Here is a 60,973-nt window from a genome sequence, read left to right as displayed (position 1 = left end):
TTACTTTTGAAGTTGTGCTTTTTATAGCAACATTGACGATTTGCCTGCCTACAGCCAGGACTCTGCTTTCATCAGAGCCTGGCTAATAATATAATTACACATAACACATTTTTTTGCACCACACGGCTCGCATAAGAGTTGATTTTTATAAAACAGGTTATTATGTTTCTTATGGACAAATATGTCTTTCAAGTTTTTGTCTCTCCTGAATGCCACTATAGGTGTGTTATGAAACGCAAGTTTTAGGCGGTCGGAATTTTCGAGAATTTTTTGACATTTTTTTGCACCACACGGCTCGCATAAGTGTTGTTTTTTGAAAAAGAGGTTATTATGTTTCTTATGGACCAATCAAGTTTTTGTATCTCCTGAATGCCACTATAGGTGTGTAATGAAACGCAAATTTTAGGCCGTCGGAATTTTCGAGAATTTTTTGACGTTTCTTTAATATTTGATGAATATTTGGTAGTCCTCTGGAATAGTTTAACACAAACGGAACACGGTTACACTTTTTGTTATTTTTTCTGTAGTTCAATAAATCTGAGCGGTTGAGTTTATCCACCTTCACCAGCTGATCCTCGACCTCCTTGTTAGAAAATCCACATTTGCGTAAATTAGTTTTAATTTTCTCCCGTTGTTTGAAATATCCCTCATCTATTGTGCAGATTCGGCGCGCACGGATACCCAGTCCAAATGTTATAGATTTTTTTTGTAGTTTCAGGATGGCTGGATTTTTTATTTAGGTACATGTGTTTGTCAGTGAGTTTACTGAACAGGGGCCCGTTTCACAAAGATTTCCTAAGATGTTTCCTAAGATAGAACTTAAGATATGCCAAAGTTTTAATCGCAGTATGTTTCTTGTTTTTTTGCTACATGTACATATAATTATTGACAGCATGAGTCATTTGAAAACATTGGTCACTGCTTGAATTTCTGATTTTCTTCATAAATGACCTAGTGCATTTTTTTGTCTAGTTGGTCCATTGTAAATAGTCCGTGTTAACATACTCGTATACAGATATGCTTAATCCTAAAGTAAAAAATACCGGTTGAGATATCCAAATATTATGACTTTATTACATCTTACGGTATATTTCAAAATGGAATACAATACTCACATGCAGTGACAAGTAAGATTTAGAATGGGAAGATGTGGAACTTTTAAACTAAGTTTAATGCAACGCGTGTTTTCTTGTAATGGTTGATATAAGAAAAGGTTGTTTTTTTTAACAAAAGGAAACATTGCAAATAAATGCATATTAGCTGACAGAGGACAGAGGAAGCAAGATAAAAGGCAACAATTTCTTAATGAAACAGCATTCCCAAGGATGATTTAGCATCGACATACCTAAGCCACTTGCCGGTCACTCCTACCCCTTTCAACAAAAACTGAAATAAAAAAACCTTCACTCTACTGCAAAGAAAACACCCAAAATTTCTTTTGTAAAAGAAAAGCTTATTTGGTGGAGGGATATGAAAAATCATCCAGTCATTCTGTAATTGAGTTTTATTTCGAATTTATTCCTATTTTTATTAAACTACTTAAGATAGCAGTGATTTTCGGGCATGACTAATTTCATTATCATCAGCGCACTAGCTATAACAATACCAGCTACCCATCTGCGCGTGCGACCAAATAATCTTTAAAAAATGTTAAAATTTAAAGTCTACACAAAAGAAAAAATTGAAGAAATATATGTATATTTTGATAGTTCTTAAGTTTTCAGTTAAGAAATAAAATGAACAGGTCCTAATGATTCGTTTTTTCTTGTATTTTTGTTCAATTTTAATGTGCATGTAACTCATTTCATCAGAAAAAAAATAGTCGCCATGTTAAGTTTGTTCCTAAGACATCGATTTAACTGGCTTAAAGTTAAGACATAACTTAGGAATTTCTTAAGATAAGACTGGAATAGTGAAACGGATAAGTAATGAACTTAGGAAAGAGTTCTTTCCTAAGATATAACTTAGTCCTAAGTAGTCTTTGTGAAACGGGCCCCAGGTCTGTAGAAAGAAATCCTTTTTCAATATGAATATATACATGTACATCTAGGAACTCTATGCTAGATTTAGAAAAGCGTATATCAAGCTGAATACTTGGGTGTATACCATTTGCCATTTTATGGAAATGTAGGAGATCGGCTTCTGTCCCTGACCAGATTCCATATATATATATATATATATATATATATATATATATATATATATATATATATATATATATATATATATATATATATATATATATAAAAGCACTAAAAATAACCAACGACACGAACAATAAAGTAAAATATTGTCAAATTTTCGGGACAACCCGTCCCTTCTTCAGGACAACAAAATAAAAACTACATAAGAAAGAAGAAATATATATATATATATATATATATATATATATATATATATATATATATATATATATATATATATATATATATATAAATGATTAAATGTTTTTCGATTTCATTATATTTGTCAACACTGTGTGCTCATATTGGCTCTTTCATACCTTTGGGATGAAAAACCTCGAGATTTCCGAAGAGGTGAGATATGATATTTATTCCCGGGTAGACACGACGTTTTGTTGCCCGGTCACGTGATTGTCTAGAACCAATCAGATGTCTCGTTATTTAAAATAACCATATTGAGGTAAAATAAAAATTTTAAGTCAAAAGGACGGAAACTTGGTTGAAAAAAATTTCCGGTTTGTTTGGTAATCGAGGCATTTATATTGATGCACGGTGTCAAAACAGTGTATATGTGATGTAGTAATCAATCCGTATTCATCCGTGCAGCATTTGACAATCGATTTTAGATTTTGAATACGTTGACAGTGGATGTGATATGGACGCGATCAAGATCGTACGAGTTATTATTTTCCTGGTTTCAGGGCATAGTAAGTTAAATATACACGTTTAAGTTCTTTAGGGGTTTTATTCATTCGTTTATCGTGAAAAGGAAATAAAAATCTGGATCTGAGGGTAGTGTAATCCATGCATGCTATGATACAGATTTTTTTTTCGGGGGGGGGGGGGGGGGGTCCGAAGGATAATTGTGTTTGCCGGTAAGGGCGTAGTCCGAAACATATTTGTTTCTACGAATGTCGAACAGGGCCACAAAATGCACAAAATTAGTTTTTTCGTAATCACGAGAATAGATTTCGTTATTATGAGTTAATTATCTGGTTATTATGAGAAAAGTTCTCGTAATAACGAGAAAAGATCTCGTAATATATAACGAGAAAAGATCTCGATATCTCGATATTTCGAGTTAATTTTCTCGTTATTACGAGAAAAGTTCTCGTTATTACGAGTTAATTATCTCGTATTTACGAGAAAAGATCTCGTTATAACGAGTTAATTATCTCGTTTTTACGAGAAAAGATCTCGTTATTACGAGAAAAGATTTATATAAAATGGTGCGTTTTTGAAAGTCGACTGCTTCACCTTGTCAGTCTAGTATCTTCTTCTTTCCAGAAACGTTAATTCAATTTTGATTAATTTTTAAATAACAACGGCCATTATTCATTAATTGTTACATAAAATGATCGGATTTGATATTTTTTCCTCTATGAATAAGTGGAAAAAACTTCATTAAATTCTATTTTTCCTCTTGAATATTAAAATCCCACTCCGAGGTAAATACCAGGTAGTCCTAGTTGTAACAAAAGGCCCATGGGCCACATTGCTCACCTGAGCAACAATAGGCAATATAAAATCAGCTTTACGGAATAATATACCAAAAAAATATGGACAATGTAGTCTAACAGATCCTGTATATCAAAAATTCAATTTTTTCCTAGGATATTCTGTTTATCATTGATCTCTTTTTGTCACAGTATAGTCATTTCACATATTGAGCATTACAGTTCTCAAGAAGATCAAAATCAACTGGGATATAAACCTGCATCAAACTTGTGTCAGCCCAAGAATTGCCCAGAGGCCAAAGTCGTAACAATTTTAAAGAATCAAAAATATGTCAAAATGCTTGCATATAAGTTAAACCATATATTATAACATTTGAACTTTGGCGAATTTAAACTGTTTTCTTTTGTAAAATTGGACCCTCCACCCTATGTGGCTCCATCCTACTCCTAAATTAAATATGATTTTGCTACCTGATGATACTTCACACAAGTAACAGCTTTTCTGGCCAGTCTTGATCTGTGTAGAAGATTTAAAAATAAAATTTCTCTTTATATTCCTATGTAAAAATTTGACCCTCCCCCCCCCCCATTGTGGCCCCACCTTACCCCATGGGACCATGATTTGAACAAACTTAAATCTACACCATCTGAGGATGCTTTCACAGAAGTAGCAGCTTATTTGGCCTTATGGTTTTTGAGATATAAATTTTGAAAGTTTAACTCTATATACTCCAATGTAAAAATTCGACCCCCCATTTAGGCCCAACCTTACCCCCCAGGGACCATGATTTGAACAAACTTGAACCTACACTATCTGAAGATGATTCCACACAAGTTTCAGCTTTTCTGGTCAAATGGTTTTTGAGAAGAAGATTTTTAAAAATTAACGCAAAATACTCCTTTGTAAAAATTCGACCCCCCATTGAGGCCCCACCTTACCCTTGAGGACCATGATTTGAACAAACTTGAATCTACACTATCTGAGGATGCTTCCACACAAATATCAGCTTTTCTGGCCCAATGGTTTTTTAGATATATATTTTTAATGATTAACTCTATATACTCCTACGTAAAACTTCGACCCCCATTGTGGCCCCACCTTACCCCCCCGGGACCATGATTTGAACAAACTTGAACCAACACTTTCTGAGGATGCTTCCACACAAGTATCAGCTTTTCTGGCCACATAATTTTTTAGAAGAAGATTTTTAAAGATTAGCTCTATATACTTCTATGTTAAACTTTGACCCCCCATTGTGGCCCCACCTTACCCCCCGGGACCATGTTTTGAACAAACTTGAATCTACACTATCTGAGGATGCTTCCACACAAGTATCAGATTTTCTGGCCAAATGGTTTTTGAGAAGAAGATTTTTTTAAAATATCACCAAATTTTCAATAAATCCAAATTATTTCCCTTTACAATAGGGCGTGGCCCTTTATTTTAACAAACTTGAATCCTCTTTACCCAATGATGCTTTGTGCCAAGTTTGGTTGAATTTGGCCAAGTGGTTCAGGAGAAGAAGTCGAAAATGTAAAAATTTTACAGACAGACAGACGGACGGACGGACGCCGGACAAAAAGTGATCAGAAAAGCTCACTTGAGCTTTCAGCTCAGGTGAGCTAAAACACAATTCTATTTGTTACAGCTGACTTAGATGACTAGATAATTTCCATCATGGGTATACAGCCCAGGATGTACCCAAATTGTGTTTTATATGTTCATACACAACCTTTATTTTTATTGAAAATGATTGATTTTGTATATTAACATTTTGGAGTCTGAAAAACAAATTACATGCATCCTTCTTATTAATAAATATTTCAATTAATTTAATAATCTGCTTTGCTCCTTCTTCTGAAATTTCTTTAAAACTGCTTGGTCCGATTTTATATCAAATTTGTATATGCTTTCAAACGATGATTATGTTAAGTATGTGTATAATTAAAGACATTGCAGTAGTTCATGCACTTTACGGAAAGAGAATAGAACAATGAAACGCACCATTTTAAATAGATCTTTTCTCGTAATTATGACATATTTTCTCGTAATAACGAGATAAATTAACTCGTAATAACGAGATCTTTTCTCGTAATAACAAGATCAATAACTCGTTATTAAAGTCTTTTCTCGTTATTACGAGATCTTTTCTCGTAATTACGATATAATTAACTCGTAGTAACGAGATCTTTTCTCGTAATTATAAAAATATTTTTAAGTGGCCCTATTTGTCTTTCGTTAAAAAAAAGCCAGTGGAATCATATCATTTTGAAAACAAAATTATTAACAATGTTTCTTTACTTTTTAAAACTCTGTAGGACGCATTTAGCTATTTAGAACACGATGTTTCATTTTCCCTATAATTATCTGCATAGGGATTAAAATCATAAAATGTAGCCACATGACACAAATATCAAAAAAGTATGAATGAAAAATAAGTCAAAATGAAGTATAATTCATAGAAAAATAAAAGATTTTCTTGCTATAAGAAAATAATTGAGTTATAATTGAATGACATTTTTTTAATATTACGTAACACAACAAACTGACAATAGTAAATTTCCAAGTTTTAAACTAAATTATTCTCCGTGAGACACAATGACGATGACAATTTGTTTTGCCTTTATTATCTTAACTGCATAAGTTACAATGTTGAGAAAAATTCAATAAACATTAATACATATCATACAATACATGCGTTGTTCAAGGGTGATAATGCAATAAAAAGGGGGGAAAGTGGGAGTAGAATTGACAACGTAGAAAGCTACCTCTCTCGATTATAGTTTTAATAAATTTACACAGATTAATCAACAATATTTATTATCAATATTAAATAATTGTTGAAATTTGTAAACATTTGGTTGTGTGTAGAAATATAAAGGTACATGTATGATTAAAACTACCTTATCTTTAATTGTTATAATATCTGTACAATGAAATAAATAATGGAATTGATCTCCTATATCATTAGGTATATCATACCATCTCCTTGTTTCTCTAAAGTACAAAAGAAGTCTGATATTTCATAGATATATAGGTCCAATAAGTATTTTTCCAAGGATAGGGAGGTTTTAAAAATTCTATAGATAATACCTTTGATGAATTATTCTTTTTACTGTTATATTATTGCTTAAACTCCAATAATATGAAAAACAATTTTCTTTATATATTTATATATTTATCATTATGGGAGAGTGCAAATAAAAAAGTGACAATTTTTCACTTTGTGTAGCACCCACTGTTCAAAAACATATCAGATGGTAAACCCTTGGCAGTTGCACAAGAGTTAATTCATTATACATATTTGTAACAAGCATTCTGAGAGTATTGCATAAGCAATACACGTCCCCTACCGGTTTGTGAAAATTGTGAAAACAATGCACTGTTATGCAGAATATCGAACCCGAACATTAAAAAATTGGAATATAAAAAACTAATTTTCTCGAAAATATGTCAACCAGACGCTACAAAAGTGTAAACTTGATCTGTAGTTTGACATTTTGAAGCTGTTCAGCAAATTTCATATTATTCCTCAAACGCATATAGAAAAAAGTGTGGAAAACTGAAGTGGGACAGACATAGGGACGGACGGACAGACGGACGGACAGACGGACGGACGGACGCAGAGGAAAGCTATAGTCCCCTCCGGTGAAAACCGGTAGGGGACTAATAACGTTAAAGCGCTTGCCATCAATATTGTTCAACAAAATTATGTTCGATAGTCACCGTGTTTTGTTTCATATGGCACATGACTGTCTAGACAAGACAGTCATCTGTCAGATGACTGATAGAACAATTATAATTAGGTACATTAGCAATCATTATTTAGTTCAGATCATCTACATTAATCCATAACTATTACATGAAAATATTTTGTAACAATTCTTCATTTTCAATTAGATGTTTCTTCATTGACTCTACAAACAGAAGACGTTATCGTAATATTACATAACGACAGCCGTATCATTCTTAACTGTACGGCTCATAAGGATGACAATGAAGAAGTTTTTAAAAGTGAAATCAAATGGCAAAAACAATCAGGGGATGGATTCAAAGATATTGCAACATTCTTCCCAGATGGATACCCGAGAGATTTTATTGTAAAAGACATGCAACCTGTTTACAATAACAGAACAGAGCTCATCGCACCAAACAACTCTATTGCTGCTGTAATGATAATAAAGGATCCTATCTGTAGTGATGAAGGGACATACCAATGTTGGATTGATTACTATTCAGATAGTGAAAAAAAATCTGAAAACATTCGTTCCTTTGTTGAATTTAATGGTATATAATTATGGGTTTATTGTTTACGCAGTATTTTGATTACTTACAAGAAAATTTAATTGCAATTCTATATCTATATATTTTATAGTGTCTTAATGAAGAAGAATAAAACCTATATTCTAAAATAATTTCAAAGTTTCGCACATTTTCAGCAAAAGCTAAAGAGCCAGACGAGATTTTTGCGTATCCAAACGATCTCAAAGAGAACGAGAACATAAGTTTGACTTGTAGAGCTGATGTCGGAAGTCCGAGGGGATATATAAACATTTGGAAATTTTTAAAGAATTCCCTTGACCCTGTGCTGATATACACATCCAATTCTATAAACAATAAAACAGAGAATTGTACAGAGTACATTAATATCACCACCACTCACACTGTGATCAGGGACGATAACGGTGCTTCATTCCGATGTTCATCACAAAATAACGTTACCCAAGGACCAGGGCCGAGTAAAATTTCGCAGAAAATTTCGGTATTATGTAGGTATACAAAATAAGATCATTATTTCAAATGATAAAATTATGTCTTATAATGTTTCGAACTCACCTTCATCTTTTATAAAAGTAATTACTGATAACCAATGATAAAACAGATTGATTTACTTACTAAATCGTGTCATTTTTTCAAAAATATATATACCTGTAAATCACATTGATATTTAAAATAATTAACCATAGCATAACTTTCTTGAATTTTAATACATTTTATGAAAATATCGAAAACGTAGTTTAGAGTATTAGAGAATTGTGTGGTGTTAGGTCAACAAATAGTAATTAAAGGAGGCCAATATCGATTTGGCTTTACTTAGCTTGAAATATCAGAGGAAATAATTCACAGACACGTGATGTTATACATTTTTGTGTACTCCTACCAATTACTCATATATTGTAATAAGATTAAAATCTTATACTATGACAGATGGGCCTGACGAGACTACCATCTCTCTGACACCTAACAAGTCCATGTACACTGTCGGGGACCGTCTCACAATTCAGTGTAAAACTGACAGTAACCCGCCATCTACTATCAATTTGTACTTTCGGCCCAACGGTACATCCGTTGAAAGACCTATGGGGCTCACTGAGAACAAGCTAGAGTTTGACAGCCTTCAAGTTACGGATTCTGGTACCTATATCTGCACGGCTGTCAATAAAGTCGGATCAAATTCACCAAATGCAACCACTCGTGTTTCTGTCTTTGTGAAAAGATACTATGGATGCAGTCAGTGTAGGTATATCGAGATATGCCAACAGAATTATGAGAAGATAGAGTGTATTCCCAATAAATGGGTACCCACTGCAGTGGTCTTTATGACACTAAGTGTAGCATTCGCCGTCTCATCAATCGTTTTGTTCAAAACTAGAAAAAAAACACAAGAAAACATAACATCCAAACATATGAACAATACAAGGTATTACCTCTTTTTCATTTATGTACATGTATTAGTATTTATTTATTGTTATTATTTTCTTCTTTTTTATTAAGGCAACTTGTTACATCAAGACATACTTTTTTAAGACATTAAGTCACAAGATTGCGATTTAAATGTTTTGATCAAATGTTTGTATCAATCGATTAGGTTAAATATCATCATAGCATCGGGCTTGTGAACTGCAGTTCACGATTTCGAATCCGACTCCGGCTTCTATTCTTATTTACGGAACTCATCATGCTATTTACATGTATCATGAACAAGCAATTTTTTGCAGATTTGAGAAACCATTTCAAGGTTTAGTTATCCACTTTAAAATTTATTTTCTAAAATCAAAAGTTTTCTCTAACAAATGATAATTTCCGTGTTCAAAGAGTAATTAGGAAGTGGGTTGCAAGGCTGTAGTCCATATAATTTTACAGATAGAATAGAGTAAACAAGGTTGGGTTGTTTAAACATTCCTTATTGTAAACAACATTATTCCTATGAATTGTTGCAGACTATAGTTTGTTCTTAATAAAAAAGACAACTTTCAAATTCAATGTTTCGATAAATGGTTCTATATCCTTTTAAGATATATGTCGATGTTGGGCTGCTATTACGCGTTTTTATCGCTACTTCTTATCTTATAAAGAATCCTCCGATACCAAGCTCGAAGGCAATAACAATAGGGAGATGTTTGTTTGTTTGTTGTTTTGTTCCGTTTTGTTTGTTTGTTTGTGTAATAGGTCCCATCCATATGATGCACCAGAAGACAATGGTGGAGGATATGCGTCACCTTCAGATTTTAACAGAACACAAGAGTAGGTGTATCACCGCGAGTAAACAATGTAATTTGGCCAGAGTGCAGATAATGTAAAGGGAAAAAATGTTAATTGTCAGTTAATGGTTGCTTAATGTTCTTGTTTGTTTCTTTGATAGAGCTGGGTGTTCTTCATCGGAAAACATTTGTGATGCATACTCCCAGTCTAAAGATTTTATCAAAAAGCAAGAGTAAATATGCTTTTTTTGGTTAAGAAAATTAAATCAATTTAAAATTATAAAGAATTAATATCACTCGGCATAAATTGACATGCATTTTTCTCGGCAGACATTCTTTGCTGTTAACACACCACAATGAACCCGGTGGATACACAACAACTCAGGAGATGGTACAATATGCCGCGGTTCAGAAAAAGCCAACAAAAGATCAAGTGTCAGATGAAAACGTGTAAGTTTTCAAGCATGGGAAATGAATGGGAAACAATCTTTTATCAACATCGAATATTTCAAATTTCATTATCAAAATATCCAAACTTTTAATATAAATCAATATTCAAATACAATGTAAGATTAGCAATGAAAAAGGATAACCTAAATTTATTCTTTCAATATACATGTATTGGCAAGTACTAAGGAGAGGTCGGTCCCTTATTCTTGCAATCGTTATCTTTCCTGATAAATTATCAAAACTGTATCTTATTGTCTTTCTGTAGCATAATACCACTGTGTAGCTTATTACCACTTAGTAGCGTAGTACTCCTATGTACATGTAGCTTATTACCCCTCTTTAGGTTATTACCCCTCTGTAGCTTATTACCCCTCTGTAACTTATTACTCCTCTGTAACTTATTACTCCTCTGTAACTTATTACTCCTCTGTAACTTATTACTCCTCTGAAGCTTATTACCCCTCTTTAGGTTATTACTCCTCTGTAGCTTATTACCCCTGTGTAACTTATTACTCCTCTGTAACTTATTACTCCTCTGTAACTATTTACTCCTCTGTAGCTTATTACCCCTCTGTAACTTATTACTCCTCTGTAACTTATTACTCCTCTGTAGCTTAATACCCCTCTGTAACTTAATACCCCTCTTTAGGTTATTACTCCTCTGAAGCTTATTACCCCTCTGTAACTTATTACTCCTCTGTAACTTATAACTCCTCTGTACCTTATTACTCCTGTAACTATTTACTCCTCTGTAGCTTATTACCCCTCTGTAACTTATTACTCCTCTGTAACTTATTACTCCTCTGTAACTTATTACTCCTCTGTAGCTTATTACCCCTCTTTAGGTTATTACTCCTCTGAAGCTTTTTACCCCTCTGTAACTTATTACTCCTCTGTAACTTATAACCCCTCTGTAACTTATTACTCCTCTGTAACTTATAACCCCTCTGTAACTTATTACTCATCTGTAACTTATTACTCCTCTCTAACTTAATACCCCTCTGTAACTTAATACCCCTCTGTAACTTAATACCCCTGTGTAACTTCATACCCCTCTGTAGCTTATTACCCCTCTGTAACTTCATACCACTCTGTAACTTATTACTCCTCTGTAACTAAATACCCCTCTGTAACTTAATACCCCTCTGTAACTTAATACCCCTCTGTAACATAATACCCCTCTGTAACTTATTACCCTCTGTAGCTTATTACCACTCTGTAGCTTATTACCCCTCTGTAACTTAATACCCCTCTGTAACTAAATACCACTCTGTAACTTAATACCCCTCTGTAACTTAATATCCCTCTGTAGCTTATTACCCCTCTGTAACTTAATACCCCTCTGCAACTTATTACTCCTCTGTAGCTTATTACCCCTCTGTAACTTATTATTCCTCTGTAACTTATTACTCCTCTGTAGCTTATTACTCCTCTGTAACTTATTACCCCTCTGTAGCTTAACACCCCTCTGTAACTTAATACCCCTCTGTAACTTAATACCCCTCTGTAACTTATTACTCCTCTGTAGCTTATTACCCCTCTGTAAATTATTACTCCTCTGTAACTTATTACTCCACTTTAGCTTATTACCCCTCTATAACTTATTACTCCTATGTTACTTATTACTCCTCTGTAACTTAATACCCCTCGGTAACTTATTACTCCTCTGTAACTTTTACCCCTCTGTAACTTATTACTCATCTGTAACTTATTACTCCTCTGTAACTAATTACTCCTCTTTAGCTTATTACCCCTCTATAACATATTACTCCTATGTTACTTATTACTCCTCTGTATTTTAATACCCCTCAGTAACTTATTACTCCTCTGTAACTTTTTACCCCTCTGTAACGTATTACTCATCTGTAACTTATTACCCCTCTGTAGCTTATTGCCCCTCTGTAACTTATTACTCCTCTGTAGCTTATTACCCCTCTGTAACTTATTTCCCCTCTGTAACTTAATACCCCTCTGTAACTTATTACTCCTCTGTAGCTTATTACCCCTCTGTAACTGATTACTCCTCTGTAACTTAATACCCCTCTGTAACTTAATACCCCTTTGTAACTTATTATTCCTCTGTAGCTTATTACCCCTCTGTAACCTATTAACCCTCTGTAACTTATTACCCCTCTGTAACTTATTACCCCTCTGTAACTTAATACCCGTCTGTAACTTAATACCCCTCTGTAGCTTATTACCCCTCTGTAACTTAATACCCCTCTGTAACTTAATACCCCTCTGTAACTTAATACACCTCTGTAGCTTATTACCCCTCTGTAACTTATTACCCCTCTGTAGCTTATTACCCCTCTGTAGCTTATTACCCCTCTGTAACTTATTACCCCTATGTACCTTATTACCCCTCTGTAGCTTAATACCCCTCTGTAACTTAATACCCCTCTGAAGCTTATTACCCCTCTGTAGCTTATTGCCCCTCTGTAACTTATTACTCCTCTGTAGCTTATTTCCCCTCTGTAACTAAATACCCCTCTGTAACTTATTACTCCTCTGTAGCTTATTACCCCTCTGTAACTTATTACTCCTCTGTAACTTAATACCCCTCTGTAACTTAATACCCCTTTGTAACTTATTACTCCTCTGTAGCTTATTATCCCTCTGTAACCTATTACCCCTCTGTAACTTATTACCCCTCTGTAACTTATTACCCCTCTGTAACTTAATACCCCTCTGTAACTTAATACCCCTCTGTAACTTAATACCCCTCTGTAGCTTATTACCCCTCTGTAACTTAATACCCCTCTGTAACTTAATACACCTCTGTAGATTATTACCCCTCTGTAACTTAATACCCCTCTGTATTTTATTACTCCTCTGTAATTTATAACTCCATTGTAACTTAATATCCCTATGAGCTTATTACCCTTCTCTAGCTTATTATCCCTATGTACCTTAATACCCCTCTGTAGCTTATTACCCCTCTGTAACTTACTACTCCTATGTAACTTATTACTCCTCTGTAACTTAATACCCCTCTGAACTTATTACCCCTCTGTAATTAATACCCCTCTGTAACTTTATACCCCTCTGTAGCTTATTTCCCCTCTGTAACTTAATACCCCTCTGTAACTTATTACTCCCCTGTAGCTTATTTCCCGTCTGTAACTTAATACCCTTATGTAACTTATTACTCCCCTGTAGCTTATTTCCCCTCTGTAACTTATTACTCCTCTGTAACTTAATACCCCTTTGTAACTTATTACTCCTCTGTAGCTTATTACACTTCTGTAACTTAATACCCCTCTGTAACTTAAAACCCCTCTGTAACTTAATACCCCTCTGTAACTTAATACCCCTCTGTAGCTTATTACCCCTCTGTAACTTAATACCCCTCTGTAACTTATTACCTCTCTGTAACTTAATACCCCTCTGTAACTTAATACCCTCTGTAACTTATTACTCCTCTGTAGCTTATTACCCCTCTGTAACTTAATACCCCTCTGTAACTTATTACTCCTCTGTAGCGTATTACACTTCTGTAACTTAATACCCCTCTGTAACTTAAAACCCCTCTGTAACTTATTACCCTTCTGTAACTTAATACCCCTCTGTAACTTATTACTCCTCTGTAACTTATTACCCTCTGTAACTTAATACCCTTCTGTAAATTAATACCCCTCTGTAACTTAATACCCCTCTGTAGCTTATTACCCCGGTGTAACTTAATACCCCTCTGTAACTTTATACCCCTGTGTAACTTATTATTCCTCTGTAGCTTATTACCCCTCTGGAACTTAATACCCCTCTGTAACTTAATACCCCTGTGTAACTTATTACTCCTCTGTAGCTTATTACCCCTCTGTAACTTATTACCCTTCTGTAGCTTAATACCCCTCTGTAGCTTATTACCCCTCTGTAACTTATTACTCCTCTGTAACATATTACCCCTCTGTAACTTAATACCCCTCTGTAACTTATTACCCCTCTGTAACTTATTACTCCTCTGTAACTTAATACCCCTCTGTAACTTAATACCCCTCTGTAACTTATTACCCTCTGTAACCGAATACCGCTCTGTAGCTTATTACCCCTCTGTAGCTTATTACCCCTCTGTAACATATTACTTCTCTGTAGCTTATTACCCCTCTGTAACTTAATACCCCTCTGTAACTTAATACCCCTCTGTAGCTTATTACCCCTCTGTAACTTAATACCCCTCTGTAACTTAATACCACTCTGTAACTTAATACCCCTCTGTAACTTAATATCCCTCTGTAGCTTATTACCCCTCTGTAACTTATTACCCCTATGTAGCTTATTACCCCTCTGTAGCTTAATACCCCTCTGTAACTTAACACCCCTCTGAAGCTTATTACCCCTCTGTAGCTTATTGCCCCTCTGTAACTTAATTCTCCTCTGTAGCTTATTACCCCTCTGTAGCTTATTTCCCCTCTGTAACTTAATACCCCTCTGTAACTTAATACCCCTCTGTAGCTTATTACCCCTCTGTAACTTAATACCCCTCTGTAACTTAATACCCCTCTGTAACTTAATACACCTCTGTAGCTTATTACCCCTCTGTAACTTATTACCCCTCTGTAGCTTATTACCCCTCTGTAGCTTATTACCCCTCTGTAACTTATTACCCCTATGTAGCTTATTACCCCTCTGTAGCTTAATACCCCTCTGTAACTTAATACCCCTCTGAAGCTTATTACCCCTCTGTAGCTTATTGCCCCTCTGTAACTTATTACTCCTCTGTAGCTTATTACCCCTCTGTAGCTTATTTCCCCTCTGTAACTTAATACCCCTCTGTAACTTATTACTCCTCTGTAGCTTATTACCCCTCTGTAACTTATTACTCCTCTGTAGCTTATTACCCCTCTGTAACTTAATACCCCTCTGTAGCTTATTACCCCTCTGTAACTTATTACTCCTGTGTAACTTATTACTCCTCTGTAACTTAATTCCCCTCTGTAACTAATTACCCCTCTGTAATTAATAACCCTCTGTAACTTTATACCCCTCTGTAGCTTATTTTCCCTCTGTAACTTAATACCCCTCTGTAACTTATTACTCCCCTGTAGCTTATTTCCCCTCTGTAACTAAATACCCCTCTGTAACTTATTACTCCTCTGTAACTTATTACCCCTCTGTAGCTTATTACCCCTCTGTAACTTAATATCCCTCTGTAACTTAATACCCCTCTGTAACTTAATACCCCTCTGTAACTGAATACCCCTCTGTAGCTTATTACCCCTCTGTAACTTGATACCCCTCTGTAACTTATTACCTCTCTGTAACTTAATACCCCTCTGTAACTTAATACCCCTCTGTAACTTATTACTCCTCTGTAGCTTATTACCCCTCTGTAACTTATTACCCCTCTGTAACTTAATACCCCTCTGTAGCTTATTACCCCTCTGTAACTTATTACCCCTCTGTAACTTATTACCCCTCTGTAACTTATTACTCCTCTGTAACTTAATACCCCTCTGTAACTTAATACCCCTCTGTAACTTATTACTCCTCTGTAACTTAATACCCCTCTGTAACTTAATACCCCTGTGTAACTTATTACTCCTCTGTAGCTTATTACACTTCTGTAACTTAATACCCCTCTGTAACTTAATACCCCTCTGTAACTTATTACCCTTCTGTAACTTAATACCCCTCTGTAACTTATTACTCCTCTGTAACTTATTACCCCTCTGTAACTTAATACCCCTCTGTAACTTATTACCCCTCTGTAGCTTATTACCCCGGTGTAACTTAATACCCCTCTGTAACTTAATACCCCTGTGTAACTTTTTACTCCTCTGTAGCTTATTACCCCTCTGGAACTTAATACCTCTCTGTAACTTAATATCCCTCTGTAACTTAATACCCCTCTGTAACTTAATACCCCTCTGTAACTTATTACCACTCAGTTGCTTATTACCACTCAGTAGCACCACTCTGTGTAAATAATACCATGCATACAACTGAATAGCTGCGGCTTTATTCGGGTCTTTGGATTAGCTATATGGGTTCAGAAGTTTGTAACTATTGCATTTAGTTGCTCTTTGAAGCATGAAGCTTCACCCAATTTCCATCATTAGCATTATTGACTCGAACAAAATCTCTTCATCAACTTCTAAAATATAACAGAAGGAAAGAAAGTTTGTTTTAATTAGAAATATAGAGACTGGATATATAACCATCCAGATTAACAAATAGTTAAGGTTCTTTACTGTAAGGCTTGTCAATTGAGTATATATCTTTTTCATAGATATGACAGTGCTTGGAATTCAGACCATGTTTTCTTCAAATTAAGACCAGAATCCCAGGGGCCACATCGCTCCCCTGAGCAACAATAGCCAATAAGAGCTGTAGACCATCTTTAGAGTATCAAATACAAAATATCTAAACAACTTAGAAGATTTTATATCTTGAGCTCCTTTTGTTGTTTCAGCTTTAGAGAGTAAGATTTTTAAAGATTTTTTTTCTATTAATTCATTTCCATTGTGGCCCAACCTCATCCCTGTGGATCATTATTTGAACAAATTTAAATTTACACTACCTGATGATGCTTCACCACAAGTTTTAACTTTCTGGCCAATTTGTTTCTCAAGAAGATTTTTAAAGATTTTCTCTACATAAATCTTGTAAATATTTCACACACACACCCCTTCCGTTGTGGCCCCACTCTATCCCCGGAGATAATAATTTGATTAACTTGAATATACTTTACCTGAGGATACTTCCACTCAAGTTTCATCTTTTCTGGCCAAATGATTTTAGCGAAGAGTTTTGAAAAATACCAATAAATTTCCCCTTTTAAGAGGGTGTGGCCCTTCATTAGAACAAACTTAAATCCCCTTCACCCAGTAATGCTTAGTTTCAAGTTTGATTTAAATTGGTCCAGTGGTTTTGGAGAAGATGCAAAAATGACAACGCCAACGATAGACAACGGACAAAATCATAACAGCTCACATGAGTCTTCAGTGAGTCATTAAGAGTTGGTTTTAACATTAATATTTTAATTTTTGATTGAATATTTTATGAATTCCCATATGATAGGAAAATATTTATATTTTTAAATTTAAAAAAAATTGATATCAGATTGTTTATGAGGTCTATATAAAATTAGTATACTTTATACTGATTTAGTAGTGGGTGGGTTTTTTTTCAAATACAATGGTGATAAAGTCCGATGATCGAAATATACAAGATTAGTTTAGTTTGAATTTTATTGTTTAAAGGACTTGGAAATTTTGGGGAACAAGAAGTCGGTAATGCTAAACAGTTTGTGCTTATGCTCATCCGAAATTGTTCAAAAGTTTTTAAAATCCATGTATAGCGCATAAGGAAATAGCTAATATCAGTATAAAATATCTTTCGAAGCTATTATCGCATAAAGCAAACTATTGTGTAAATATAGAATATCAGCACATGCCTCTGACGTTGTTAACCTCGTAAATGAACATTCTGTATTGAAGACGACATTTTGTTCTACATTGAAGTATGCCCCGCACTTTCGGATACGTAAAACCTTAATATCACAAAATAATAATAACTTCAAATTCATTTAGAAACTGGAAAGCTTCAAAGCTGAGAGAGAATTTGTTTGCTATCTTATTTTTTTCATAGCTCCTTTGGTCAAAAAAGAAAATTTTAAAAAATAAATAAGTAGATATACAAGTATACATCTGTACTATATTTTTTTATAAGATTGACTTGGTTCTAGTCTGAACGGTGTCCTCACACTGTTCATGCAGTAACTGTCTCTTTTTAAAGAACCAACATGTGATTATATTTATTGTGTTCAAAACTTTTAATATCTCTATGATGTGTTATACATTAACGTTAAAAAAGTTAGTTAGCAGATATACTAGTGTACAGTTGTAATAAGATTAGCTTGATTTTTGCCTGCACGGTGTTCTCACACTGTTTAGTATTTTGGAGTCTGGTGTTTATAGCAATTGTCTCTTTTTTAAGAACAAACTAAATTGTGTTCATATTTATGTGTTCAACAACTTTATTATATATATGATGCGTTATTCATTTTCTTTTCTTTTTACAATTTCAACTGCAACGTGCAAAATTTATATATGTGGTTTTATTCATTTCAGAATTTCCCCCTATCTTTTAAAAGACAAGGGCGTACAAGGCCTGATAAATCCCCCGCGCCCAGAATGTTGAATTATTTGAAAGTGTACATCATTACATGTAAAATATAGAACTACATTCTCTGACAAATTAAAAATTTTCATTTATACTTGGTACTTATCTCCATCGTTTTATTAGTTTGTGACATTGTGTGTACAGAGCATGAACATTACGTTATTTTGATCGTTATATAAAGGTATTAAATATTTGTTCAAAATAAATCAATAAAATAAATTGAAATGTTTTACTTAAAAAACACAGAAGAAAAAAAACGCCGGTGTAATGAAGAATAATGACCCCCGTAGAATAATGACCGGGGGTCATTTTTCTACGTAGAATAATGACCCCCCTAGCTGAAGAATAATTGGATTTTTCTGAAGAAAAAAGACCCAGGGGTTATTTTTCTTCATGTTAAACATGAAGAAAAATGACCCCCATAGAAAAATGACCCCCCCCCCCCGTAAACATGAATAGAAATTGGTTACCCCGTATCCAATAAATGACTTTGAAGTTACTTAATTTTTCACTCTGTTCAACTGATTTTGAAGTTATAAACACCGAACTTGTAAATATATCGCTGTATATAGTTTTTCATATCCGTAGCAAGGACACGCAAAACATTCTGACATTGCCACAAATTGCATGATTGTTAACAGTTACGTTACTTCTCTCGTCGACATACGGCGGGAAATGACGCAAATTAAGAAAAATTCATACACAATGAGGATATGTGTGATAATGAACGAACAATAATCATGAAAGAATAACTGTTGTAATGATATAAGCAATATTCATTGGTGAATGAATTGTCAATCGAAGAATGATACATGTATATATCTTTATGGAAAAGGACTAAGGAGCAGGTAACGTAGGAATATGAATACTTCTTATTTACATTTCTTAGGGAAAGTGATTTTTTAAAAAATCATTCTGCGTTAGTTTTGTTTTCTTCTACGTAATACATGAATATCAATATTCTAAACATTTTTGTAATGTTGTTTTGTGATCATGAATAGACTTTATTCTTTTGGAGCAAATTTGTGAAGAGTATCTGACTATAGTAAATCTAAATAGATAATAAACACTGATCGATTATAATAAGAAAAGATTGTTTCTTAAAGCGTTGATAAGAGGTTAGGGCCCATGTTAGGGGTTTATATCCCGCTTGATTTTGATCACACGATCTTTATTGTATCCAAAGTTACCAATATGCTCATACAAACTATTGAAGCATTAATCATCTTGATATTAACTAAACTAAAGTATGCCGAGGATAAAGAAAAATATATTTTCTGTACGAGTACTCTCAGTACTTTGACGATTTTTCTTATTGGCCGTTAACCTCTACTGGCGTAATGGCTGCTGTCAGTGCCTACCAACTTCAGCTTGTTTATAATGCCTAACAGTGGAGTAAACTTTTCATAAGTTTGGTTCATCATTAATTCTGGGTGATGAACTTATATACTCAGCAGTTTGTATTGTGGATATCCTCAATGCAAGTATGATTCATGAACAATATGAAAAATATAGAAGATGCGACGGCGAAGCGCGAAGATACGAAGACGAAAGTGCTAAGTTGCGAAGGCGAATAAGTGATACTACTATTGCTTCTTCGCCTTTGCAACTTCGCACTCTCGCCTTCGAAACTTCGCCCTTTCGTCTTTTTAGCTCACCGAGACGAAGTCAATGGGAGCATATGCTAAACCCCCAGCGTCGGCGTCCGGAGCTGGTTAAAGTTTTAGTTGCAGCTCCTGTATCTAAGCTATTACTTGTCCTCTCTTTACCAAAATTACATGAATGATGCATCTGGACCTACTGAATCTGGTTCCTAACTTTCAGATGCTGGAGGCGGTATAGGTTTTTGGAGCAGGTTAAAGTTTTTTTGTTGCAGGTGCCCTTTAATAGCAATATCTAAGTTACTGCTGGTCCGTACTTCACCAAACTTGCATGGATAGTGTGTCTTATGATACTGATGCACCAGACAGGCTTGAGTGCTGAATCTGAGCTATAGGTTTCGGATCATGGAGGAGGTTAAGGTTTTTGGAGCTGGTTAAAGTTTTTGTTGCAGGTGTCCTCTAATGATTATATCTTAGTAACTACTGGTCCTAACTTAATTAAACTTGTATGGATGGTGCGTCTTATGATACTGATGCACCTGCCAGACTTGAATCTTGAATCAGAGCCATAGGTTTCTTGATTAGGTTTAGTTTTTTGGAACAGGTCACATGTTTTATAGATGATAGCTTGCATAGTTGATTTAACTATATTATAAATGAAACGTAGAGGTTGCTTTAGATGCAGAGCCTGATCTCCATTATCAAGGATGCTAGAGAAATCTCCTACCTCACTCAAACCTGCTTGATAGATAGATGTGGTTGTTGTTAAATGATTTGACATGATTCCTATGATATAGTATTGTATGCTTTAAAACACTATTGTTTAATAGGATGCAATATAATACCATATGTTATATTGTAAAACGTTATATAATTACGATAAAATATTGTATCAATTTTTTTTTCTTATTTTATGATATGATATTGTATCGTGATATTGTTATGTATAGTATTGATTTTTATGATACAATATTATAAAATATCGTATCATACGATATTGTATAATATGATATTGGTTTATATGATATATTATCATATCACATGAAATTGTATTTTATGATACTTTAATATATATTACTGTAGCATATGATACAATGTGTATAATATGATTGTATTATATAATATTTTATCCCATGATATTGTATCATTTGATATGATATCAAATTATATGTATTATACAATACAATATCATATTATGTATCAAATATGATACAGTATCATACAATGCAATATCATACTATAATATTTACATTCACTTTCTTTCCCTCTATTAAATTGCATTGGTTGATTTGAGTGATATTTACGCACAACACAGAAGACCCAATCACCAAATCTGGTGCGTATGAATACATTAAGTATTTCTTCAGTATTTCTCGAAGAACAGGAACTGACTCTTCTCGCGACTTCAAACCGGATAACGACCTGTTATTATACTAACGCTGATAAATATTTCATTGATGTAAATATATGTTGACAGTTAAATGAATTCAATTGATTAATTTCTTAGTTTACCAAAAGTAAATTCATTAATTTACAGAAATAAAAATAAAAATGTGTTATTAGAATTTCACTGTGCACTATTTTTGTCAGCATATTTCGGCTGTTCCAGTGGCCATTCCGTTAATTTCGCATACCTCGTTGAATAAGATAGAGCTTTTTAAAAACAAATCATATTTTCGGGAAGGAAATACATGTTTAAAAAACCTAAATAAAAGCATTGATTCATTATTTTTTGAAACATAAGGTCTAATAACTGCAACGATGAGTGCAAACAAATTTTCATAACGCGCTAGCGCGCGTTATAAAAATTTTATGCACACACCATTGCCGTTATGAGACCACATCTTTCAAAAAATAATGATTCAATGCTTAATTATATACAACATAATATCATATGTTTCAATGTTATGATGTATTATTGCAATATGATATTGTTTCATATAATACTAAATTGCATTATGTTTTATGATATTCTATTATATGATCAAATACAATTATAATGTATAACACATTACAATGTCATATCATATCATAAGTCTACCTCCCCCCCCCCCCTCCCCCCCCCCCCCCCCCCCCCCCACGGATTAGGATTTTGAAGATTTTTGGAAAACTTTAAATTTCCCTTTTTTTGCTTGTCAAGATTTTTTGGATGGGTCTGCCCCCCCCCCCCCCCTTTCAAAAACGATGCTACGTGCCTGTATCTCACAATTTTTTACGATATTTTATGGTTTTATATGATATATATTGTAAGTATGATTAGATGCACTTTTAATTGTATATTATTGTATTGATTAACATATGGACATATGATTATCATACAATTTTTTAACAGATGATTTACGATTTAATTTGTGTCAAAACAGAATCCATGAATATCCAAGATCATAAAGGATGGTTTTCAAATAATATGATAAAGGTGGTCTCATAAAGGTGATGCCTCATAAAGGTGATGCCTCGTCTCGGTGAGCTTTGTAATCTGTGATTACCTATGTTTTATAATTGCGGAGCACTCCATCATGTAAAGGGTTCCAAGGCATATTTTTGGATTTTTTTAAAATAAAATTAATAAAATTAAATTATCCAGGGGGATAGGGTCCGGACTCCCTCTCTTTGACTGCGTAAAATTATTAATATTGAATTTTCCGGTGGGGCGGACCCCCTCTCCCCCTCTAAATCCATGCATGAGCAAGGAGTGTCGCATAATGAAATTAGAATGTTATTGTGTTTGGTCCACGGTAATCAGACGGCTGGTAAGTGACAGGAGTCTGGAAGTGCATATGTACACATAATGGCGGACATTACATTTTATGTGGAGTATATAATGATTAGGCATAGCCAGCACTGGTAAACATATGTTACATGTACACATTAAAATATTTATAAACATTCATAGTAAGCGCGATGGCCTAGCGCATGCGTACCAATAATAGCATGGATTAATCGGAAAACCTTGGCGAGTACGGTGCCTGTATTAAATTCTATGTAATCGACCGAGACTTACTGAATGCAATAAAAAAAGGCGAGGGCGAAAGTGCGAAGATGCGAAGGCCAGAGTGTAAAGTTGGGAAGGAGCGATAGTAGTATCGCTCCTTCGCCTTCGAACCTTCGCACTTTATGCATCACATGCTTCGTCGTCGCATCTTCGCACTTTTGCTCCTTCGCCTTCGCACTATCGCCCTTGCAACTTAGGTCGAAGTGGCCCTATCGGAACACCATAGATATATGTAGATGTAATTGTTAAGATGACAACCATACCCCGATGCAATACCTCAATACCTTGTTATAACGAAGGGATTTTTATTTTCTAAGATATACCCCTTCTTTCACTTTAAGTTTATTTGAATATGAATTATAATTTCTGTTACTTTCTGTAAACTGCAGCAGTAAAAATTACAATAGTGTAAAGACTATATCACAAATAATAAAATAATATACTGAAAAACTTTAATCTACAAGGGGGTCATTATTCTACAGGGGTCACTTTTCTTCATGTGGAGTGTGCTCATTTTTATGAAAATGACATTTATTCTTCAGGCAAAGGGGTCATTTTTCTACGTAGAATAATGACCGGGGGGTCATTTTTCTGCGTAGAATAATAACCGGGGGGTCATTTTTCTACGTAGAAAAATGACCCCCGGTCATTATTCTACGGGAATCATTATTCTTCATTACACCGGCTATGATTCGAACACCCTCTTGTCCGATAAGTTCTGCCTTTCACACTAAGCCACGTTGACACATTTCAGGAATAGTGAGTAACTTCAATTGTTTGACATTTATAAATAAAATGAAACATTTTGGTGAAAACCACGAATTTGAACCATTATGGGTTTAGACTCCATTTTGATAAATCAATAATAAAAATCAATAAAAACTTATCCTTTAAATAAAAGTATTTTAGGATGGATTCAAGACCCATTCATACCTACAATTTGCAATCAAGAACAGTATATGATCAAGATTTTGGCATAAAACTATGTGCAGCTTAATTTTGAAACCTATACCGTGTTTACAGAATGAGAGCATATCATTGACTTCCATAGTAAAATTTATTCTAAAAATAACGCACACAAGCCAAAAAACAATGTTTCATCTTCTTTGCTTCAAGTGGGGAAGGGGAGGAGGATATACAGCGCCTAGTACGCCCCCGTCCAAAGTTTTATATTTCCTTGCAATGTCAAATCATCCTCATTTAATGTTACATGTTACCGGTATATGTTTGTTGTTGTGACTAATCTCAAATACATTAAAGAATTTTTATGTCTCAAAACTGAATCCAATTCTTAATATACCTCAGATAATTTTTCAAATTATCTTGCCTCTTCCAGAAAATTCTTTCTACCGACTTTACTTCAATTATGAATATCAACACAAGTGTCTCTCACCACTCAAACTATGTAATTTGTATTATATCCTGAAAAGTAACTAAAAATATCAACATTAGTTTCAGTTTCACCAATAACATTTATTTCCTCATGAGAGCAATCCAAATCTGATGTAGGCGGAGGCTTTGGTTGGACTATGAGATTCCTATTAATATATTATAATTATTCGACTCATGTACTTTCAACAGGTCTTGAATTAGAAAGTGTTAAACTTGAGCAAACCAATCTAATGAACACTGTCTGGTACTGATATTTTGGTAGGTCTCCTATCTCATCATTTTAGATAATATACTAGGAAGTATTCAGAAAAATACCAGGAACTATTTATTCATTTAGCTTGATTCGTTTATGAAACTAATTATAATTTTTAGTATTAAACAACTCGATTTTTTAATTACTAGAATAAGTATTGAGAACATTTAGGTAATTAATGTCCTTTAGTTTCAATTCTTTAAAGATCAAACAACAAAAAGCCAGCAACAACAATATGGCTTAAAAAATTCATAATGCATAATATGATGTTGAAACAATAAACAGTGTTACTGAAACTCCTGAGTCCTGATCTATACTGCTGATATGCCTTTGTCTGGTCTTACATCCGTTTCCTTTAACAACTAATAATAGCATTAGAGGAAGCCTGGGGCCTGATAAACAGGGGGTTTTCATAGTAAGGAAATTTGAAATAAACATCTCATTTTTCCTGTTTAAATATAAGCGCACCTCAAAAAATATAATAAACAACATCAACATGCTTTAAGACCTCACTTATAGGGCTGTCATGTACACTATTACACTGATTTAATGGTAACCTTTCGTCAACTTCATCCAAACTTAGCGCAACCTATCATAAATGAAAGTCTTTGGTAATGTCAATGTTGCATATTTTATTACATAATAAACAATACTGAAAACTTAAACAACATAACCTTAAAAATTTATATACATTGACACCCATCAGGACATGCAATTTACAAACTGGTTGTGTGTAACAAGTACAACACCTGTTTCCTTCAAAACGGTAGGCCAGTTATAAAAATCAATATATATATAGTTTTATAAATTTACCAACATTCATCTGATACTCCCAACATCTGTTCAATTTTTATCTTTCCGTTACTACACATTTTTGACAATAATTAAACATCATCGGAACATGATCTTGATAAAGCTCCAAACCAGGAAATATATCATTATTTTACATTGATTTTTGTATAAATTCAAAACTGACATGGACAGATATGTACTGCATTATTAATCAAAATGAAATGATTTGATATAATGCCCCGTTATTTCAATTAGTCTAACTGACTACTTTTCAATAAACATTAACATCTAGCACCAATATAAGAATACATGTATTTGAAATTCTAATATCTGTTACATTAATAAAAACACTGACGTACATCTCTAATTATTTTTATGCCTTAAGATATTATAAGTAGTTAATAACAATTTCATATTTTGTTGCCAATTAGTTACTTTTATAAAAACAACATAAGTACACTACAATGTGGATGGAATGGTGATCGAGACGACAAAGTTCTGATTATGGTTCTACAGCTTCAGCGGAGTTATCTTCCCTGGTGTCAGAACTCTCCTCTGTTTCTTTATCCTTTGTGATGTCTTTGTCTACAAATGATGAGTAAAATATCATTAACAATTCACTTTACAAAGTATTGGTAGCTGCAATAATATAGCCTTCAACGATTTTTTTTATCTGAAGCCCCGCCCCCCCCCCCCCCCCTCCCCCCCAAAAAAAAAAGTTGTGAGAGAACTACATTGTTGCATATATTCACATAGGCTTAAAAATCTACAACAAGTAAAAAGCTGTCAATATGACAGCAAAACGGGTTATCTTTTATGACAACTGGAGTAACCTATATGCAGTATTCTGTGGGAAAATGATTAAGTTCAACAGCTGATATTTTTTCATAAATTATCAAAAATAAAAATCCAATATGCACATCTCTGATATATGTACAATTGATCAGCAAAACAACAACTTGCTATCTTGAAAACTGATGGGGAAGTTATCCGTACAATAAGGGTACCCTCTTGGCAGCTGCTTGCCAGCCAACCATCTTCCCCATTTCAAAAACCAGATTTTTCCTTTGGAAAACCTGGTTCATAAAAATGTCAAAGCAGTCCATTCTCTCACTCACCCCCTCCCCAATATTCAAATCAATCATCTTAAGCCAGTCCTGAGTCTCTATAGCTCTCTCTTGGCTGCTTAAACACCTAAGTCATCAATATCTTGAATATTCATGCCTAATGCATGACATCATCTTAAACCAAAGAAAATTATTGGTTTGAAAACAAACCAACATATTACAGTATGTTATGTGAACTGTGATTGGATGATCAAAGGTTGCATCAAAGGTCAATCTCCAACTATGCTCTACTCCCAAAGACCAATATTTTAATGAACAATGAGATATTCTTGTCTTCTGCAACAAGAAAGAGGATCGTACATTTAGGTCACTGTTTGTGAAAATGCCCCCCTCCCCACCCCCACCCCCCCCCCCCAAAAAAAAACATAAATATACACACCAACCTGGGGTATTGCTTTTTTGCTGTTGCTCCTTTAAAAGCTGTTCTTGTTTCTGTTTTTCTTCTTCTTCCTTTTTTCGTTTCTCCTCCAAATGCACATATTCCTCTAAAAAATTCAAAACTAGCTTTTATATCATAAAATATTTTATATATATTCATGTATATATTCACATCATTATAATAATAAACTAAAAAAATAAGGTTGCGCATACAAAGTACAAACTAATTTCTTCACACAGTTGGGATATAAAGCTATAGATTTTCATTCTTTTAAAAATCATACCTGCTAACTGCTTACAGAACTTTTTATGTGTGCTCCAGTGTAATTTCTGACATCTCTGATCACAGTAACAAACCTACATATAAATGCATACAATAAACAACATTGCAATGTATAAGAAAGTGGACAAAAACATCCACCTATTAAATAACCTCACTCCACTTTGCCTATTCCTTAAATAAATTAAAAATCTTGCTTTATAAATCCCCAAGGAAATACAATTCACACTTCATACATCTTTTACCGAAATAATACAGTACTTGTTACTTACATACAAGTATAAACAAGGCTTTGGTTTATTTAGTAACCCCTTAGGGATTTTGAATGGAATCTACAATGACTGTGGAGAAAGCTTTACCATTTTACAGGCGGAGCACTTCTTCTTGGCGCGAAGACTTCCACATGTACTACAGACATCGTCCTCATCCATGAACTTCTGTCCGTTGATTCCCTGACACAGGACATACAATGCTGTCGGATGATCTCCCTACACAGACATATAGGACATTTATTGCTATGAAACAAGGTTTAAACAACGAAAATTTACATCTGATATGATAATGAAATATAATACCTGGTATGTAAAAATAAGGTGCTTTCAGAAACACAAATGATCCAAAGTGACCAAATTTTCTGTCCCCTTGATTTTTTTATTTCTTCTACTCACAACCTTTGACCCTTTTGATTATTTGGCTGAATTAGCTATGCTTCAAACAACCAAAACCAATTGATTATCAGGGCTTTTTGTACAATGGATATTAATGAATAAGCTAATAACAAATATCCAAATTATTTTTTAAAATATCTCCGAGTTCTTTTGGTTCAGAGTCAAATAGAAGCTAAAAGATGTATAGAATAAGAAAGTATGGTCAGAAACGAAAATCTCCTGATCTGCAACAAAACTAAATAGATGAACTTGTGTGTGACTTAAGAGCTTTCATAAAAAGAATAAACTTCTTTTTAATTTCAGTTTTCTGTCTATCTAACTGAAAATACTAAACAGAAGGGACAAAACCCTTTATTGTATATGAAAGTAATTCACAGACTGATACTCACTATTTGAGTGTTTGCCAAGTTTCGCACCATTTGCTGGAGTAATTCGGACTCTGCATAGGGGAATTCTCTTAACATTTGTCTCAGAAACTTCTCTTGGAATTCAGGAAACCCGTCACTCTCTCTTCCTTTGATTAATCTTCAAAACAAGAATTTTTTTTTAATCAATTTTTGTCTAATGAATAGAATAAGTTTATATAAATGTAATGGAAATTCTTCACATAAACATCCATTATGCGTGTGCGAAGTTCAGTGCAAAGAAAAGTTCTCAATTGCAGGGAAATATTTTCTGTAGTAAAATCTCTATAAACAGCTAATTACTTACGATTTGATTAAGCCATCAATGCTTCCTTTTTCTGATTGCATTTTACCGGCGGTTTTAAACAAAACTGAGTAATAATGAGTTTTCAAGGCAAAAATGTCATTGGTATCCCTTGCTTTCATACTTTTTTCACACAAATGTTCAAACACTTTCACAATGCCTGTGTAGTTGTCCAACAGACCTGGGTGATCTTGTAGATACAGACACAGCTGTAAGAAAAAAGACTCAAAATAAGGCAAAATAACACACAGAAAAGTGTTCTTACAAACAGTATTTAATAACAACAACAAAAAATAAAAGAGCAAAGATAACAACAATTAAATCACCTTTGGTACAAAATTTACATTTATTCAGATTAGTACACAACTTATAAGGACTATATACATATGTATGAAGTTGAAAATTTTTCTCAGCAGTAGTGGTATGCATGTGTGTTACACAGTTAAAGGGAAGTAATTAACATTTTCCATTCCGAAGAAATATAGACCTTGGTTATTGCTGTAAAATACTACACTGATATATATCAATTTAACTATTCACTCATGTATATATTACTTCAAATCTAAGGTACATATTCTATAAATATTGTTAAGTATGATTTAAATCAATTTGCTGAAGGATATATATATTGAGGCTTTTACAAAACAATAGTTCCAGAATTTTATAAAACAAGATAAGGGTGCATATGGAATACTGTCATGGGTTTTTGATCTGTTTTTCTTCCCTAATATATATACTATAGCTTATGTCATTTTGCAGCTTTACCCAGAAACATAGAAATGATTCTTAATACAGTACCTTAACAGGATGAAGGTCTGGCATGTTGATCATAGTACACAGGGCAGGGGCCATCTCAGGGGGAAGTCTGGGCTCCTTCTCAAAGCCTGCACAAAGTACACAACCGGGGATTAATAATGTCTTGCACAAATTGACATGCACTATTTATTAAATAAAATGTTGGACTATCTTAACCAGAACTCTAATAATCAAAATTGATACAGGTATGCTCACAATCTAAATGGACAACATGTACGTTTCTAAAATACAATACTTTTTATATGTGGTACAATGTCCTGCATAAAGCACATTTCAATGTTCTTGTGTACAGGTCCTGTATATATACATAAATTGACCAATATACATATACATGTAAACCATGTTGTGTGTAACAATTTTCAATACCTTGAGGTTTGGTGTAGTACAAAAGTTTTTCTTTTGGAAAAAAGTTGTTGATGACGGAAACACATTGGTGCTGTCCTGGAAACAGGAGAAAAAAATCCAAATATACCTTGACACGTGATCCCTGTAATTTCACTGATTGGTTGTTACAAAAGACATACTAGTGTCCATGTGACATTTGCTCTCAATTTGTAATAAAGCGATTATTTTGCTATTCATTTTCTTTTGTTTATGCACACAGACAGTAACTTACCAACAAATGCAGCCATCTGAGCAGCTGTTCGCCCCACCGAGTTCACGTGATCTACCTTGGCACCTGCTTCTAGCACTTGTCTGGTGACATCAGTGTTCCCTGGAGCAAATTCACCAAATCATTAAACAAATTTTATCCCAGACCTTTCTAATCATGTTTACATCTAATCACTTTTACAGTTCAGGTCAATGTATACAGTCTAAATCAAATAGAATTGAAATATAATGAATATTGCTTAAATCCTGCATCAATCAGTTCTCCTGAAGATTTTTTTAATTAAACTTTACACATACAGATGAATAACTGAATGGTTGACATTCTTTAAACTAACAACCACACTTTCTCACGTCTTTCACTGTTGATATGAGATACCTGACAAAGCTGCAAACATGAGGGTGGAGTAAGAGTTCTCGTGTTTGTCAGCGTTAACATCGGCTCCGTTAGCCAGGAGAAGCTCCACCATGTCCTTCCTGCCTCTGAATGCTGCATGCTGTAGAGAGGTCATCCCAGTCTGTCATAATTATAAAACATTGGTGTAAATTATATAAACCTGACTGCAAAATTACTATCAAAGAGAACAAAATTTAAACTATTCATCCCAAAGCTCATTTAACAAATCATTAATTAATACAATGCACTAGTATTCATTACATCTGATCAGATGGCATTGTAATCTAGGTGAATTTTGACTAAGAATCTAAAACATTTTTTAAAATTATAGTACATGTATTAGTAAACTGTATAGTAAAGTATATAAAATTTATACGCATAGATTCAATATCAGATACGAATCCAGGATATAATAAAAGTCATTCTCACATCATCTGTAAAATCTGTTCTAACATCTGGGTCTTTCAAAAGTGTCTTCACGGTATCCAGATTATCTACAGGGAAAAATCACTCAAATCTAAGAAAAATTTCAAAATAAAGTTGAAAAAAAAATGTTTTTGATTAAGCTCCAATGTCTCATATGTTGTAAATTATCTGTTTTCATTCTCTTTGACTGCATAATCCAAATGAGTGAGCATCATTACAATCTTCACATAATCATGAAATTACTTACCAATGTTACAAGGAAAATGGTTGTAATTTTTATTAATTTCAAATTGCAAATGCACTGGGACTGGACCAGTCCAGGAATTAAACCCGTGGCCCTTGAATCTGAATGAACTAAATCATGTATATGGTGCTACCCAACAATCTATATGATGTCAGTATTCGAGCTGGTCTGACCATCCCACAATACAAAGTTTTATAACATTTTGTTTTGACCAGTGTTGCCACTGTACGTGATCTAATCTTTTACAACCAAAATGCTTCTTTTTTTTCATAACATTCATTTGTCAACATTATTGGTATAACAATATGTGATGCATCCAGTTGATATCAAGAGCAAAAAATGTCAAAATTGCTCGTCAGTTGTGTTAAATACAGTCATCTCGCTTACTCGAAAAGTTAAAAAAAAAACTGCCGAAACATCCAGAAATTCTATGCTAATGTTCTATAGCAATAACTTTTAATTCATGCAATACTCGCAAATTGTATGTATGAAACTTAATTCCAAAAAACATATTAATGAAAATATGAAGAACTTATGAACGTTTACCATTCACGATCGCATCAAGAAGCTTTTGTTCACTTTCTCGCACATTCTTTGGCTTGTTGGTGGTCGCCATCTTCACTGTAATTTCGGATATTGGTTTCTTCATCTAAATACGGATTTTTATATAACACATTTTAATACAAGAAAAAGAAAAATAATTTATCTTTAATTTTTATATTGAATATGTTAATTACATACTAAGAGTTAAGAGCAGAAACCATGTAGAAAATATATTTCTGATTAAACGAATGATGTTTTGTACAAGTTAATTTTATTTTTGCACAGTTACTTCCGGTTTGCGGTGCGTCGATTTACCCAAATGGACCCAAATGGAACGTAAAATGACCCAAATGGACCCAAATGGAGCCAAATGGAAACCCAAATGGAAACAAATGGACCCAAATGGAATCACAAATGGAAACAAATGGAAATTGAATGGCATAATCGTAGATTTTATTTAATAATTTCAATTACATGATGAATAATCAATAAATATAAATTCTAAAACGACATTTTCTTGTGTTGTTAATGATTTTTTATTGATATATGAATTTATATACAACTATTAATATAACTGTTGATATATAATCATATCGAAATATCTGATTCAACCATCATATGTGACATCAAATGTGACAAACCAAATACCACCGAATGTGACAAACCAAATAGTGACTTGTGAAAAATCATTTTAATAATTAAAAACACCAATTTATGACTTTTTTCATAAAAGAACTTATTAATAGAATTGTTCTTGAGTAAGATTGTTTGAGGTAACTGAGTCCGGGCCTTGGTAGAGCGTCGTGTTTAACACGATAGGAACAGTTTCTAAATACAGTCTGATATTTCTGTTTGTACAACGATGTAGTTACAATGTTAATATATGATTTATTAATAGTAAAGTGGTACCTATAAAAACTTATTAATGAAATTGTTTTAGAATAAGATTGTTTGAGGTAACTGAGTCCGGGCCCTGGTAGGGCGTCGTGTTTAACACGATAGGAACAGTTTCTAAATACAGTCTTATTTCTGTTTCTACAACGATGTAGTTACAATGTTAATATATGATTTTATTAATAGTTAAGTGGTACCAAGTGCTGTAAATATTTGATGTAGAATTATAAGAAAAATGTTGTTCAATGTTTTTTTTTTTAAATTTTCAATAAAAAAAACTCATTTATTAAAAATAATGATTGAAATTATTAAATAAAATCTTCAATTATGCCATTCTATTTCCATTTGTGATTCCATTTGGGTCCATTTGTTTCCATTTGGGTTTCCATTTGGGTCCATTTGTGCTCCATTTGGGTCCATTTGGGTCATTTTACGTTCCATTTGGGTCCATTTGGGTAAATCGACGCACCCCCGGTTTGACTTTCTGTGTGTTTTCTGTTTACATTTTCTAAAATCATGTGTAAACTTTAATATGACAAAAGGACAAGACGATGAGGAAAGTTTGATTCCAAAAGAAAACGACAAAAGCGTTACTATGGGCGAGAAACTTAAAATTATTGAATTTGTTATGCAGATTGTTTTTGCGGTTTTGTCAAAGTTTTGGAAGTTGTGCACATCAGCTGGATTAATTCTTCTTTTAACTTTTTGGTACTATGGAGGTGTATTGACTTTAGTACTTCTTTTAATTGGAGGATTTGGTACGTATGTGTTTTTCAATTTGCTGTAGGTTAACGACAAATTTTAGTTATCGGGTTATATTGGAGAAGTGTAACCAGGGAAAATTGCCACCCAACACTGCAACAGCCAAATAGTTGTAGTTTGTCTTGCAGTACAAAATGTTATGCAATGAGGAACAAACCCAGATTCAAACGCAGGGGTGTATGTTTGTTAACCCTAAATGCGATCGCCTTAGGTCCTTTCGCCCTTGATTCTATTTGCCTAAGGTCCGTTTGCCTAATTTTAATACAGAATTTGTATATTTTCATCTTTGTGTAATAATACATCTCTTTTTAATTTTTAAATTAACAAAAACAACATTATTATAGCACTTTTACACAATGAACAAATTGACTGACCTGAAAACGATGATGAAGTATTGCCATGGCGAATTAATTATTTAATTAGGATTAACAGTAGTTTGATAAAGTTATATGTTCCATTTACATATATTATATATATATAGATATTATCTCATTTAGAGATCAAAGGGTAGTGTTGTGGGTGGACTGTGGATATATAAATTTTTCAAAGATAGAACCTCCACTGAATCTCTTCTCGTTTGCTTTAATTACCAACTTGCTATCTGGCACCATGCACAATCAAACAGTTCAGACTGACACAATGGGATAAGATTTAAAACTACCAATTTGGTCTTTCCCAAGTTATTGTTTCCATCTTTTTTGCTTATATTCACAATCCCTTAATGGCTGTGTGTCCAAACTAATCTAAGAATTCAAAATCAAATAATGCCAACGATTTGAAAAATACCTGAATAATAATTTTGAGAAAATATGTGAAGGTTTTTGAGAACTTCCAAATATATCAAAGATGTCTGTATGAAGGACATTGAAGGTGTATCTTTGTTTTTGTCTGTAAATCCAGTCTGACCATCGTATTTCTTCCCCCTAAATGATCTTTGTCTTGAAGATCAACTTCACAGGTTCTTTCCTCAGGGGGTGGTTGTGGCACCAACTGTAACAGGATGGGAGAAATACCCTAACCTGGACCCTTTGAACCTCTGGCTAGTTGTGTGCTCTACCAAATTAGCTATCTGGTGGCAACAATCAACTGAACACAATAAATAATGATGGAAAAAGTGACCTGGTACCAACTTGTGAAATTAAGAGGTTAACTCCTGCTTGGAGAAAGAACCTGGGGATGTATTTCCCCTGTATTCATTCCCTTTCGGTCTTCTGATCAGTAATGCTGGTATGTTTTCTCTCGCTTTTATAGGTGTTTTCTACAATGCCCAGGATTTACTCCTTTATTACCCTGAACAGCCTCCTCAGTCCCGACTGTTCGTGGACAGTCCTCAGCGGTTCAATCTGCGAGGGGAAAACCACTTCCTGCCCACTAGGGATGGAATTAAAATTAATGCAGTGCTCATAAAACATTCTAATCCTAATGCCCCTACTGTGGTGTATTTCCATGGAAATGCAGGGAACATTGGACACAGGTAAGATCATTTTTAGCACATTTTTAAAAGAGTATTTACTGGAAAGGAGTTATGAAATGTATTGCTCATATGAGTTATAGGTTTCTAGTGTTCATGGAAAAAACTACAACTTTTGTTAATAAGTCTTTAGGCATCCTTTACAAAGATATGCAGCAGCACAAACTGTTAATAAACATTTAATGGCAACTTAAAAATCAATTCTTTCATAAATCATTTTCTTATGACTGAAATAATTTTTACATTTTTTGAACATTGCTAAGGAAGTGATGTTTTTTTATAAGTAATTATTTTGATTAATAAAGGTCTCATGTGTAACTCTTTATATGCATCTTAAAATTGAAGTAAATCTACCAGTAACTAAATACAAGCACAACAATGATTTCCGTCTTTTTACCCTTGTGATGATATTTTTTTCAGATATCCAAATGTGGGAGACTTACATAGATATGTGGGGGTGAATGTTCTGTTGGTGGAGTACAGGGGGTATGGGAGGAGTGAGGGCTCACCCTCAGAGTCAGGTAAGATTCTGCAGGTAAAGGTGTGATTGTGGGCAGATATTGATGTTTGTGATAGTACTCATCAGAAAGAGGGACTGGGAGGTCCTAAATAACAAGGTTCAAAAACTGCTTTAGGATGGTCAGATGTTATGTTGAACAGGAAGGGGCTAAAAGCATGCTAGTAAATTACTGAATAAAATTACCTGGTGAAAATTTCTCTGGGATTCAAATATAAGTTAATGGGTATATATGTAAATTTTAATGGTAATTGTACTTTAGTTCAATAGTGTTTCTTTTTGTAGGACTGTATTTGGATTCTGAGGCAGCAATGGATTTTTTAATCAGTCGTCCAGACATCAACAAAGACAAGATCGTTGTGTTTGGGCGCTCACTAGGTGGCGCTGTGGCCGCCTGGCTCGCCAGCAGCAAGAAATATTCTCCACATATCGCAGCACTAGTCCTAGAAAACACCTTCACATCACTTCCAGATATTGCCAAGTCAATCTTTGCAGATTTATTTATTCTAGAGTATATACCTGTGTTCTTATTTAAAAATAAGGTAAGGTGTATATATTTACATGTACTTGGTGTATAAGTTATGTTGATAATGTTAAAAGATACTTATGGACCTTGCATACATTTGTTTAGGATAGAGTACATTTAGCTTTAGGGATAGTCATGCTTTGTTATTAACAAAATGTGTAACATGATTAAACAATTACTTTCTGAATATGAAACAATTTAAATATTTATGGTCACATTAAGAAATAAAATAATGCATTCAGTGTAACTGTGTTTTTGTGAGATTGATTTTAATTATAATTTCAAAAAATATAATTTTTCATTCGTTTTTTTGCCTATTTGACTTAAATACTTCTTATCCAACATGATATCTATCATTATCAAGTATTTTTCTGCTGATTTCAAAAACTTTTAAGGTGCAGTGAGCCACCTTAAATGAATACATAGTTTTTATAATGAATGGCAAGTGTGACAATGTATACCTAAGACATTGTAACATTTGAGTGCTTTGCCTTTTCTAGTATCCTACACTGGAGAGGATCCAGAAGATAACCATTCCAACCTTGTTTTTGTCGGGACAAGGAGACAAGCTTATACCCCCACATATGATGTCCAAATTAAGTAGTGTAAGTAGAATTAATCAATCTTTTCTGAATCTGATAACACTTTGAGAAGCGGTAGCGGATTCAGAACGTCTAATTTTAATTAGATTGTAGAATTTTTGTACCTTTAAGACATGATAATCGCATTTTTAACCCATTTCCCACAAAATGTGGAAAAAAAATACCGGTACATTGAATTTTAGTCTGTATAGTGTTTTGATCTCTTTATTTGAGAATTGCATTGATTCGAAACATTTTTTGTACAATGAATAGTGCGAGTGTACTGGCATATTTAAATATGGCTCATTAGATCAGAGAAAGACTTATTACGGTAATTGATCACTTCAAGGTCAAAGGTCAATGTCAATAAAAGTTTAAGGACAATAAAAAGGTCAGATATTAAATTTTCATTCCAGTAGACTTTGTTGTTGTCAGATACACAATGTTAAACTGACAGTTCTTTTCTCTTTCAGGTATCAGGTAGCTCAGTGAAGAAGATTGTTAGATTCCCGGGAGGGACACACAATGAGACGTGGATGTCCGACGGTTATTATGAGGCCTGGCTGTTTTTTCTACAGGAAGTAAGTTCCTGACTGCAATATACACTTGAGATTTTGTCTACTGTGGTTTCCTCTATATTATTTGTTGAAAACCATTTTTAGTTGACTTCTTTTGTCAATTTGATCTACAAATTTAAGTTTCATTGAAGTGCAATATTGTAATATTGGATCATTGGAAATATCAGATTTTTACTAAATCCCAAAAACTTATGCCCACGAATATTAATGAAACTACAGTATTGTTGATTTCAAGTTAAATCCCTAAAGTAGTGTATCTCTCTCATAAAGGTACAGATTACTACTATTATTTATGCATTTTCTTTCTAGGTGTTTAATTCCAAGAGAACCTCCGGGAGACACAATGTGGTGGATCTATGAATTCCTATGCAAACTTCTGTGTTAACTGGGAGGGGGATCTGAGTTTTAATCATAGTTATTTATTGATCTTTATCAGCTCCCTTCATGCTATACTTTTGAACTGTGATGACTTTATTTTTATGCACATTTTTCTATTTGTGTAAAATAGAAAATTACACACAAATTCAATTCATATGACAAAATGAGGATTATGTATGGATGTATTAAATTAATGCCATTCATAAAGCTGTTTATTATGAGAAATAAACATCATGAGTCAATTACAAGTCTTGTTCTTACATTAACTTTATAAAAATAGATTTGCTTTAATTTTTTAAGGGGAGAAAAGCACATAGTGCTTTAAACGTTTGCCACCAACCAGACCAAAAACTTTTTATACGATATCTGGAGAAAATTTTAATCACAACACTATACTGGTGTTGGAGAGAATTATATCACAACACCAAAATAACTTTGTAATTGTTAATATGTTTTGTAAATTTTTTAAACTAGTACATGAATTTAACAAATATTACGAGAATCATTTTATGTATGAAGACTAATTAGACTAGATAATGAGAATTATGCAAGAAATTCTTTGCAAAATTTGATGCTTTAGCATTGAAATTTGGTCACACTCAGCAATCTGTAGTACATGTACAGACTGTGTACAACTCATCATCAGTGTCTCTAATGGTGTTCCAATACATACCTGGTCCCAATAAATCTGTGTCCCACAACTTGATCAAGTACTAAGAAGGGATACATATCAATTAAATCATGTGAAATGTTAAAATTTGACAAACAATGGTCAAACTGGAAAAATATTTTTGAAATTTAATTTTCTTGTAAACAATTAGAATGTGTTTCTGATATTTATGTGTGCAAGTGTATGAAAGGGTTTGTGAGTGCCAATAAATATTTGCTTTGTTTCTTTGATTCCTTGTAATAATTATGAAAATGACAATAAAAATTTAAAAAAAAAAAAAAGAAGGGTCAAAGTGCACTTGCTTTTCCAACTAGGTACCAAACTGATCAGTAATATACATGTACAGTAAAACATGGTTATAGCCAACTCGCTTATAATGAATTACGCTTACAACGAAGCAAAATCGTGCTTCCCTGGCACTTCGTTATAGACGAGTTATATTGAGGTGATATTTTTTCCATAAATTGTCAAAAATCAAAATTCAAGTTATTTACATATCTCCGATATATGCATGTACAATTGATCTGCATAACAGCAACTTTCCATCTTGAAAATTGTAGGAGGAGTTATCCATACAATAGGGGTACACTATATGGAATTTTATGCGAAAAAAAAAAATGATTATGTTCAACAGCTTGTATTTTTTTTTCAAAAATTATCAAAAATCAAATTTATATAAAAATAAGTAATATGGACCTCTCTGATTTATGCACAACTGATCTTCAAAACAACAAATTCCTATTTTGAAAACTGTATGAGGAGTAATCAGCACATTTAAATACGGGCAGCCGCCCACCAGCCCACCATTTTCACCATTTAATTAACTGGATTTTTCCTTTGGAAAACCCTGTTTTAAAATTCTTTTTCATAACATGTATAATGGTTGCAGCCATTGCTGGAAATATTCAATATTTGATGCTTTAGCATTGAAATTTGGTCACACTCAGCAATCTGTAGTACATGTACAGACTGTGTACAACTCATCATCAGTGTCTCTAATGGTGTTCCAATACATACCTGGTCCCAATAAATCTGTGTCCCACAACTTGATCAAGTACTAAGAAGGGATACATATCAATTAAATCATGTGAAATGTTAAAATTTGACAAACAATGGTCAAACTGGAAAAATATTTTTGAAATTTAATTTTCTTGTAAACAATTAGAATGTGTTTCTGATATTTATGTGTGCAAGTGTATGAAAGGGTTTGTGAGTGCCAATAAATATTTGCTTTGTTTCTTTGATTCCTTGTAATAATTATGAAAATGACAATAAAAATTTAAAAAAAAAAAAAAGAAGGGTCAAAGTGCACTTGCTTTTCCAACTAGGTACCAAACTGATCAGTAATATACATGTACAGTAAAACATGGTTATAGCCAACTATAGCCAATTGTAAAATAATAAAAACATTTACTCACTTTATATGATTAAACAAGAGAAAAACTGTTAATATGACAGTAAACAGGGCTTTCTTTTCTGTGAACAGTATCCATAATATATTTGTCAACCATGAATTGATAAACACTACCTATCCAGGGGTACTATATCCAATATTTTGACGAAAATAACCCAAGTTCAACAGGTGATATTTTTTCCATAAATTGTCAAAAATCAAAATTCAAGTTATTTACATATCTCCGATATATGCATGTACAATTGATCTGCATTACAGCAACTTTCCATCTTGAAAATTGTAGGAGGAGTTATCCATACAATAGGGGTACACTATATGGAATTTTATGCGAAAAAAAAAAATGATTATGTTCAACAGCTTGTATTTTTTTTTCAAAAATTATCAAAAATCAAATTTATATAAAAATAAGTAATATGGACCTCTCTGATTTATGCACAACTGATCTTCAAAACAACAAATTCCTATTTTGAAAACTGTATGAGGAGTAATCAGCACATTTAAATACGGGCAGCCGCCCACCAGCCCACCATTTTCACCATTTAATTAACTGGATTTTTCCTTTGGAAAACCCTGTTTTAAAATTCTTTTTCATAACATGTATAATGGTTGCAGCCATTGCTGGAAATATTCAATATTCACACCCTCATTCGCAGATAAGTAAATTGTTTCTCCAGTGATACACATCAATATTAGTAATATTTAATACGTTTTCTCTGGCTTTTGGGTTATTAATGTTACAATAATTGAATGTATCCACCTCTGGGTTCAAAACAAGATTAAAATCCCCACATAATATAAAATAGTCATTGTCTAAATTCAAAAAGGTATCTCTAACTTTTTCATAAAAACCCGGATTATCTGCATTTGGGCCATATATATTTATTAAAGTAACATGATTGTCTTCAATGGTAGTATCAATAGCCAATAAGTTTCCATCGTCGTCCCTCATTTCATTGTGTATTTTAAACTCAAAATTGTTATTAAAAAAAATACTGACACCCCTAGAATTTGACTTAAAAGAATTAAAGATACATTTATAACCCCACTGAGTTTCAATAAGTGGCTCAATATCACGTATAAAATGGGTGTCTTGTAAACACAAGATAGAGTAGCCTTGTTTTTTGTAATAATTAAGTACATCTTGTATTAGATATTATGAAAGATCTTCAGTTAGTTGATTACTTTAAAATTCTTCATCCTGACAGAAGAATCTATACATGGCGAAAAAAAAATCCTCTGAAGCAAAGTCGCTTGGACTACATTTTAATATCAGAAAGTTTAACAAATATGGTAGAAAAGTTCTCTACTAAGCCTGGTATAGATCTGATCATTCAGCTGTGGTTTTAGAGCTGAAATTTAATAAATTTTCAAGAGGTCGAGGGCTTTGGAAGTTCAACAACAGTCTTCTAACAGATCAAATATATGTTGAAAAAGTGAGAAAAAAATATTTTTGAAGTACAGAATCTATATTTACAAGGTAACAATCTAAATATTTTTCAAAATCATAGCTTATTTCTTGAAGTTCTTCTCATGGAAATTCGGAGCATCACTATTTCATACTCATCATACAAGAAAAAAGAGAGAGATAAATTTGAAAAAATCTTGCTTGAAGAAATTGAAACTATTGAGGCAATGTGTAACATAGATTTAGATCTTTTAGAGGAAAAGAAGTTGAAACTCGAAAGGTTAAGGAAAGAAAAATTACAGGGTCATATCATTAGATCACGAGCAAAATGGGTTGAAGAAGGGGAAAAGCCTAGCAAATATTTTTGTTCTTTAGAATCGCGGAATTTTTTGAATAAAACTATAAAAAAAGTAGAAACTGATGATAAAACTATTTATGATCAGTTTGAAATCTTAGATCAGGTCAGAACTTTTTATAAAACCCTTTATGCTAGCAAAGATTCAGATACCATAGGATTTAATACAAAATTTGGGGGTTCCAAAGTTGGACAAAAACACCTCTAAAGTTTTAGAGAGTAGTATATCTGAGAATGAAATACTTACTGTTTTAAAAAATATGAAAAACAACAAATCACCGGGAAGTGACGGCTTTACAGTAGAATTTTTTAAGTTTTTCTGGAGGGATCTCAAAGACCATATTGTTTTAGCTGTTAATCATATTTTTGCTAATAGGGAGCTGCCTATATCGCAAAGACTTGGAATCATTACATGTCTTCCAAAAGGTGACAATCCTAGGCAATTTTTAAAAAACTGGCGCCCAATTACTCTTTTGAATGTTTTCTATAAACTTATTTCAGGGTGCCTTAGTTATAGAATTAAATCCTCCTTAGATTTTTTAATATCGGAAAGCCAATCTGGCTTCATTAAGGGTCGTTATATTGGTGAAAATACTAGGTTTGTCTATGATTTATTATCCTTCACTGAGTCTAAAAATATACCTGGTTTACTGGTGCTCATAGATTTTGAGAAAGCTTTTGATTCTATATCCTGGAAATTTATTTACAAAGTTTTAAAATATTTTGGTTTCGGTGAAAATATAATCACTTGGATAAAAATCCTAAACACCAAGATCACAGCTTCTGTTTTACAGTGTGGTGTGCTATCTGAACAATTTCCTATATATAGAGGTTGTAGACAAGGCGACCCGATTGCCCCATATCTTTTTATTCTTTGTGCAGAAATATTAGCTATCCTTATTAAACAAAATGTAAATATTAGAGGCATTGTAGCCAATGGAAAAGAACATAAAATATCCCAATATGCTGACGACACAACCTTGGTGCTTGATGGTTCTTCAGAATCCCTTTTTGCTGCTCTCGATACCATAGATCTTTTTTCAACTTTTTCAGGATTGCAGATATATATAGTTCCAAAAACAAAAATTGTGTGGATAGGTTCAAAAAAATTTTCTAAACAAGTATACCATCATACAAGATGGAAACTGGAGTGGGGTTGTACAAAATTCAATCTGCTGGGAATAGAATTCTCTGTTGAGTTAGAAAAAATTGTTAGTCTAAATTATAGTGTTCTAATACCTAAAATCAAAGCTTTAATACAACAGTGGAAAAGGAGAATTCTTACTCCTTTTGGTCGAGTTACTGTAGTTAAAACATTACTTCTTCCAAAACTCAATCACCTTTTTATTTCCTTACCAAGTCCAGATAAAGAAATTATTTCTTCCCTTACCAATCTTTTTTATGAATTTATATGGAATTCAAAAATAGATAAAGTCAAGAGACAACTCATTACTCAAGACTACTTAAAAGGTGGTATTAAAATGTTGGATATTAACAATTTTTTAGTGTCATTAAAATGTTCATGGATAAAGAGGTTAACAAAAGATAACAAACCATGGACGGATATATTTTTAGACATTCATGGCAACAAAGTGGTAAAGCATCTGTTAGACTTTGGTGACAAATATGTACAAAACATAATAAATCATAGTAATAATTTTTGGAAAGATGTTTTACACTCATGGTTAAAAGTTTTAAGAACAATTGACTATTCATTATCTACAACAAATGTATGTGCTATGCCAATCTGGTACAATACAAATATATGTGTTGGTTATAAACCTATCATTGTTTATAATTGGTATGAACATGGTATTAAAACTATAGGTGACTTTCTAAATGAAGATGGTCAGTTTTTGAAACAGCATGATTTTGCACAAAATTATAGACTGTCTAATGTATGTACAATGCTATACAACAGTGTTATTAATGCAATATCTAGTTTCCTTAGATCTCAGTCTATAAAAAGATCTGATGTTAGAAAATACTACTATCCATACATTCCATTTTACTTTGAGTATGTTTTACTGTTTGAAAAATGTTCGAAAATCTTGTACAATCTTATTAATAGTAAAGATATTATACCAAGTTCCATTCAGAAATGGAACACTGAACTATCCATGCAACTAGAAATTAATGTTTCTGTTAAAGAGTTCTTTAAAGTATGTTTTAAAACAAGTGCTGATACCTCAGTACAATGGCTTCAGTACAGAATTCTTTTCAGAATGTTGCCTACAAAATACTATCTTAAAAAAATCAATGTAAGCACTGATGATTGTTGTTCTTTTTGCAAAGAAGATGTAGAAACAATTCAACATGTATTTATTAAATGTTTAGAAATACTGCCATTATGGAATAAACTCAGCATGCATATCTATTGTAAAACTACAAATAGAATTGGATTTAATGTTAATAATGTAATATTTGGTGAAATACCTCTAAATCAGGGTAACAAAGTTGTAAACTTTATAATTTTGTATACCAAACAGTATATTTTTAACTGTTTGAAACAAAAAAAGATCCCTCACTTAAAGGGACTATTACAACATATCTATTTCAAATATAAGGTTGAAAGATACATATCAATTAAATCATGTGAAATGTTAAAATTTGACAAACAATGGTCAAACTGGAAAAATATTTTTGAAATTTAATTCTCCTGTAAACAATTAGAATGTGTTTCTGATATTTATGTGTGCAAGTGTATGAAAGGGTGTGTGAGTGCCAATAAATATTTGCTTTGTCTTTTTGAATTCCTTGTAATAATTATGAAAATGACAATAAAAATTTAATAAAAAAAAAAAAAAAATATTAGTAATATTATAAAACAACAAAGAACTGTGTGAAGTGAAGGCCTTTGGTGAAAGGGTGTGTAGTGATCTAAATAATGTTTCTAGGTCAAGGTCATAACAGACCTTGTTTTTGTTTTCAAAACCTATATACTCTCTCCATAGCTCTATCTGGCTTATACTTTTCATAATTATAGAGCTTTTGGGTAAATGTTGTGCAGTGACCTTGAACCAAATTTCAAATCCAAATGTGAAGTTCATAGTAGATCTCTTTAAATTATTTCCCACTGGCTTAATCTTGCTACGATTAAACCACATATGCCTGTAGCCTACAGGCTGTAGGTAAGGGGTAATGAGCTTATAAAGTTCTATGGCAACTGGAACAAATTCGAAGTCATAGGTCAAGGTCAAAGCAAAATCCTCTGATAAGCTTTTCATCCTACTGTCCATTAGGCAGGGCCAGTTGAAATGGTCAACATCTCAACAATGTTTAGTTTCCACTTTAAGCCAGCAAAATAAAAAATTGCACAGAAATCATGTTCAACAGAAAACAAAGACGAATATTCTTCATTACATTTTAATAGAAACAACTTTGTGACATTTCACAAATGAAGCTTTGTTCAGTGCATTGGGTTTATACTTATCAAAAGCAGAGTCTTAAATCTCTGTACAGAAGGAATAAGCATGATCTACCTTGACATTATTTACAGGTATGACACTTAAAAAAAAAGCTTTTAAAAATTAGCAAACAACTTAATTTGGCATTTATGAGCAAGAGAAAGGAGAACTGTGTGAAATTTTATCATGAAATGATATGCCAATTGAAATGAAACATATACAACTGGCAATGTTCTACAGAGTGAAAATAACAAGCATTAATAGCCTTTTATCAAATATCTATGAAAATCTCTGGACATTATCAAGGATTTAAAAAAAGATTGTCACATTAGTTTCAGAAATTAAGAGCTGCATAGGAACACAAAGATGAACCAGGGAAGGAGGTTGTCTATCATTGCCTGTCACGTGTTTTATATGTATGTACATGTTATTCCATTATAGCTGTTTGACTAGGAAATACAATACTATGATTTACATGTAATATGTCTCATCTCTCTCTCTCTCTCTCCATACAGAGACAAATCTGTTACACAATTGATGCGAGTTCACTTAATTAATATACACAAAAATTGCATTGATATTCACAGGAATGAGTCAACACTGCTTCCTACAAGAAAAATGTTTCAAAGATGTGAACGGTTTGGATGTAAAACAACATAAAACATGTACAATGTAGAGTTAATAGATTGCTTCATTTCCTTCTCACCAAAAAATGTCTGATAGAACAGGTGGTCCATGACACAAGTTAGTCAAACACGTAAGCACATAAAATAATTGCATTGAATTCTCTGCCATCACAAAATATTCAGCTACACTGCAGGCATTATCAGACACTATCACAAATCAGCAAAACTTGGACTAATCCAATCTATTGTCAACAACAGTTCAGACACTTTACAATATTCAAAGAAATCTTACAAGAAATTACCAACGTACCTGTTGCTTTTGTTTGAAAAAGAGCCCCATATTGGTATGACAATACAAGTACATTCTTTCAGTGTTCTAAATCTTCCCTATTACCCCTATAACTGACAAGTAGAAGGACTGCTCATTCCTAGTATGCCCAAAACCAACATCAAGTACTATTCCACATATATTTCATACTTATGTGTACAACATATGGCACAAAAGTTGGCTAAAATCCTATAAAAACTATACAAATATTGATAACAAATTATCACTATGCAAACTCAGAAAAAGTAATAAGAATTAACTTTGACATTTTTAAAAAGCACAATGTTTTCTATTAAAATACAAGTACATGAATATCTCATTAGTTTTTAAAGAAAACTGTTTAATTTATTTAAGACTTTTAATAATTATTATATACAATACAAAATAAAAGTTCCAATTGAAACATCTAAATGAATGAGTACTTCTATGTATATTATATCACACGGACTATAAAACACCCAGGGGTTTTAAAGTACCGGTACTATTTTATACAATTATGATAAATATCATATAGATATTTGGCAAAATTATTCTCCATTAAAAACACAATATTGTAAGGTGACTGACATGGAAAATAAGAATTTAAGAATTTCTTATTTCGACTTATAGAAGAGGTTCAATGTTTTCATATAGAATTTCTCTCCATGAATCGACAAAAGATCCTCATTATGAATATCAAACACACAGCATCTTCTCATATATGATCATAGAAGTGCCAAAATGATACATGTAGTAATATCTCAGCACTTCAACATGCTTTTTATGTATATATATATACACATGTACATCAAAAAATAAATAAAAAGTTTTTACATATAGGCACGACATTAGAATCTCATTTTAGCATTGGACAGGCAGGGTTTGAAAAAAATCTGCTGTTTACTCGCAAGAAAGCTTCAGAAGATTCTTATACAAGCCATCAATACAACTTTACATGTATAGTGATAATTATACTGAATTTCTGACTTCAAAGTTCTTATACAGACTAACAACACATTTGAATGCATAAGTTCTAAAAACCTTTGAAATTCTCCAAGTCAGGATTTATTTTTCCTGTAGAGAAATGCATTTCCTTCTGTTGAGGTAGGATTATCTTGTATTAACATTAAGCTGGGGTCAATTATGGCGACTGTTCTCCTCTTTTTCTGACTAGTTCCCAATTTTTAGTTTCTGTGTGCATCTCTCCAGTTAATGCCTCCATTACACATGTTGGCACCTTTGCTTTTCCTCTACACTGTTTTTTTTCATATCTCAATTCTCATCTAGTTAGTAACACATTTAAATGTTAGTAGCACACATTGATTTTCTTAATTTTAAGTCAGTTCCCATCTAGACTTTGAATTTCCTAAACTTAAAGTATGTTTCCATCTAGTCAGTCACACACTTCCACCTCTTTCACTACAGCTAGTATATCACTTCATTTTGTGGACTCTTCAGTTCATTGAGTCCATCTCACACCTACAGAATGCCATTGGTGAAGTACTGGAACTTGTCGTACAGTGAAGTGGTCAGCGAGTTCAGACTCGACTCAACGAGTTGATCCACGTACAGCTGAAGCTGCTCCTCTGTCAGGTTTAGATGGAACCGTTCCTTGAGCTGACGAATTGTGTTCATACCATTCCCAAAACAGGGCAAACCTGAACCTATGGACAAGTATTGCAGGGATATAATGCAAAAAATAGTATACTATATAAAGCATTGAAGAGAAAAATCACAATAATTCTGTTCACAAAAAATTGTATAATTGGATCATTATTTGTTTTCTCGTATCAATTTCAAGGAAATACATGTACCTGTTTGCATAATCTCTACTATTGGTATGATTTTGTCCATGTGTTTTCTTGATGCCACTAATCCTTGTAAGATCAGAATCTTGAAATATTCAAACATGTCACTCTCCAAGCCTCCCATAACCTGAAATAGAAACCAGAAAACAGTAAATATCAACAAATATTGTAAAAATTATCACCAAAAAGTATGTGTACAGTATACACAGGAGATAATGCTTTCATTCATCTTTTTTTTTTTCCAAGTCATAAAAAATCTATAATTTTTAGAAAGAGAAAAAGCACACACTCTCTACTTATTAACGGTAAATACTCTTTTTAATAATGCAGAAAAAAGTTAAGAATTCCAAGCTGCTTAATGGGGATAATTTGACTGCTGTAAATTCCTTATTTAAAGTAACAAGCCATTTTATTTCCAAAATATTTCAAATATTATGATTGCTCTTCTTTCTGTATTTCTTGATTATACATACCTCTGCAAATTCATGAGTGAGTTTGAATGGCGAGTTCTCAAAGCCCAGATTTTTGCCCGGTGAGGTTGATAAAATGAAGCCAAAGTCAATGTGAATAATGTGTCCATCACTGTCTAACAGAATGTTCCCATTGTGTCTGTAAACAGAAAAAAACCCAGCTTTACACTGAGAGCAAACAATGTGTTATCCATATTAAGTCCTGATAATATAAAAATATAACATTTTTAATGAGAATTTTTTTTCACAAGAGTTGTTTTGTAGTCTGTCAACAACTTTGTTTTTTTTCGAAATTTTGTTTTCTTATTACTTAAGTGGTACTAAATCAATATGAATTTATGGGATTTTAAAGGTTGCTTCAATATATTTCACACACATTTTGATAAATTTAAGATAAAAGAAACAAAACAATAGACATCCATGTGAAAACAGAGGCTGATGTTCTCACCTGTCCTTGACCTGCATCAGGTAACAGACCAGACAATAGCCGGCACAGCTCTGGACAAAGTTCTTCTGGGCGGTCAGAAACCCCTCACTGTTCACCTCCCCAAACTCCTGGATGAAATACTCTTTGAGTGACTTCTTGCTGTGCTTTTTGATCTGGTGGATAGACACTGTGTTATCCACCGGCTGGATCATTCCACTGTTGTTGGACGTGGCTAATATGTGGTACGGCTCAATCCACAACGGAACATGCTCCTGGTCCCATATGTTCTAAAAGAAACAGTATATGTCATTCTGTCTAATTGCTCTCACTACATTACATAACATGTAATACAGTGTTTCACCTTATAAATAAGTTATATGGAAAGAGTACAAATATCATTAATACATTCAATACTGGATACCTAATTCACAAGATGATTAATGAAAACCAACATACATAGTAGGTTACCAGTAGATAAAACAAATTAGAACTTTTCATCTTAATAAAATACAATGTACATGTCTTTAAATTACAAATATTATACATGTTGTAGCACATACAACATACACATGATGCTGTTGTATTTAGAGGTTCTTGTAATTATTGGTATCCATACCTTCAGCACCTTCAGGACTTGGTACACCAACAGTTCTTGTCTTAAATCGTCCCCACACTTTATGATGACAGACAGGAGTTTCCAGTTTGGGAGCTGTCCGTAGGGGGAGGCGTCACGGATCCTCTTCACCTTCTCTTCCCAGGGTTCCTTCAGGGCGGCTGCTGAGGGGTCCTCTGGGTCACGCTGAAAATAGGCCAAAATTGAGGTCATTTAGCAAGGAGTTCTATATTTTCACTGTCACATTAGATTTTTCATTTGAAAGAGACTGAATGATTCATGATAAGATAAAAACGGTTTATTTGCTTTAATAAACATTGCTCAAATGACTTCAGAAATTACCTCAAATTTGCTTTTGGGGGCTGTGAAGTGCTCAGAAAGCCTCTTTCTGATGTCGCCAGCAGCGATATAAACTGGTTCCTTACTGTCTGCACTGGTGGTGCTATCAACAGAGAACTGTGACAGAGTGTCCACTGATCTGGTCTTCACAGCAAACTGTTTCACAAGAGAAAAAGAAATAGTTAGACATTTTCTACAAAGTCAAATCTAAGCTTCAATTCACACCATTTTTTTCAAAAACCTCATTTTCAATTTAATCTTATAAGTTTTACCAGTCAGTTATCTTTAAAATCTATTTGCCATGATAAAAATTTCGAGGGGCAATAAATATCTAAATCTTAAATTAAACTTCCCAGTTTATACATGTAGATATATTCACTTACAAATTCATGTAAGATTTCTGTCAGTCAAACTATACGTAACATATCATTGATTCTGTTAACAAATCTATGTGAATTAAAAAGATACATTACAGTCTGAATGATTAATTTTGATGCAATACTAGCTAAAAGTCAAGGTCTAGGCTAATACAGGGTATTTGCGATAGTAAAATGCAAATATAAGTAATAAACAAGGATTATTTAGTGTACATGGCGTTATGAATAGCAACTGCTCTGCTGGCATATTTTCCATGATGCGCTAGCGCGCATCATGGAATATGCCAGCAGAGCAATTGCTATTCATAACGCCATGTTCACTAAATAACGTTGTTTATTTCTTAAATAAATTCTGTTCTAGCTGCAATACATCATCATCTATTTCTCAATTTCTTGAACTCTGACCTGTAATATTTCATCATCCTCCTGAGACCAGCACTCGGCATCATCAAACTCTGACCCTCCGTACAGGCTGAACTCAGGGTGGGGGGAGCCATTACTCCGGACGTAGCAGGTTGTTAGATCCTCCTCCGATTTTGTGAATCGTAACGTGTTCTCCAGTCGTTTACTGGGAACATGACTAGAATACACATTCTCCACCTCCAGCACTTCTACATACAGTAAATAGGGGGCCTGCAAAGAATGCATCACAAAATCAGGTTTCTGATCACTTAAATACTTACAGTCACTGTTATTTATACACTTATACAAATAAGCATGTACAAAGTCAGAAAGAAAAAAAACATACTGTGTAACCTTGTTTCATCTATTTAAAACAATGTACATAAATGTGTGCCTTAAAATCATTATTTATTGTGAATAACGTATCAAAATAAATTTTTGGAAGACCAAAGTGAAATAATTGTTTTACAATGTAAAAGGAAGTGCAATATATGCATGACAGAGTTCCTGTGTGTCTGACCTTCTCCTTGGAGTTGAGTACTATGGCCTGGGTGTGGGGAATCCTGACAATGTGATGGTGGCTGTTGGTTCCGAACGGGAGCCACACTCGGGCCGGTAGGTTCAGATTCAACATGGCTAGTTCTGCTATCAGTCTTGATGCTATCAGGAAAGACATTCACACATGTTTGAATGTTCATAATGACCATAGAAATCAATTCTTAAACTAATATGAACAGTTCTTTTTTTACAAAGATCACATACAAGTGCACTGTAGTGATTTAGTAATATGCATATTCTAATAGTATGCCATGTCATTTTATCTCAATTTGCAAATACCACAGCTTGTGTTTTACTGCTTTTTTAAAATGAGTGCACCATATTATTATGCAGCATGTTATTTATATTCTATCACTGTAAGTCATGATGGTTTATCAGATAAATATTTTTCACAAAAACTGCATTCTTTATTTAGACTGAAGTAAGCGAAAAAGGAAAATCTATTCATATCAATTTCATTATGTGTTCTTTTATCTACATTTCAAGCTAAATTTATCTAAACCATAAAATTTACTTCGATAAAAGTGTATTTTTAGTCAATGTCAAAACATGCAGGACTTACTTCGCAGCTCTTTGGTGGGAAGCTGTTGAAGGCGAGATCCAATGTTCATCAAGGCATTCACAAACTCTAATTCAGGTTTTAACCTGGGAGCCTATTCAATAACAGAAAAAAATCAAACCTACTGCTTATTAATATATCAATGCAACAAACACCTGGTAATTACAAACACTTTGGTCACAAATCTGGAGCAATGGTATTAAAACAATTGATGATTTTGTTATTGTGGTACACAAACTTACACCACAATGACAGACTGTTTCTTTTCCAGTGAGATCATTAACAATTCCTTCAGAAGATTGCACACAAATACAGCCACTGTCAAAAGCTCGACCTGTTGATAAATCTCCTGTGTTTGACTTTTGGAGATTCCCTGTTGTTTGACTGTGGGGCATCTTGGAGTAAATACCTAGGTAGAAAAATAAGAAGAGAAAAGATAAATATGCATTTACTGGTAGGTTCATTATAAGCCTGTCTATGGGCTGGGGTGAAAAGTAAAACATTGGTTTTACATTTAGCATAGTTCTTGAAAATACAAATTATCCTGTCAACATAAATAACATCTTTATCTATATTGCTTCTACCTGTCGCATCTGACTTGGATCTGCAGTGGGTTTTCTTCACTGGAGTAGTCACCGTCAGAGGGTGGAGTGCATGTGGCAGGGTGGGGCTTGGCAGATTGCCAGCTTTCTTATCAACCTTTGGTCTACAAAGATTACAAATACCAAATCTTTTATAGAATAAAGTAAAGATTTGGAAAAACAAATTTCAGTTTTATAAACAAAACAGAAATACAAATACCTTAACTCCTCATTCAAAATCATGTTTTTCAACTTTATTCCTTGAGAATTTTTCCAGTTTGGTTTCAAAACATCAGCAGAGAAAGCGCTCAAAATCCAGGCAGTTTGAAGAGAGAACTCCACACTATGTCTGCATCTTTAAAAAAAATCACAAAATGTAAATGCCTCTTCTTTGTATTGCAGGTTTTGTTGACCCCAAGAAGCTCAGTCGAAAAAATATTAAGGTTCAAACAACAAGTTTTTTATTTACGATAATAATTTCAGATGACTGTTATAATATCAAACACCTTGACCATTGATCTACATAACATTGACCAGTAAATCAACTAAATCACAATATTTTATAGACAAGTTGCATGATGCGCAGGTCATTGCCCTCTGAGTCAAAGATCAAAATTAATTAACCTACAAAGTATACAAGAAATGCACGATATCATCTACATATCAACTGGGTTTTCCATCAACAATGGTTCCCATCTAATCTCTATCATCAGTAAAATTCAAATCAAGGAACATTAATATATGTATATTTAGGTCTTCTGATGACCTTGCATCTTTAGTAAGGCACAGCTTTTAGTGATTTGAATCTAAAAATATTCGATATGCATTACCTTTTCAGAATGTTGGAGCTCATTTGAATATTTTCAATGTGTGTGAGTTCTAAATTAAGATTGAGGAAGCACCTGGTGCAATGAACAGATGGTACTTTCTGTTAATAATTAACTTAATGTGTCGACTACATGTAGTCAATATAGAAAACCATGGACAAAAAACTTGATTATAAGCCTTAACAATTGTTACTATCTAATCCCTTTGACTGTATTTTAAGGGAATGTTAATTATTTAGAGGACATTTACCTATAAACTATATAAGGGTGAATGGCTTCAGCAACATCATGCATATGAATGTACATATTCAGTAGCTGGGGCAAGTAGAAGTCCACTTCTTCTTCAGGAAAACTGAACAACCTGTTTCCTAGTTATCAAAACAGAAAACATGGGAATCAACAAATCTAAAAAGTATCTTGATATATATATACACAGCATAATAATGTCACAGATTACAGATAAAAAGAAATGAACATCAATACCAGGAAAAAATACTACATGTACTCTTATTTTAACATATTTTGATTACCGGTAAATGATAAAAGTAAATACTTGGCTTATTGTTTATATGCACTTAAACTAGCAGTACAATAAAAATACAAACCTAGGTATGTCTGTACCCCAGGTTCTTTAGAGTTAAAGAGATATGAAATAGCTATGGACATATCAAACATTTTCGATTCAAACAGTCGTAGTAGCCAGGACTGCTTGCCACTGGTCGAGTTCTGCTTGTTACGAGGCAGAGGGGGTTTCCCCAATACTTCATCTTTCACCTTCTCTTTTTTCTCTTCCTCAGACACAGTGCTAAGGCCATTACTTTCAACTTTCAATGCTGCTATTTTCTCCGATAAATTCTCTCCGTTTTCTGCATGCCCATTTCTAAGTGAACAGTTAACTTCTTTCACATTTTCCAGCAATCCGTTCACTTTGTGAACCCCTGACACTGGTGTCTCCTCTTCCATTGGTTCTTGTTCATTTCCGTTTTGGTCTTTCCACTTGGGATCTGGAGACTGTCGGTATATGGTATGATCAACTGCCGAAGCGGATAAGCTCCGCTCAAAGTGAGCAGCATTGTGTGATGAACTGGAGGCCATGGTGCTCAGTGGTATTTTGAGCACATCCTTTTCTTCTCTGGCTGTGATTGTTTAACAGTTTCTTATGATCATGGTCATGTATTATGAATACAACCCTGCAGAATCCACACAGACACTCCTATATCTGTCAAATGTTAAATGTTTATATTAGTCATACTCAGAGTATGCTTTGATTGACAATGGGAAGCAGAGAAATGTAGTATGTCATGACAATTATACATTGTTTAAGCTGAACAATAATTAAGGGATTGATGGAAGATGTTATGATCATCAATCTATCTTTTTTTTATTTTTCATGCCATTTATGCAATCTGATTTGTAAGATTCCTTGGACCCACTTCACTACTGTGTGTATAGACTGTCTGATAAAACATGTACACACAAAATGATTAACACTGTTACTGGTTCTTAGTGCTTTAAGACTTTGACTCAGAAACTTTATTCTACTGAATGACTCAAATAAGATTCGTGCTTTTCATGAAATAAAGAGAGAGAGAGAGTGTTCTACTTATCAGTGACCATTAGAAAATACACTAATAAATACATGTATGCTATATTTGCATATAGTTTACAAATGTACAGTTGTATTCATTGACAAACATTTATGAAAATCTATTTTTTCTGTTTAATTTGAATGAAAGAAAGAATAAAAAATATGCTATAGTTAGCAAAAACTTGCAAAAACATTAAGTTACCAGTAAAGCACACATCTACAACTGACCATCATATATCAAAATCTGTCATATATGGGACAGTGCTAATCACCAGTTGTCATTGTCGAGTCACAGGTATACAGCAAGACAAATTCTGAATTTACACCTCCTGGTTCTCTCATAACATTAAGATGTGTATAGAACTGGGCTTACTTTCCTGTGTGTGTTTGAAACTAAATCTTGGTTTACAAGGTAATGTGTATTCTCTACTGTACACTCCGAAATATCATGAATTTAGACACAATAAATTAGTGTATCACTTTCACACGAAAGTGAAAGTGGCGACACACATAGAAAGCTTGCCTCTATAAATACTTTAATGTCAAAAGAATGCCTATAAATACTTTAATGTCAAAAGAATGCAATCAACATATTTATAAGAAATATGCATGATGTAAACATTCTTTCTTTTACCTTAAAATTAGTTTTGTTTTCATCACATTGAATTTAACCCTCTGAACTCAGAGGCAGGGCCATAATCAACATTTTGTAATTAAAATTTGCTACATTAGGAGAATGGTCTATAAACAAAGAGGGGTAAAAAATATCCCCCACCCCTGGATGTTAATCAATAGATGATATGATGAAAAAAGAGTAATTTTAAATTTATTTCATTTTCAGTTTTCATATTTCTAATTTGATATTGCTACATGGTTATTTTTTTGAAAAAAAATAGAACACCTTTAATTTTTCAGGTCCTTTTAACTTAAATTTCTTTATTTTTTTAAATCAATATACTTTGAAATTTTACAAAGACACTGAGTAAAACTAGGGACATACGTTCCTGGTAAAACACCTGCCTACTATAATCTATATACTTAATACCTATGTAAAGTTGTTCAATAAGATGGTTCCAAATCATGAAACAACATTTAATAAATTTTTTATATTGAAAATCCAACTGGTAAAACATTTAATTTTTAAAGTGTATTAGGCCTATTGTAACAACCTTATCATGTAACTTGGTGAGAGTCTTGATGTATTTTTTTTTAATTACATAATAGAATAGCAATTATTATATAATGTTCAATGAAATCATCAGTAAAATAAACTTTTCTCAAGCATTTTTTCCTCATCTATGTGAGAACAACAAATGAGTATGATCTTCCCATACCAGACAGATGAAAATGACACAAGACCTGTCACTCACACATTACAGAGCACTATGTGTCATTGATATCACAGATACTATGTAGCCCTAACCGGCATACTAACAGGAATTTGCTTTGTCTTACATCATTGTTTATCATTTAAACGATCGACTTTTGAACACACATTTAACAACAATATACATAGGAGGTTGAGTCGGTATGTTTATGGGTTGTGGTGTCTTGTCAAAATTTCAATGACCTAATTTTACAAATCGCTCTGACTCAAATGAAAGTTAACCATAAAATAGGACTTATATGAAGTAAATACAATAAAACTCGAAGGAAAATATTTCAATTTTCTAACAATATGAGAAAATAAACTAAAAGAGAAATTTTTGTTACCAGATGATCCCGATCGCCATTTTTGTTTTTCGTATCTCTCTAGAATTATTAATACTGCCACGTGACGCCCGAGTAATGTCAAAGAGGCGCGGATCTAACAAAAAAAATAATAATAGATAGATAGTGGCCTATTTTGCACGATTGACTAAATACATGTATGTAAAAAGCTATTTTTAAAGGATTAAAACAAAATTTTCAACACGTATAAACCAATAAAAACAAAAAACATTGGAATATTGCGTGAAAAGAACAAAACACCAAACAGCCAATATGCTTACTCGTATCTTAACCCATAACGTTATGTCTCCGGCTTCTACATTTTGGACAAGAACTGTGTCAGTATTCTATATGTCAAGTCTACTGCAGTGTGCTTGGATCATTTCTACTCTTTTGTCGCAAAAAATGAAAAATCAAAATCCATAAGATTTGTTGTTACAACTCTAAGTTGATTTTTTATAATGTCCTGCTTATGTAATTTACATTTAAAAATAGCTAATTTATACATGTAGAAGCTAGCATATACCGGTATTTATTTAGTTTTGAATCCATGTTGGTTTTCATGTGAAACCAACAACAGCAATTTTGAAACGTGTTACATTTGTGAGCTTTTTTAATTATAGCATGGTCATGAAATACAAAAAAATAAAAAATATTAAGATAATAAATATGGCAAAAGTGCGCAATTTTTTGTAAATCAATTTGATAACAAGAGCGTGCATCAAATACAATGAAAAAAAAAGCCTAGAGTGGTTATTCACGATAATTAAAATCATGTATATAGAGCGCAGAATAAATATCTTTGACGCAAAGCTTTTAGTACCTTTATGTAGAATTTAAAATTCTTTTTAACAAGCAGTTTATGCATGAGTTAACATAAAACATCCGCAAATGAAGTTATTTTCCCGCCAGAGAGGGGGGGGGGGAGTAATTCTGGACAACCACAACCCCCCCCCCCCCCCTTCGCAACCGATCCCGTACGAATGATATACTTGCTGTATTATAAGCAATATTACGTTTAGCTAAACACAAGTAATTCAGGCATGGAGTTGAAGTGAGACTTTACTACAGTAAAATATACTCCACTCGACTGGCTGAGATTAATCAAATCATCAGACCCAAACATCACTTATTCGGTTTTAGTTATGTTCATACATGTACGTACCTATGTATATGTAGCAATGCTTCTCGTAGATACTATACATAAGTACAATACATGTGGGAGCATGTATTTGCGGGGCAAGAACATTCGTTATTTTATAAAACGTGAAGCACGAAAAAGACCGTTTTTACACATTTTATGAGTCAGCTATAAAGAATAGACGTTTATGAAACGTAACGTAGATACTATACCTAAGTACAATACTTCTTATAATTATTGGCTTTAGGCCAAAGATCAACAGTCTTAGTACAAGTATGATATAAATGTATGTGGGTTGAATATCATATTGCAGACATGATAAATAATTCTGCACGCCCATTTCCAAGCCATCATCTCAGTTGCTTTTGTATTATTTAGCATAAGGTGCACTAATATAGAAAAGAACATGCAATGGTCATTACATAACAACATTATCTAGAGATAAATTTGGCACAAAGCACGTTTGGAACAACATTAAAGTTTGCTCACATGAAGGTCTGTGTTCCCCGTCATGACCGGGCAATTGGGGCATAAAGAAAAGTACGTGTTATATTGATTTTAAAAATAAATAATAACCATGTGTCCAATTACTTGTATAAAATCTTTTGCATTAATTAATGAAAGTTAGGATAATCACGATGAGGTGGCTATAGAAGAAATGGGTTTAAAGTTTATCACAGTATTACAGCCGTTTTAACAAGAGCTTGGACTTCGGGCAGTACATGACAAACTCCGATTTGATGAAGGCGGGGCCTGCTTACGGTTAGCCCCCCATGCAGCCATTGGCTAATACGTTTTAGATATATGTACATGCATTGAAATCAATGACGTTTGTCTAACTTCATCCAGGAATGCGTAAATTTTGGTTGCAACAGCTCTATTCACACAACAAAGCAGATTTTATTTTTTTTTTCCAATTTTGAAAGTCTGTATGAATATTTTGCGAATTAGAAGAAAGAAGGTTAATTAATATTTGATGATGAGCAAACTAGATATAGTAATATCCCAACGAAACATCACACCAAAAAGTCCAAGCTCTTATTAAAACGGCCGCTCTATACATACACTGGACATGCAGACAATATTTTCAAAGCTCTTCTGAAAAACGCAATTTGTCCTTTCTGACAATTTTTTCTTTTAAAATATCTCCAGTACGACTGTTTGTTTGTACCGATAAAAAAAATTAAGTATCAATTTTGTTGTTACGTTCGTATTCAGAAATTGAATCATATTTATTTAGAACATACAATTTGGACAGAACAGTCCTCCAGTGTTTAATTACAGTGACATAGAATATGGTTATGGACTCAGGATCTTTAAGTGTGTCCTTATTCCATTGTACATGTACATGTATACATAAAACAAAGTTAAAATATGATGACGAGTGCTGTTGTGGGATATACAAGAGGAGATGAATACAAAATGTAGAGTGAGTGTTTTGTGATTGTTTAATCAAAACGATAGAGGAGGCTACTTTATTCAAGTTTCACTCTACATGCCACCGGGCGTTCATGGTATATCAAATATTATTTTATAGTAACTGGTGACCTATTCCTGTATCATTCGGATCGGACAAGGCAATAAAAATCAAGATTCATTTTCCATTTACCTTCCCCTGGTATATAGAGCAAAGTTAAGTCATCCCAAACCGTTTGGAGAAGAGACTGCATGAGTCCATGGGGTCCCTCATTGCAAGCAAATTTTTACTGCAAAAGTCAACAGAGGGCTACAGTTTGTGAAATAATTAAGGAGGCAGTCTGTAACAATAAAAAGTTTCAGATTTTGTCTGGACATTTACCCCCGCGGCAGATAGTAACCACGATGGAGATGTCATCATCTGGATTTTAAATGGTTGTATACCTTATATATTTTGAAGAAAATAGAAATTAGTGCATGCGTGAATTGAGTATGAATTGGATATATATTCCGTTAAATGAAATAGAGGATGTATTAGATAGCAATCAGTGTGTGAAATTAATTACACGGAAGCAACCTACGTGTATATGATGAAGATGTTTTAGAATCATACCATGGCCACTGTGACTAGGGAGGGGTCAGAACTAATGGTATGAAGAAGTTAGTCAAAAATGATTCATACTTTGACCAATATATATATGGCTATATAATAGAACCATTTTAACAAAAGAGTTTGGATTTTCGGTAGGACGTAGCTATCATACGCATATAATTATATATTGCGTCGTCTTGCCTCAAAAGTCAGACAAATTAATTCTTGTTGATTTCAAAGAGACATGGCTGATTGGCCAGCAAATGAAATAAACAAGTACGTCACATTGCTGCCCAAAGTCCAATCTCTTGTTAAAATGCATGGTTCTAAAATGTAAAAGAAGGGGTCAGAACTTGGAGAAGGGGTTCATTTTCAGACATACATGTGAAGAAAAATTCTTCTAAAAATGACTAATAGAAATACCTCGAGTAATTTTGGAAATGAATAATCAAATAATTTTTTTTTTTGGTGAAAGTAATATGAAAGCAAGTGTGGTAAGGGATCGAAGTTAAAATCATACATCAGAAAGTAACCACGAGGAGATTCTATAAAATCATACATACATGTAAGTATTTAAGCATTGAATTATTATTTTTTGAAAGATGTGGTCTCATAACTGCAACGGTGTGTGCATACAAATTAAATAATGCGCCCTAGGGCGTTATGATAATTTGTTTGCACACACTGTTGCAGTTATGAGACCACATCTTTCAAAAAATAATGATTCAATGCTTATATTTATGTTTTTAAACATTTATTTCCTTCCCGCAAATATGATTTATTTTTAAAAAGCTCTGTCTTATTCAACGAGTTTTGCGAAATTAACGGAAGAGCCATTGGAACAGCCGAATTATGCTGACAAAAATAGTGCACAGCGTTTTAAATTTTTTAATGAATTTACTTTTGGCTTTCAAGAAATTAATCAATTGAAATCATTTAACCGCCAAAATATATTTACATCAATGAAATATTATAATCAGCGTAAGTATAATATCAGGTCATGATCCAGTTTGAAGCGCGAGAAGAGTCAGTTCATGATGTTCTTCGAGAAATACTGAAAGAATACTAAATGTATTCATACGCCCAAGATTTGGTGAATAAGTCTTCTGTGTTATGCGTAAATATCACACAAATCAATTAATGCATTTAATAGAGGAAAAGAAAGTGAATGTAAATATATAAATAGAATATATTTCTTATGGGTAGTTAACGGTGTAAATAACTTCAGAGGTTTTTTCAGTGATGAAGTATGAAAATATGAATTAAATGAAACGAAATAGGAAAATAAACCTACAAAAAGGCATGAAGGAGTTCCACATGCAAACAATTACATAAAAAGACCATCTTCCCCTCAGTGTGTGAAGAACGAGTTTTATCAAAGGAGCTGGTGAAGAAGCACGCTAATGTGAAGAAAATTATATATCGCGTATGCGAAAAAAAATATGATTATGGTTAAAAAGATTGCATGAGATTAATATCACGAATTAACATGGCTTGTCCTCTGGACATACTCTGAGTAATAATTATACAGAAGCACCAATGTTTTACTTACAGGTCGACTTGCGTCATAGTTAGACATTGTCGATCAGGTTAGCGATAGGGTCCACGGGCCCTTCTTTTGTTTGCATACGAGGCGTTTATCGTGACCAGCCCCCTTTTCCCTGCGGATATATTTATAATACTTTATGAAGATAGAATTAAAGAAATATCTTATCTTTTGATATTGTGAACTGTAGATTTTGTTTCAT

General features: G+C 33.3%; 4 protein-coding genes across 4 annotated transcripts; 2 read left to right on the top strand and 2 right to left on the bottom strand.

The window, feature by feature from the left end:
* The first annotated feature begins 2,669 nt into the window (after nucleotides 1-2,669).
* LOC128168788 (uncharacterized) lies at nucleotides 2,670-17,341 on the top strand. Its single transcript, XM_052834954.1, has 8 exons — nucleotides 2,670-2,890; nucleotides 7,542-7,928; nucleotides 8,081-8,410; nucleotides 8,850-9,342; nucleotides 10,092-10,166; nucleotides 10,285-10,356; nucleotides 10,454-10,573; nucleotides 16,806-17,341. The coding sequence occupies exons 1-8, from the start codon at nucleotides 2,839-2,841 to the stop codon at nucleotides 16,891-16,893; spliced, it is 1,617 nt and encodes a 538-aa protein (XP_052690914.1). The 5' UTR covers nucleotides 2,670-2,838; the 3' UTR covers nucleotides 16,894-17,341.
* Nucleotides 17,342-25,553: 8,212 nt separating this feature from the next.
* Nucleotides 25,554-32,053, bottom strand: LOC128174135 (ankyrin repeat and MYND domain-containing protein 2-like). Its single transcript, XM_052839763.1, has 12 exons — nucleotides 31,930-32,053; nucleotides 31,143-31,207; nucleotides 30,696-30,834; nucleotides 30,324-30,422; nucleotides 30,074-30,148; nucleotides 29,690-29,775; nucleotides 28,895-29,100; nucleotides 28,573-28,708; nucleotides 27,875-28,003; nucleotides 27,520-27,592; nucleotides 27,241-27,342; nucleotides 25,554-26,315 (listed from the first exon to the last, which is right to left on the bottom strand). Exons 1-12 carry the CDS (start codon nucleotides 32,030-32,032, stop codon nucleotides 26,233-26,235), a joined length of 1,296 nt encoding a protein of 431 aa, XP_052695723.1. The 5' UTR covers nucleotides 32,033-32,053; the 3' UTR covers nucleotides 25,554-26,232.
* A 1,244-nt stretch (nucleotides 32,054-33,297) lies between these two features.
* LOC128174124 (protein ABHD13-like) lies at nucleotides 33,298-37,899 on the top strand. Its single transcript, XM_052839760.1, has 7 exons — nucleotides 33,298-33,578; nucleotides 34,834-35,056; nucleotides 35,474-35,574; nucleotides 35,856-36,112; nucleotides 36,597-36,701; nucleotides 37,151-37,258; nucleotides 37,565-37,899. Exons 1-7 carry the CDS (start codon nucleotides 33,353-33,355, stop codon nucleotides 37,613-37,615), a joined length of 1,071 nt encoding a protein of 356 aa, XP_052695720.1. The 5' UTR covers nucleotides 33,298-33,352; the 3' UTR covers nucleotides 37,616-37,899.
* A 6,926-nt stretch (nucleotides 37,900-44,825) lies between these two features.
* LOC128174113 (phosphatidylinositol 4-kinase beta-like) lies at nucleotides 44,826-56,151 on the bottom strand. Its single transcript, XM_052839749.1, has 15 exons — nucleotides 56,080-56,151; nucleotides 53,384-53,997; nucleotides 53,029-53,146; nucleotides 52,172-52,306; nucleotides 51,955-52,076; nucleotides 51,613-51,779; nucleotides 51,374-51,464; nucleotides 50,774-50,913; nucleotides 50,257-50,484; nucleotides 49,478-49,630; nucleotides 49,139-49,321; nucleotides 48,544-48,809; nucleotides 48,099-48,234; nucleotides 47,632-47,752; nucleotides 44,826-47,481 (listed from the first exon to the last, which is right to left on the bottom strand). Exons 2-15 carry the CDS (start codon nucleotides 53,871-53,873, stop codon nucleotides 47,297-47,299), a joined length of 2,535 nt encoding a protein of 844 aa, XP_052695709.1. The 5' UTR covers nucleotides 53,874-53,997; nucleotides 56,080-56,151; the 3' UTR covers nucleotides 44,826-47,296.
* Nucleotides 56,152-60,973: the final 4,822 nt, after the last annotated feature.

Source organism: Crassostrea angulata, chromosome 1, assembly GCF_025612915.1.
Source record: "Crassostrea angulata isolate pt1a10 chromosome 1, ASM2561291v2, whole genome shotgun sequence".
Classification (NCBI taxonomy): Eukaryota; Metazoa; Mollusca; class Bivalvia; order Ostreida; family Ostreidae; genus Magallana; species Magallana angulata.
This window is presented reverse-complemented; position numbering and strand designations above follow the sequence as displayed.

Excerpts from the sequence above, each read along its gene's own strand:
- LOC128174124 (XM_052839760.1), top strand. The coding sequence starts at position 33,353 with ATGACAAAAGGACAAGACGATGAGGAAAGTTTGATTCCAAAAGAAAAC. Across the intron at positions 35,575-35,855 it reads GGGCTCACCCTCAGAGTCAG|GACTGTATTTGGATTCTGAG; the intron begins GTAAGATTCTGC and ends TTCTTTTTGTAG. Across the intron at positions 36,702-37,150 it reads TGATGTCCAAATTAAGTAGT|GTATCAGGTAGCTCAGTGAA; the intron begins GTAAGTAGAATT and ends TTTCTCTTTCAG.
- LOC128174135 (XM_052839763.1), bottom strand. The coding sequence starts at position 32,032 with ATGAAGAAACCAATATCCGAAATTACAGTGAAGATGGCGACCACCAAC. Across the intron at positions 31,208-31,929 it reads TCTTGATGCGATCGTGAATG|ATAATCTGGATACCGTGAAG; the intron begins GTAAACGTTCAT and ends TTTTCCCTGTAG. Across the intron at positions 27,343-27,519 it reads GTTCTGTAAGCAGTTAGCAG|AGGAATATGTGCATTTGGAG; the intron begins GTATGATTTTTA and ends TGAATTTTTTAG.
- LOC128168788 (XM_052834954.1), top strand. The coding sequence starts at position 2,839 with ATGGACGCGATCAAGATCGTACGAGTTATTATTTTCCTGGTTTCAGGG. Across the intron at positions 8,411-8,849 it reads GCAGAAAATTTCGGTATTAT|ATGGGCCTGACGAGACTACC; the intron begins GTAGGTATACAA and ends ATACTATGACAG. Across the intron at positions 10,574-16,805 it reads CAAGTGTCAGATGAAAACGT|ATATGACAGTGCTTGGAATT; the intron begins GTAAGTTTTCAA and ends TCTTTTTCATAG.
- LOC128174113 (XM_052839749.1), bottom strand. The coding sequence starts at position 53,873 with ATGGCCTCCAGTTCATCACACAATGCTGCTCACTTTGAGCGGAGCTTA. Across the intron at positions 48,810-49,138 it reads AAGTCCTGAAGGTGCTGAAG|AACATATGGGACCAGGAGCA; the intron begins GTATGGATACCA and ends TGTTTCTTTTAG. Across the intron at positions 47,482-47,631 it reads AGTAGAGATTATGCAAACAG|GTTCAGGTTTGCCCTGTTTT; the intron begins GTACATGTATTT and ends ACTTGTCCATAG.